General features: G+C 48.5%; 1 protein-coding gene across 1 annotated transcript; it reads right to left on the bottom strand.

Moving 5' to 3' along the window:
* Window positions 1-42,618: 42,618 nt before the first annotated feature.
* On the bottom strand, window positions 42,619-68,392 carry use1 (unconventional SNARE in the ER 1 homolog (S. cerevisiae)). Its single transcript, XM_072482238.1, has 8 exons — window positions 68,261-68,392; window positions 64,321-64,370; window positions 62,047-62,125; window positions 60,546-60,698; window positions 52,704-52,722; window positions 48,024-48,054; window positions 46,392-46,551; window positions 42,619-43,258 (listed from the first exon to the last, which is right to left on the bottom strand). The coding sequence occupies exons 1-8, from the start codon at window positions 68,360-68,362 to the stop codon at window positions 43,076-43,078; spliced, it is 777 nt and encodes a 258-aa protein (XP_072338339.1). The 5' UTR covers window positions 68,363-68,392; the 3' UTR covers window positions 42,619-43,075.
* Between the last annotated feature and the right edge of the window lie 3,697 nt (window positions 68,393-72,089).

The following is a 72,089-nucleotide window of genomic DNA, read 5'->3' as shown; positions in this document are numbered from 1 at the left end:
GGCCGCTCGGAGAGTCGGCGCAAACGGCGAGTGCCGATTCTCCGGCCCGGATGGGCCGAGCGGCTGCACGTAAACGGCCTAGTCCCGCCGGCGCCGTCCACACCTGGTCGCTACCGGCAGGTACTCGTCGCGAAGGCTTGGGGGGGTGGCCTGTGGGAGAGGGGGGGCTCCATTCCCAGGGGGGGGGGGCCTCCGGAGTGGCCTGGTACACGATTGGGACCCACCAATCGGCGGGCCGGCCTCTCTGTCGGCGGGCCTCCTTTCTTCCGCCGGCGAGCCTGGATCCATCCGCCATGTTTGCGCGGGGCGGCCTGGGGAGGAGGGCCACCGCGCATGCGCTAGTTGGCGTCGGCCCAACTGTGCATGCGCGGGCCCCAAGGCGCCGCGTCTTTTACGCAGCGCTGGGTCTCTGGCGCCGCGCTGAGGCCCCGCTCCCGTAAATCGCGCGACGCCCCTGCTGGCCCCACAGAGGGGGGAGAATAGGGGGCTGGGAACGGGCGCCGACGCCGGAGTAAAACACTCCGGTTTTTACTCCGGCGCGGCACTTAGACTCCCGTTGGGAGAATCCCGCCCAATATACCCATAACCTAATCTGCACATCCCTGGACACGAAGGGACAATTTTAGCATGGCCAATCCACCTAACCTGCACATCTTTGTACAGCCGGGAAGAAACCCACGCAGACACAGGGAGCAAGTGCAAACTCCACACAGTCACCCAAGGCTGGAATTGAACCTGTGTCCCTGGCTCTGTGAGGCAGCAGTGCTAACCACTGTGCCACCATGTTATCAAGGGTAACAAATAGTGCTTACCACATTTAGCAATAACTACATTACTTCTTTAACACAGGATATGCCCAAAGACTCTTAAGGACAGGTAACTAGAAGAAAAATAAATATATAAATGAATAAATAAAATAAATAAAAGCAACGGTGAGAGAAACAGAGATGGCTGAAAGCTTATTCATAGGATCGGGTTTTATTCACATGATATTTAAAGGGAGAAGCCAAGCCAGAGAGGTTTGAGGGAGGTAGTTGCAATGACAAGACCCAAGGCAGCAGGAGGCCAATGGTGGGCTGGGGGAAGGGTGGGGTAAAGCACAACAGTCACAGTTGGACGAGCAAAGGGTGAAGCAGGGGGAGGAAGGCCGGGGAAGGCTGCACAGACAGGGGAGAAGCTGTGGGAAGATCTGAAGGGTTTAAATTCACCACTTTAGGGGATAGGGAGCCAGAGTGTATTAATGAGGCGAGGGTGATCAGTGAGAGGAAATTTGGGCACACCATGATATCAAAGGCTGAACCTTGGACAAGCTGTGAACTTATTTTGAGTGGAAGTCCAGTAAGACATAGATGAAATCAAATTGAGAGGTGGCAGAAATCTGGATAAGAGTTTTATTTTTAAAATAATTTAGAGTACCCAATTATTTTTTTTTTCCAATGAAGGGGCAATTTAGTGTGGCCAATCCACCTAACCTGCACATATATAATATAATATAGACCATATAATTTACAGTGCAGAAGGAGGCCATTCGGCTCATCGAGTCTGCACCGACCCACTCAATCCCTCACTTCCACCCTATCCCCGTAACCCAATAACCCCTCCTAACCTTTTTGGTCACTAAGGGCAATTTATCATGGCCAATCTACCTAACCTGCACATCTTTGGACTGTGGGAGGAAACCGGAGCACCCGGAGGAAACCCACGCACACACGGGGAGGATGTGCAGACTCCGCACAGACAGTGACCCAAGCCGGGAATCGAACCTGGGACCCTGGAGCTGTGAAGCAATTGTGCTAACCACAGTGCTGCCGTGCTGCCCTCATTTGGGTTGTGGGGGTGAAACCCACGCAGGCACGGGGACAATGTGCAAACTCCACACGGACAGTGACCCAGGGCCGGGATTCGAACCCGGGTCCTCAGCGCCGCATGCCGCCCTGGGATGACTTTTGACAGTGTTCTGGGAATGGGAAGGTGAGGCAGGTGGCCAACACAAATGGAAAAAAAATGATTGTTTTTCCCAACATATGAATACTATTTTCCCCACATATCTAAATACCCATCAGGAAACACTTGTGGATGCTGAATCAATGAACACAGAGAAGATTACAGCACACAAAAATGCCCTTTGGCCCTCCAAGCCTGCACCGACCATGCTGCCCATCTGAGCTAAAACCCCCTACCGTTCCGGGGACCATATCCCTGTATTCCCATTCTATTCGTTTATTTGTCAAAACGCCCCTTAAAAGTCACTATTTCCCCTGCTTCCACTACCTCCCCTGGCAGCAAGTTCCAGGCTCTCACTACCCTCTGTGTAAAAACGTGCCTTGTGTATCTTCTTTAAACCTTGCCCCTCGCATCTTAAACCTATGCCCCCTAGTAATTGACGCTCCCACCTTGGGAAAAAGCTTCTGACTATCCACTCCGTCCATATCCCTCATAATCTTGTAGACGTCTATCAGGTCACCCCTCAACCTCCGTCGGTCCAGTTAGAAAAAAACAAGTTTCTCCAACCTTTCCTCATAACTAATGCCCCCCTGTGGTGAATGTATTACGGCTACCATTCACCATTGTATTACATTACGTTACATTGTATTATGTTGATGCCCTTGTGGGCTCCACCTATGGCTCCGCCCCCTCAGGGGAGGTATATAGATCTGCTGCCTGTAAGCGGCACTCAGTACAGAGCAGTCGCAGGCAGGCACAGTTCTAGCTGATTAAAACCACTGTTCACTTCAACTCTCCGTCTCGTGTGAATTGATGGTCGCATCAATTTAATCAGCAACAATATCGCTATGGAAGCAGCCCTCAAACCTGATAGACTGGAACTCAACCCACAGGCAGCAAAAGCCAAAGGATTTTTTTTGCACTGGCTCCGCTGTTTTGAGGCCTACCTCCCCGCCTCCTCCTCACCCACCGTCACCGAGGAACAGAAACCGAGTCTCCTCCACTCCCGAGTGAGCCACAGAATCTCCGTGCAGATCGAGGAAGCGACCACGTACGCAGACGCGTTCGCGATCCTGAAAAGGCAGTACGTGAGGCCGGTGAACGAAGTATTCACGCGGCATCTCCTCACCACGTGTCGTCAACGCCCCGGGGAAATCGCTGGAGAAATACTTACGCGACCTGAAGGTACTCGCAAGAAACGGGAACTACAAGGACGTCACGGCCTCGCAGCATATGGAACTCGCCATCCGGGACACCTATGTGGCTGGTGTCCGGTCCAACTATGTCAGACAGCGCCTGCTCGAAAAGGGCGCCCTCGACCTAGAAGAGACGGTAAAACTATCCGCCTGCTTAGAAGTAGCGTTTCATAGCCTCAGTGTTTACCCCTCCGACCACGCGATCCCCTCGTGGACACATGATCAGAGGGTGCCCCAGGCCTGTGCCGCACGGCTGCCCGCCCAACCCGGGGGGCGGCCCTGCTATTTCTGCGGCCAGAACCAGCACCTCAGGCAGCGTTGCCCGGCTCGGAACAAGACCTGTAGCGACTGCGGTAAGAAAGGACACTTTGCCAATGTCTGCCTGGCCAGATCCAAATCTTCTGATTCACAGGCCCAATTTTCAGACTCATAGGCCCGCAGACCCCGCAGCGTGGCTGCGTGCCTGCCGGTACCACCCCCTTCGGACGCGCCATCAGCCTGGTGCTGTCCATGGGGACAGCCATCTTTAACCCTACCCAACACGTGCAACTCATGGGGGCCGTCATCATGGCCGCCATCTTCAACACCGCCCGACACGTGTGACCGACGGGGGCCGCCATCTTAGCCGCCATTTCTAACGCCGCCTGACACGTGCGACCGACGGGGGCAGCCATCGTGGGACCACCCCACCACTGCCGACCACGCCGACTACCCGCAGCTCGGCGCTGTCAACCCTCAACCCATCACGGCCCAAGCACCTCAAGATCTCAGCACGGTAGCATTGTGGATAGCACAATTGCTTCACAGCTCCAGGGTCCCATGTTCGATTCCGGCTTGGGTCACAGTCTGTGTGGAGTCTACACATTCTCCCCGTGTGTGAGTGGGTTTCCTCCGGGTGCTCCGGTTTCCTCCCACAGTCCAAAGATGTGCAGGTTAGATGGATTGGCCATGCTAAATTGCCCTTAGTCCAAAATTGCCCTTAGTGTTGGGTGGGGTTACTGGGTTATGGGGATAGGGTGGAGGTGTTGACCTTGGGTAGGGTGCTCTTTCCAAGAGCCGGTGCAGACTCGATGGGCCTAATGGCCTCCTTCTGCACTGTAAATTCTATGATCTATCTCGATGATGACCGTCCGGGTCAATGGGCACGAAATGCCCTGCCTGTTTGACTCTGGGAGCACGGAGAGCTTTGTACATCCAGACACGGTAAGGTGCTGTTCTCTCCAAATTTCCCCCGCATCCCAAACAATCTCCCTCGCTTCCGGATCACATTCGGTGCAGATTCGGGCATACTGTGTCGCCAACCTCGCGATACAGGGCGCCGAGTACGCCAATTTTAAACTATATGTCCTCCCCGATCTCTGCGCTCCTCTCCTGTTGGGGCTGGACTTCCAGTGCAACCTCAGGAGCCTGACCCTGAAGTTCGGCGGGCCCCTACCCCCTCTCACTGTATGTAGCCTCGCGACTCTTAAGGTCGCTCCTCCCCCGCTCTTCGCGAACCTCACTGCCAACTGTAAACCCGTCGCCACCAAGAGCAGGCGGTACAGCACCCAGGACAGGACTTTTATCAAGTCAGAGATCCAGCGGCTCTTGAGGGAGGGGGTCATCGAGGCCAGTAATAGCCCCTGGAGAGCTCAAGTGGTGGTCGTCAGGACCGGGGAAAAGAACCGGATGGTTGTAGACTACAGCCAAACCATAGACCGGTGCACGCAACTCGATGCGTACCCCCTTCCCCGGATAGCGGGCATGGTGAATAAGATTACACACTACCGGGTAGATCTGAAGTCCACATACCACCAGCTCCCAATCCGCCTGGAAGATCGCCACTCCACGGCCTTTGAGGCAGACGGCCGCCTCTTCCACTTCCTCAGGCTCCCCTTCGGCGTCACCAACGGGGTCTCGGCCTTCCAAAGAACAGTGGACCGAATGGTGGACCAGTATGGGCTGCAGGCCACATTTCCGTACTTGGACAACGTCACCATCTGCGGCCATGATCAGCAGGACCACGACACAACCTCCAGAAGTTTCTCCAAACCGCCCAAGCCCTTAATCTCACCTATAACAAGGAGAAATGCGTTTTCTGCACAACCCGACTGGCCATCCTCGGCTATGTCGTGGAAAACGGAGTCCTAGGGCCCGACCCCGACCGCATGCGCCCCCTCCTGCAACTCCCCCTCCCCCACTGCCCCAAGGCCCTGAAAAGATGCCTCGGGTTCTTTTTGTATTATGCCCAGTGGGTCCCCAACTATGCGAACAAAGCCCGCCCACTGATCAAAGCCACCATCTTCCCCCTGACGGCTGAGGCCCGCCAGGCCTTCAGCCACATCAAGGCAGATATTACCAAAGCCGCGGTGGACGAGTCCATCCCTTTCCAGGTGGAGAGTGACGCGTTAGCGGTCGCCCTCGCCGCTACCCTTAACCAGGCAGGCAGGCCCGTAGCCTTTTTTTCCCGTACCCTCGACACCTCCGAGATTCAACACTCCTCAGTCGAAAAAGAAGCTCAAGCCATCGTGGAAGCTTGTGCGGCATTGGAGGCACTACCTCGCTGATAGGAGGTTCACCCTCGTCACCGACCAACGGTCGGTAGCCTTTCATGTTCAACAATACACAGCGGGACAAGATCAAGAACGATAAAATCTTGAGGTGGAGGATCGAACTTTCCACCTATAATTACGATATTGTATATCGTCCAGGGAAGCTCAACGAGTCCCCAGATGCCCTGTCCCCACATGCGCCAGCGCGCAAGATGACCGACTCCGGGCCATCCACAATGACCTCTGTCACCCGGGAGTCACCCGGCTTCTCCACTTCATCAAGGCCCGCAACCTGCCCTATTCCACCGAGGAGGTCAGGGCCTTGACCAGGGACTGCCAAATCTGCACGGAGTGTAAGCTGCACTTCTATCGACCAGATAAGGCTCACCTGGTGAAGGCATCCCGGCCCTTTGAGCGCCTCAGCATCGATTTCAAAGGGTTCCCCTCCCCTCCACTGACCACAACGCGTATTTTCTTAACGTCGTTGACGAGTACTCCCGTTTCCCCTTTGCAATCCCTTGCCCCGACATGACCGCGGCCACTGTCATTAAGGCCCTGCATAGTATCTTCACCCTGTTCGGTTTCCCCACTTACGTCCACAGTGACCGGGGCTCCTCGTTTATGAGCGACGAACTGCGTCAGTACCTGCTCGGCAAGGGCATCGCCTCGAGCAGGACTACCAGTCACAACCCCCAGGGAAACGGACAGGTGGAGAGGGAGAACGCAACGGTATGGAAGGCCGTCCTTCCGGCCCTACGGTCTAGCAATCTCCCAGCTTCCCACTGGCAGGAGGTCCTCCCCGACCCGCTGCATTCCATTAGGTCACTCCTTTGCACAGCCACAAACGAAACCCCTCATGACTGTCTATTTTTTTTCCCCAGGAAATCCATCTCCGGGCTCTCGCTTCCGTCCTGGCTGACGAAACCGGGGCCTGTCCTCCTCCGAAAACACCTGAGGAGACATAGGTCCGACCCCCTGGTCGAGGGGGTCCAGCTCCTTCACGCCAATCCCTAGTATGCCTACGTGGCGCACCACGACAGCCGACAGGATACAGTCTCTCTCCGGGACCTGGTACCCACCGGTTCCCCTGTGACCATCACGTACCCCCCCCACCCTACACCGAACACCGCCCCCACCCCTACATGGCCTATAGCCCCCCTTCTACACTCCCTCCCCCCATCGCCGACCAGAAGACACGCCCCCGGAGTCAACACCCGTGCCCGCAGCAACGAGTTCAATACCCGTGCCGCAGCGGCGAGTTCAACACCCGTGCCCGCAGTGAAACCAGAGCTCAGGCGATCGCAGTGAACCATCAAGGCGCCGGATTGACTCAACCTGTGAGCCCACTTCACCCACTGGACTTCAATTTATAACAGGGGGTGAATGTGGTGAATGTATTACGGCTACCATTCACCATTGTATTACATTACATTGTATTATGTTGGTGCCCTTGTGGACTCCGCCTATGTAGGGGCTGGTTTAGCACAGGGCTAAAGTGCTGGCTTTGAAAGCAGACCAAGGCAGACCAGCAGCACAGTTTAATTCCTGTACCAGCCACCCCGAACAGGCGCCGGAATGTGGCGACTAGGGGCTTTTCACAGTAACTTCATTTGAAGCCTACTTGTGACGATAAGTGATTTTTATTTCATTTCATTTCATTTCTCCGCCCCCTCGGGGGAGGTATATAGATCTGCTGCCTGTAGGCAGCACTCAGTACAGAGCAGTCGCAGGCAGGCACAGTTCTAGCTGATTAAAACCACTGTTCATTTCAACTCTCCGTCTCGTGTGAATTGATGGTCGCATCACCCCCATACCAGGCAACATCTGTACCCTCTCCAAAGCCTACACATCCTTCCGGTGGTGTGGCGACCACAATTGAACACTATACTCCAAGTGTGGCCTAACTAAGGTTCTATACAGCTGCAACATGACTTGCCAATTTTTAAACTCAATGCCCCGGCCGATGAAGGCAAGCATGCCGTATGCCTTCTTGACTGCCCGAAGGGATCAGGCTTGGCCCTGCAGGAAGCACTCCCACGTATCAAATATATCTATATTTTAAAAAAAAATGAGAGTACCCAATTTATATTTTTCCAATTAAGGGGCAATTTAGCGTGGCCAATCCACCTACCCTGCACATCCTTTTGGGTTGTGGGGGCGAAACCCACGCAAACACTGACAAATGTGCAAACCCCACACAGACAGTGACCCAGAGCTGGGATCGAACCTGGGATCGCGGCGCTGTGAGGCAGCAGGGCTAACCCACTGCGCCATCGTGCTGTCCCCACCTACCAAATTGAAGGTCACGGATTTGAGCCTTACTCCAGAGGCTTGAGCAGAATCTTTTTTTTTTAAGTATGTTTATTAAAGCTTTCCATAATAACAAACAATCAACAGAAATACAAGTACAATAAACAAAGAAAAAGTTTTAAAAAACTTAAGCATTGTACCTAAACCACCGAACAGCTGACGGTGTCTAAATCTTTAAAAAAAGGAGATAAGCAGAGGCTCTCTCGGGTAGAATCTCTCCTCTGAACCCCTTGATGGATAATTATTTTTTTCCGATATGGAGGCCAAGTGTTTGCACCATTGTGAACGCTGTCGCGTTGGGCACCAAATGGGTGCCGCGCCAACCTGCGCATGCGTGCGGAACGTGTTACGCACGCCGGCCCCTCACCAACATGGTGGCGGTGTTCTAGGGCCGCACGCGGAAGGAGGTAGGCCCGGGGGGGGGGGGGGGGGGTGAAGAGGCCGGCCTGCTGATCGGTGGGCCCCGGACACGGGCTAGACCCCATCGGAGGCCACCCCGGGGAAGGAGCTCCCCTCCCTCCCCCACAGGCCGCCCCCCCCAGTGTTCCCGCAGAGCTCCCGCCGGCAGCGACCAGGGGGGGGCGGCGGGAACCTGTCGTGTTGTAGCGGCCGCTCGGCCCATCCGGGCCGGAGAATCGCCGCTCGCCGGTTCTCCGAGCGGCCCGGTGCGAATCGCGCGCCGCTGGTTTCCGGGGTTGGGAAAATCGCGTGCGGGGTTTGGGGCGGCGTGGCGCGATTCGCGCGGCGCCCCGGCGATTCTCCCACCCGGCGTGGGGGGTGGGAAGAATAGTGCCCATAAATCCCCCAACCAGCCAGAGGCACTGGGTGGAACGGGAGATCTCCAACTGAGCAGGAGCTGCCTCCAGACCATCAGTTTGGCAAAGGCGACAACATCCGCCTTTACCCCAGACTGAACTGCCGGTGAATCCAGGACCCCAAATATGGCCACAAGAGGACATGGGAGTAAATCCAAACGGAGTATCTCCAATATGGTGTTGAAAAGGAAGCCCAGAAGTTGAGAAGTCTGGGGCAACTCCAAAACATATGCATATGGTCAGCTGGGGCAAGCAAACAGCAATCATATCTATCTCGATATTTGGAAAAACCCACTCACCCTAGCCTTGGTCAAGTACAACCTATGCAGCACCTTGAACTGAATTAGGTTCAATCGGACACATGAGGATGTGGTGTTTACCCCTGTAAAGGGCCTCTCTCTCAAAGTCTTGCCACTGAGTATAGGACCCAGTTCGTTCTCCCATTTTGCCCGCTCCCCGACTAGTGGGGAGGGATCAGACGAGAGAATGTGGCCATATAGATCGGGGATAGAGGCCCCTACCCGGCTGCGCCGAGGATAGAATTCTCTTCAACAAGGAGGGAGGTGGAGCCAGAGGAAAGGAAGGGAAAATCATTAGAGAGAAATCCCAAACTTTAAAAAAAAAAGTTTTGAGTACCCAATTAATTTTTTCCAATTAAGGGGCAATTTAGTGTAGCCAATCCACCTACCCTGCACATTTTTGGGTTGTGGGGGCAAAACCCACACTGACACGGGGAGAATGTGCAAACTCCACACGGACAGTGACCCAGAGCCGGGATTGAACCTGGGACCTCGGCGCCGCGAGGCAGCAGGGCTAACCCACTGTGCCACCATGCTGCCCTAGAAATCCCAAACTTAAAGTAAAGAAAAACACTTAGAGTTAGCGAATTGAAATTTGTCTGCTAACTCTCTAAAACTGTCAAAACACCCCTCCATGAACAGGTCACCAAAGTGCTCAAGTCTCTTCAATTTCTAGGAGTTAGATGTTGAGTCTCGGGCAGCATGTGGCGAAGTGGTTAGCACTGGGACTGCGGTGCTGAGGACCCTGGTTCGAATCCCGGCCCTGGGTCACTGTCCGTGTGGAGTTTGCACATTCTCCCCATGTTTCACCCCCAAAACCCAAAGATGTGCAGGTTAGGTGGATTGGCCACGTTAAATTGCCCCTTAATTGGAAAAAAGAAACAAATGGGTACTCTACATTTATCTAAAAATAAATGTTGAGCCCAGCCCAGGTGGTAAGAAAAGATGATTGTTACAGATAGGGGCCAGTGAAGACCAGGGAAAGGAGTTTAAAATGTTGTCGAAACAGTTTCCAGATTCTTCACAAGGAGACCATCACTAGGTTCGAGGGGGAGGAAAGGGAAATGGTGCAGTAACTGAGCCAAGGAGAGTGGATGTAATGCAAGAACGAGCCTCTATTTGGCCCCAGATTGAATTGGGATCATTGATCCACAATAAGGTGTTTTTGGATATTAACGGCCCAGTGATAAAACAATAGGTTTGGGAGGGTCAAGCCCCTTGTCCGTCTCGCCCTCTGGAGTAGAACGCTGCGGATTCAGGGATTCCTCCCCGCCCCAAAAAAAGCAGATATCATAGAACATAGAACATAGAAAATACAGCACAGAACAGGCCCTTCGGCCCACGATGTTGTGCCGAACCTTTGTCCTAGATTAATCATAGATTATCATTGAATTTACAGTGCAGAAGGAGGCCATTCGGCCCTTTGAGTCTGCACCAGCTCTTGGAAAGAGCACCCTACCCAAACTCAACACCTCCACCCAACACCAAGGGCAATTTGGACATTAAGGGCAATTTATCATTGGCCAATTCACCTAACCCGCACATCTTTGGACTGTGGGAGGAAACCGGAGCACCCGGAGGAAACCTACGCAGACACGGGGAGGACGTGCAGACTCCGCACAGACAATGACCCAAGCTGGAATCGAACCTGGGGCCATGGATCTGTGAAGCAATTGTGCTATCCACAATGCTACCGTGCTGCCCTTAAGAACAAATAAATCTACACTATATCATTTTCCCGTAATCCATGTACCTATCCAACAGCTGCTTGAAGGTCCCTAATGTTTCCGACTCAACTACTTCCACAGGTAGTGCATTCCATGCCCCCACTACTCTCTGGGTAAAGAACCTACCTCTGATATCCCTCCTATATCTTCCACCTTTCACCTTAAATTTATGTCCCCTTGTAATGGTGTGTTCCACCTGGGGAAAAAGTCTCTGACTGTCTACTCTATCTATTCCCCTGATCATCTTATAAACCTCTATCAAGTCGCCCCTCATCCTTCTCCGCTCTAATGAGAAAAGGCCTAGCACCCTCAACCTTTCCTCGTAAGACCTACTCTCCATTCCAGGCAACATCCTGGTAAATCTTCTTTGCACCTTTTCCAGAGCTTCCACATCCTTCCTAAAATGAGGCGACCAGAACTGTACACAGTACTCCAAATGTGGCCTTACCAAAGTTTTGTACAGCTGCATCATTACCTCATGGCTCTTAAATTCAATCCCTCTGTTAATGAACGCGAGCACGCCATAGGCCTTCTTCACAGCTCTATCCACTTGAGTGGCAACTTTCAAAGATGTATGAACATAGACCCCAAGGTCTCTCTGCTCCTCCACAATGCCAAGAACTCTACCGTTAACCCTGTATTCCGCATTCATATTTGTCCTTCCAAAATGGACAACCTCACACTTTTCAGGGTTAAACTCCATCTGCCACTTCTCAGCCCAGCTCTGCATCCTATCTATGTCTCTTTGCAGCCGACAACAGCCCTCCTTACTATCCACAACTCCACCAATCTTCGTATCGTCTGCAAATTTACTGACCCACCCTTCAACTCCCTCATCCAAGTCATTAATGAAAATCACAAACAGCAGAGGACCCAGAACTGATCCCTGCGGTACACCACTGGTAACTGGGATCCAGGCTGAATATTTGCCATCCACCACCACTCTCTGACTTCTATCAGTTAGCCAGTTCGTTATCCAACCGGCCAAATTTCCCACTATCCCATGCCTCCTTACTTTGTGCAGAAGCCTACCATGGGGAACTTTATCAATGTATCAATCTTAATAAAAAAGGATTTGAGCAGGAAAATGGGGAGGCAATGCAAGAGAAATAATAACCTAGGGAGTATATCAATTTTAATTGATTGAATCCTGCCCGCCAACGATAGAGGAATGTTTGTTCCACCTCTGTGGCCCGCTCTGGCATTATTGACCAGGATGGAATAATTTAATTTGTGAAGTGAGGCCTGACTGTGGGCCACCTGACCCCCAAGTAATGAAAACTTGTATTGGGGAGACAAAAGGATAACGTGCCAAAATCAGCTCGCCTTCTGGGGCATTAAACAGAAAACATTCACTCTTGCCTAGATTTAACTCATAGCCAGAGAAGGATCCGCAGGTCTAAAGTGTCTCCGTTATGCTGCCAATGGGGGGAATTGGGTCTGTAATGTATATAAATAGGTCATCCTGGGGGCAGCACGGTGGCGCAGTGGTTAGCACTGCTGCCTCACGGCGCCGAGGTCCCAGGTTTGATCCCGGCCCCGGGTCACTGTCCGCGTGGAGTTTGCACATTCTCCCCGTGTCTGCGTGGGTTTCGCCCCCACAACCCAAAAAGATGTGCAGGCTAGGTGGATTGGCGATGCTAAATTGCCCCTTAATTGGAAAAAAAATAGATTGGGTACTCTAAATTTATTTTAAAAATAAATAAATAGGTCATCCGCATAAAGAGATACCCGATGTTTCACCCCACCTTGATTAACACCCCTCCATTAACTACAAGCCCTGAGAACTATAGAGAGCAACTCTATTGCTAGTGCGAATAAAAGTGGAGAGAGAGATTAGCTTTGCCCAGCGCCTCTATTCAAGGGAAAGTAGTCCGAGTATAAAGTATTTATACGCTGGCCAAAGGGGCATTATCTAACAAGCAGATCGAAGAGGTAAATTTGTGGCTGAACCCAAATCTCCCGAGAATCTCAAACAAACATTCCCATTCCATCCTGTGAAAAGTTTTCCCAGCATCAAGAGATGGGTCGGTCTGAACTGCACTTGGTCGGGTCCTTGTGCCTCTTAAGGAGCAGAAAAATTGAGGCCTGGGTAAGGGTTGGAGGCATTGACCCCGGGATAGGGAGTCATTAAGCATATCTAATCACAAAGGTGCGAGCTGGGCCAAAAATGTCTGATAAAATTCGGTCGGAAAGCCATCCGGGCCAGCAGCCTGCATCAGTCCAATATATTTCAACATCTCGTCGGGGCATTAGGGGGAGTCCAACACACAGCTCTTGTCTGCCTCGACAGTTGGGATGGGCAGGTTATCCAGAAACCCAGACATGGTACACTTGTCATGGAGGGCTCAGATTTATACAGGCATAGGATTTAAAAGCCGCATTGACCTGGCGAGGGCCGAAACGAGGTTGCCACCCGAGTCGAGTATCGGGGGGGGATCTCCCAGGAGGCCACCTGCCGTTTAAACTACAAGACGACTGGCTTTCTCCCCATATTCATAAAAAAGACCCCTGGAGTGCTGGATCTGACGTACAGCCATTTCATTGGACAGAAGCTCGAACTGGGTCTGCAGCATTTTTCTGCTTGGGTATAGCTCTGGAGTACGATCGAGTGAGGACTGATGAACCACCTCTGAAATGGAGTCCACCAGCCTCTGCTGCTCCAACCTCTTCATCTTGAGCACGTGTGCTGTAAGACGTAATTTACCCCCTAAGGACGGCCTTAGGACCCTCCCACAACGAGGAAGGGGAGACTGAGTCGGACTTATTAAAGTTGATACAGTCGTCGATCGAGGCGGATAAGCACTAACAAAATTTCTTATCGGCCAGCAAAGAAGTATCCAATCTCCAGGGTTGCCACACACCATCCTGACTTGGAAATATATCGGCCGTCCTTTCACTGTCACTGGGTCAAAATCCTGGAACTCCCACCCTAACAGCACTGTGGGTGTATCTACATCACAAGGAGGGCAGGGCAGTTCAAGAAGACAACACACCACCACCTTCTCAAGGGGCAATTAGGGATGGGCAATAAATGCATCTCATGAATGATGGAAACCCCCTGATGTGGGTGGTTAGTCCTGCACAGCAGGAGGGTTATAAGGGCTCTCACAATTCATAAGCTGAAGATTGTCCACCCTACCCCACCAGATCTAAGCGTCTCTGTCGGACATTAAGCAGAACTCCAGGCCCATGCTCTGGAATCCATTTGCTGCGACTTTCTGGAGTCGGTTTTTGAATGCTGCACCTTTTAGTCGAGAGGCAGGATGGCTCCCACTGAGTCAAGGACACGTTCACGGTGAGGCATCGCACTCCTCAGCCGCATCAAACTTTCAATGGGTTTACCCGTTGCCATGTACGTTTCACACGCACAATCCCAGTTTGTGCTCAGGCCTGTGCCGGAGTTTAGGAAAACCCTCTCAGTAGAATCCTGGACAGACAGTCGAGACGCGAACGGCTTGGCAGCACACACGAAACCCGGGCCGTGTACAACTACTGACCCATCGCGGGTTCAGAGCCTCCTCGGGGCTATCACTGATATTTTTGCTGGAAGTATTGTTGGAAGCATGAGAGATTTTTCATGCAATCAATTGTGGGAGAAACAGACGGGAAAATACAGTTACAGATTTCCCCACCTCCCCTTGCTGAAAGCTGGATGGTGCCCAAAGGGGTGGGGTTTGGAGAATTACTGCTGGAGGGTATTTGAGGTGAGCAGCACATTAGAAGCACGTCATACAATATTGGCATTCGCAAGCTAAAATAAGAATAATTTTTCGGGGAATGCATTATTTCCAATCTGCTGCTTATTGAATACAATGTGTAGCCAATGATTCGCTTAAGCTTATCTCAATGAAAGAGGTTATGTCAAGTGGTCTGTGTTGTTCTAATTGAATGCTAGGGGGTCACTGGTTGATATTCATGGTGTAGGTATGGGGTGGACAAGCAAAATCCAAATTTTGGAGTCATATAAAGTACAGGGGTCGTTACAGCAGATGAGGCCAATCTGCCTATCGAGTCCCCACAGTAATGTCTGTACAGCAATCCAGTTTAAATTTAAAGAAGGTACTTACATTTATATAGTACCTTCACAACTTCCGGACATTCCCAAAGTGATTTTCAGCCAATGAAGTACTTTTTGAAGTGTAAACGTGAATGTCACCAGAGCCCCAGAGGGTGTTCTTCCTTTGAGGGCAGCTTTTAAAAAAAAATAATCTTTATTGTCACAAGTAGGCTTACATTAACACTGCAATGAAGTTACTGTGAAAATCCCCTAGTCGCCACACTCTGGTGCCTGTTCGGGTACACTGAGGGAGAATTTAGAATGTCCAATTCACCTAACGAGCACATCTTTCGGGACTTGTGGGAGGAAACCGGAGCAGCCGGAGAAAACCCTACGCAGACACGGGGAGAATGTGCAGACTCGGGCAGCATGGTGGCGCAGTGGGTAAGCCCTGTTGCCTCACGGCGCCGAGGTCCCAGGTTCGATCCCGGATCTGGGTCACTGTCTGTGTGGAGTTTGCACATTCTCCCCGGTGTTTGCGTGGGTTTCACCCCCACAACCCAAAGATGTGCAGGCTAGGTGGATTGGCCACGCTAAATTGCCCCTCAATTGGAAAAAAATTGATTGGGTACACTAAATTTATAACAAAAAATAAAGAGTATGTGCAGACTCTGCACAGACAGTGACCCGAGCCGGGAATCGAACCCGGGTCTCAGGTGCTGTGAAGCAACAGTGCTAACCACTATGCTACCATGGTTACCATGGATACGTCCACCTCAAAGAGCAAACAGCTGCAACATGGTTAACTATTCTGCCTCAGTTCGCAGCTGAATAATACACATTCGGAGAGGACACTGGGGGCAGCTGAGACACACCAGATCACAGTGCTACCGTGCCGCCCGCTTTGAGAGCTGGCTGGTGGTGATTTAACCTGAGGATCGCCACACCTCAGGCGAGGGGTGAGGTTCAGAAGGCCTCATGAATATCCTCAGCCGGTCCCAGAATTGAACCTGCGCTGTTGGCATCACTCCGCATCCAGCCAACTGAGCTACGTGTTACCGCTGCTGTAATGTGGCAGCCAATTTGTACAAAGCAACCTTCCGCAAACTATAATCTGATAATGACCAGATCAACCCTTTTCAGTGATGTTGGCAATGTCAGCTGCAGGAGAATGCCTGATTTCCCTGGAACTGAAACTCAGTCACTGGTTGTGGAACTAAACTCCACTAAGAGTCAGCGCCTTCAGGAGGGGGAAAAACACGAGCCAAAATAAAAAGCTTCATGATTTGAGCAAAGCCGACCTTCACTGTAACAAGAGGCTAAAGGATCTGCACGCACACCGTGGACCTTGGAAGGCTGAGAGGAAGGAGGTTAGTGGGGGAGTAAGTATCTTTTGGAAATGATGAGTCTGTCAAGGATGACGTGAGGGGAGGTTACGGGCAGCAATTCAAGTACATTCTGTGGGAAGAACTGCAACAACAGGAACATCATGAGGTAGCCAAGAGGTAGACTGACAACGAGAATGAGGAGCAGTGTTTATTTATAGGAACAATGCAGCGGTCAAGGCATCAGTTGCAAATCACAGACGACAAGGACCAGGCGTGTGATGGGAAATAGATATTCGGTAGGATTACACATTTATAAAATAGGCAGATGTCCTTGGGGTGCCTCAGAATGGAACTTTAAAACCCAATTTATACAATCCACCTGTTCACTTTGTAAAGTGCAATCGATGGGACTCCTCTAATAGGCGTGCTTTATTCCCTTTCAATTGACAAATTAGACGTGCTGATCGCCTTCCGTCTCAGTTAAGTAAAGGCACTGCCACAACTCGATGACCAGGCAATGGGTAGCACGTTTACCTCTGAATCAGAAAGATATAGGTTCAAGACCCGCTCCAAAGTCTTGGGTACAAAGATCTAGGTTGACATGTCCAATGGAGTGCTGCACTGTCGGAAGTGACATTAAATGGGCAGCACGGTGGCACAGTGGGTTAGCCCTGCGGCCTCACGGCGCCGAGGTCCCAGGTTCGACCCTGGCTCTGGGTCACTGTCCGTGTGGAGTTTGCACATTCTTCCCGCGTTTGCGTGGGTTTCGCCCCCACAACCCAAAGATGTGCAGGGTAGGTGGATTGGCCACGCTAAATTGCCCCTTAATTGGAAAAAATTAATTGGGTACTCTAAATTTTTTTTAAAAAAGCAAGTGCCATTAAAGAGAGACATTAAACCGAGGGCAAATCTGCCCTCTCAGGCGGGTGTAAAAGATCCCAAGGTGCTACCGCAAAGCAGAGCAGGGGAGTTCTCCTCAGTATCCTGCCCAATCTTCATCACGCAACCAAAATCACTAAAACGGATCATCTGGTCATTATCACATCGTTGTTTGTGGGAGCTTCCCGTGTGTAAGTTGGCAGCTGTTTTCTACATTATCACAGGGACTGTACTTCAAAAGTCATCCATTGGCCGCAAAGCACACACCTTGAGTACGTGAAAAGTGTTAGCAGAATCCAAGCTCGTTGGTGAAGTCCGAGCCAAGACACACAGCTTTTCTTTACAAAGAGAATCTGTTGACTTTGTTTCATCGCCGAGCCCTCCTTCAACGTCCAGTGCCCCAGGTGTCCCCTGATCAAAGTACTGAATTTAACAATGCCCTTCACCTGTGTATCTTAACAATATAATTAACATACTCTCATTCTTCAAATAATAAACTTCATTACACACTCAAATAATTTCAAAAGAAATCAAAGAAAAAAGTGTATTTTCCACATTTTGTATAACCCATCATAATGCGAGAGGTACCCTCTTCTAGGATCTCCAACAATTTCTTCAAGCAAGCATTCCAATTGTAAAACATTCTAATAATTGCTGACTTGGCAGCACGGTGGAGCACTGCAGTCTCACGGCGCCGAGGTCCCAGGTTCGATCCCGGCTCTGGGTCACTGTCCGTGTGGAGTTTGCACATTCTCCCCCGTGCCTGCGTGGGTTTCGCCCCCACAACCCAAAGATGTGCAGGTTAGGTGGATTGGCCACGCTAAATTGCCCCTTAATTGGAAAAAATGAATTGGGTACTCTAAATTTATTTTTAAAAATAAAAACAAAATTGCTGACTTGCATTGACCCATCTTATCTAAGAGAGCTCTTTTCCCTCTAACATTTCTTTAATGTGAGCAAGGTCAATCCTTTACTTTTTTATCAGTCACACTCTTTGTTGGAGTATATTATCCCATGTTGAATGGTTATCCACATGACATTCAATGGGCAAACCTTTCTCAGAATGTCCCACTGTATAGGATTTCTCTCAAAATGTTTGATAAGTAAAATCCCATATCTATTACTTCAACTAGAGCCAGTGTTTCTGCAGCTAAGTTGCTTTTAACTACCCTTCGTATTTTCTTAATTTCTCAGGCCAGTGAACAACATTTGCTATTCTTTCCCACCATGAATATGATTACCTCTGCAGTACTAGAATATCCATTCCAGAAGATTGGAATGTGAAGCATTGCTAAAAATTACTAACTTCATACCTTCTGCTTCACCAAAGCTGGAAACTTGAGTGTGCATTTCTCAGAATTTTATTTCTTTAATGTTTTATTTGTTCTCCGAACTTCCTCAGCTGTAACATGTTACATCGTTGTTCTCAGTTCCAATACATCAAACCAAGTGACAGGTCTGGTCTGAGTGAACGACCAGTTCAGTTGTCCAATCAGACTTCTTAATTGGTCTATTTCTTCCTGCAGGATCATCTTTTTGAGAGGACCCCACCTCCCTGGTTGCAATTGATATTTTCCAGACAAGACTGTTGATTCAAAGTCAGTACCAACTTCTGCTTAATGTCGAACTCTTTTAAAGGCCCCGAAAGCCTGACGTCAATTCTTAAACTCCTTCTTTATTCCATCCATCACCCATTGCTCAAATTCTGCAGAATCTCCCCACAAAAAAATGATCGGCATGCACCATAACGTTTTCATAGAATTTACAGGACAGAAGGAGGCCATTTGGCCCATCGAGCCTGCACCGGCCCTTGGAAAGAGCACCCCACATAGACCCACTCCTCCATCCTATCCCCATAACCCAGTAACCCCACACAACCTTTTTTTTTTTGGACATTAAGGGCAATTTATCATGGCCAATGCACCTAACCTGCACGTCCTTGGACTGTGGGAGGAAACCGGAGCGCCAGGAGGAAACCTACGCACACACGGGCAGAACGTGCAGACTCCGCACAGACAGTGACCTAAGCCGGGCATCAAACCTGGGGCCCTGGAGCTGTGAAGCAACTGTGCTAACTACTGTGCTACCATGCTGCCCCGAGATGCTTGCTAGTTTCTCCGCGTGTGATACCAATAAAACATTGCTGAGTCTGTTTTTAGCCCTTTTTCAAGGGGACACAAATAACTGGGGGAAAACATACCCGTGATGCATCTGTGATACTGGGAACAGGCTGATAAGTGGGAAAAAGAGCGAAAAGATCGAAAACAGGAACTACCAAATGTGGCCCTGGCTGGAATTGATATTAACCGTCTGGCAAAACTCTCAAGTCAGCACAGAAACCCGTCATCACTAAACAGAACATAGGACCATAGGAGTTAGGAGCAAAAGGAGGCCATTCAGCCCCCTGAGCCTGCTCCGCCATTCAATCAGATCATGGCAGATCTCTTCCTGGCCTCAAATCCACCTCCCACCTGTTGCACATATCCCCTCAACCCGTTTTTTAAAATCAGAAATATATCTATCTCCTTCTTGAAACCATTTAATGACTCAGATTCCACCGCACTATGGGACAGCGAGCTCCACATGTTCATTGCTCTCTTCGAGAAGTAGTTCTTCCTCATCTCAGTTCTTTGTTAAAAATAAATTTAGAGTACCCAATTCTGATTTTCCAATCAAGGGGCAATTTAACGTGGCCAATCCACCTAGCCTGCACATCTTTTTGGGTGGTGGGGGTGAAACCCACGCAGGCATGGGGAGAATGTACAAACTCCACACCCGGACAGTGACCCACGACCGGGATCAAACCCAGGTCCCCGGCGCCGTGAGACAGCAATGCATCTCGTTCTAAATCTACCGCCTCTCAATCTATATCCGTGACCACTCGTTCTAGATTTCCCCACAGGGGGAATATTTGGTCTAGGTTTACATTATCAATCCCTTTTAGTATTTTATACACCTCGATCGGATCGTCTCTCATCCTTCTAAACTCCAGCGAGTATAAGCCCAAACTGTTTAATCTCTCCTCATACGTCAACCCCTTTCATCCCCGGAATCAATCTGGTGAACCTCCTCTGAACTGCCTCCAGTATCACGACACCCTTCCTCAAATAAGGAGACCAAAACTGCCCACAATACTCCAGAAGTGGTCTCACCGACACCCTATGCAATTACAACACCTCTCTACTTTTATACTCCAGTCCTTCTGCAATAAACGCTAACATTCCATTTGTCTTTTTAATTATATGCTGAACTTTATGATCACCCAATTACAGTATTTATCATAAAAGCAAATTACTGCGGATGTTGGAATCTGAAACAAAAGCAGAAAATGGTGGACAATCTCAGCAGGTCTGACAGCATCTGTGGAGAGAGAAACAGTATTTATCATGTTAACATAAAAGGACAAAAAGACCATGCCATGACTATGTAACTAACGTCGAGACAATAGAGATGTACTTTGCAACAGGAAGGACGATAAACAACGAGATCATCAGACTGTATAATTGGCTAATAGCTGGTGCACAAGAGTGTTTCAGAGGACAATGGATCTTGATTAAGTCACCCTGGTTAAACAGGAGTATCCTGTTTATTTATATGAAGTCTTGATGAGACATCAGGGCTCAGGCCAAGGACGTGTGTGCATCATGACTCAGCACTTGCAGAACTTGGGAACCCCCTGGAGCAACCATCGCAGAAGAGGAGCCCTGAGCTCGGAGCTCAGAGAAGCGGATATCCATACCAAGTGATCGTAGCCTGGCCAGCCTCCTTCACTAATGTGGGTAATACCCATATCACGGTAGCACAGTGGTTAGCACTTTTGCTTCACAGCTCCAGGGTCCCAGGTTCGACTCCCGGCTTGGGTCACTGTCTGTGCGGAGTCTGCACGTTCCCCCCCGTGTCTGCGCAGGTTTCCTCCGGGCGCTCCGGTTTCCTCCCACAAATCCCGAAAGACGTGCTTGTTAGGTGAATTGGACATTCTCAATTCTCCCTCCATGTACCCGAACAGGTGCTTGAGTGTGGTGACTCGGGGATTTTTACAGTAACTTTACTGAGTGTTACTGTAAGCCCACTTGTGACACAAATAAAGATTATTATCTCAGTAGTCAGTCCGAGTCATCTCTGTACTATATTCTCAGAAATCAAGATTAATTTATCTCTTCTGAATAAAGTCGAGTTGTACTAAATTCAAGTGTCTTTCTTGTGTCTGTCTAAGCCAGTCGCACAGGGTCTCGGTCAACACATCATTCAACTCAAAAGCACACTTGTTTAACTTCCACCCATAAGCGCACTTGTTTAGTTTCCCTGCTATATTGCCAGCTTCTTATTTAAAAAATCTAGTGCACCCAATTCATTTATTTTCCAATTAAGAGGCAATTTAGCATGTTCAATCCACGTACCCTGCACATCTGTGTGTTGTGGGGGCGAAACCCACGCAAACACGGGGAGAATGTGCAAACTCCACACGGACAGTGACCCAGAGCCGGGATTGAACCTGGGACCTCGGCGCCGTGAGGCAGCAGGGATAACCCACTGCGCCACCGTGCTGCCCTCATATTGTCAGTTTCTTTAGGTGGTTTCAAAAACACTTCCCTTTGAAATTTACCACTCTGCAAAAATGCCTCTTTTAAAATTTTTTTAAAATAAATTTAGATTACCCAATTCATTTTTTCCAATTCAGGGGCAATTTAGCATGGCCAACCCACCTACCCTGCACATCTTTGGGTTGTGGGGGCGAAAGCCACGCAAACGCTGGTAGAATGTGCAAACTCCACGCAGACAGTGACCCAGAGCCGGGATCGAACCTGGGACCTCGGCGACGTGAGGCTGCAGTGCTAACCACTGCGACACCGTGCTGCCCACAAATTCATCTTTTATATCAATCAATTTACATTCCCAGGGGGAAAAAAAGCAGACCTGAAATAAAAACAGAAAATGCTGGATAAATTCAACAGGTCTGGCAGCATCTGTGGAGAGTAACTGAGATAATGTGCTTGATTTAATTGCCTCATCGCGCCCGATGTGGTGTTGGGACGAGGCCGCTGAATCCCGCGAGATTTGCGACGCTCAAAATGCTGCATGAGATTTTAAAACATGTTGGTTTTTTTGGAGTACCGAATGATTTTTTTCCAATTAAGGAGCAATTTAGCGTGGCCAATCCACCTACCCTGCACATCATTTTGGGTTGTGGGGGTGAGACCCACGCAGACACGGGGAGATTGTGCAAACTCAACATGGACAGTGACCCGGGGCCGAGATCGAACCCGGGTCCTCGCCGCGTGAGCCAGCAGTGCTAACCACTGTGCCACCACCCTGCCCTTGCCACGTGAGATTAACTGGAGTCTCGCGAGGTGTCACGACCTGGATCTCGCCCTCACTGGACCTGATCCAGATCGACATATTTAATGAATATGGGATTCAGCCTGCACCCGGGATCTAACGGCCGTACCTGGGAGAACTCGCCAGGGCACCGTTTAGTACTGGTTTCCACAAATGTGGGCAAGTTGTGATGGCACCCAGGGGGGACTCCCAGGCCCCTGGAGACCCAGGGTGGTCGGGGCAGTACAGGATGGTATCCTGGCACTCCCTGTGGCACCCGGACACCTTGGCTCTTTCAGCCCGACACCTTGGCAGTGCCACCCAAACATTGCCAAGGTGCCACAGTGGCACTGCCAGGCTACCAGGGACACTGCCAGGATGGCAATGCCAAGGTGCCTGGATCCCAGGTTGGTACTGGCAGGGATCGGGCCTGGGGGGGTGGGGGGGGGGTTACCAGGTGGAGGGGGTTGAGGGAGTCACAGGGTGGTGAATCTGTGGAACTCATTGCCACAGAAGGCTGTGGAGCCCAAGTCACTGAGTTTCTTTAAGACGGAGATAGGTTCTTGATTAATAAGAGGATCGGGGGTCACGCTTGGAAGGCAGGAGAATGGGGATGAGAAACATATCAGACATGTTCATATGGCAGAGTAGACTTGATGGGCCAAATGGCCCAATTCTGTTCCTTCCACCTTATTGTCTTATGGTCTTAAGTCTCTCTTCAAATCCTTGAGCCACTAGTCTAGCTTTAGCCTTACACCTGCTATCAGAGAATACATTTTCTGTGCCTATCTACCTGTGTGATAAGGCTGAATATCTCCTGTTTGGTATTTCAATGTACACACCAAATCCCTTCCAACTCTTTTTGTTTGGCATCCTTTGTCAATCCATCTTCTAATTCGTTAACAGTCACTAAAATTTCTCAATCAGAAGGCCTTCTATTTCGATTGGCATTCCTAGCCTGTTCTACGGTCCTTACTCGTGCCAAACTATGACCTCCACTCACTCTCCTCTTTCTGAACGACTGCCACAGGATCTTTCCCTCCTACGAGCAGAGTTCCTTTCACAGGGCCATGATCTTTTCCCAGAGCTGCGATGATTTCCGGTCCGCTTTCAGGGCTCCCAATGTTTTCTGGCCTTCCCCATCTGTACCTCGATCTGCTAATCTGTGGGTCTTACCACCTGCCCCAAATCTTGCACATTCAGCCAACGTTGGCATTTGCTTTTTCTGCTCTCCCTATAACCGGTGGCATCCCTCCATTCACCGGCCCTTAATGGCATATGTGTTATGTTAGTATCAACTTTGCGTAGCTGTCCTTTGGCATAAATAGCCTTACCGTGCGCTTCTGTACCACTTTGTTCATATTCGGCCATCCCTTTACCTGGCTCCTCATGATTGTCCAACATACGTGTATGTGAAATGCATGGTGCCTCCTCGCTTCTTATTACCGGTTCAGATTCTCTAAGTGTATATTCAGTGCCAATTAGCCTTCAGGAATGCACCCTGACAGTTTGATATCCATGTTGTAAAGTTACTGTCCTCTTCCTGCCATTCTCTTTTTCCAATATGTCACACCCCTGGATTGAAATTGATTTCTGGTGGTGTCCTGCAAGGCTCACCAGACTTTCTCTGAAACTTCAGCTTTGATAAATGCCCGTCTCCCAGCACGCAGGACACTGACGCACTCAGAAAAAAACTGAACTGATCGTAGTCCCTTCCAAGGCCAGGGGATGATCCCACAGCACCAAAGGTATTTTGGGATTTCGCCCATAAATTAGTTGATAGGGACTGTAGCCCCCAAATGGAGTCAGTTCTTCATGTGGACGGCCCACGCCAGGGCAGATGTCAGTTTGCAGCTCGGTTGGTCAGCTAGGATCCCATGAAGCATCTCATCAATTTACTGCATGATTTATTTCACAAACCCCATTACAAAAGAGATTTTCTGTTGTGTTCATTCATCCAATGTTCATATTTTCACACCTACGTTTAAAAAAAAAGGTATATTTATTAGGATTTTACATTTTTGCAAACAATGCAGCAAAATTACAAAATAAATACATCACAATGAGCAAGGAAGAAAAACAGCTCAGTATACCTGAATACAGAGGGACGTTAAAACTGGGCAGCACGGTGGCACAGTGGTTAGCATTGCTGCCTCACGGCGCCGAGGTCTTAGGTTCGATCCCGGCTCTGGGTCATTGTCCGTGTGGAGTTTGCACCTGCTCCCCGTGTTTGCTTGGGTTTCGCCCCCGTCAACCCAAAAGATGTGCAGGGTAGGTAGATTGGCCACACTAAATTGCCCCTTAATTGGAAAAAGTGAATTGGGTACTCTGAATTTTAAAAAAAGACTGGTTCAATACAATCATTAGTCATAGCCAGAAGCCTCTAAAAGTCCACCAGACCAAAGTAAAAACAGGATGAAGCCTGGAACATGGTAAATTGGTGCACACCCTCTCACGACAAGTCTACTCGCAGTTACCACGAGCGTTCAGGATACATTTTCCACGCCATGTTTGGGTGCGCATCAATATACATCTCCCTCAACTCTAGCTGCATCAAAGCTCTAATGACACACCACAGTCCCCTCCCCTCAGTACCAACCATGTCTGCACCCATGCAGGAACCAATCACGGATTCTTTATACTCAACCTTACAAAAGAAAACAAAGAAAATACATGAAAACCCCAATTCTAAAGGGGAGTTACAGATATACCACACAACGCAACTTAATCCCAATCTCAAGCCCAGTACAGACCTAAAATCATTCCATACATTTGTACAGAGAGGACTACCAACAACGTGCTCAGAGTATGATTAAGCCTTCAAGGTCTCCCAAGAAAAACAGAGGAAAGGAGCTAGAGCTACCAGAAGTAACTATATGATAACAAAGGTTCAGGGTCCAATGCTGGTTCCATATTTCCCCGGTGCACGCTGAGTTCCCATCAGTAAGGAAGAGAAGGTTCATGACCTCGAAGAGACAGGTACCAGGGGTAGTTGTCTCTATGGACGTGGAGAAGGCTTTTGACTGGGTGGAGTGGCAGTACCTGTTTGAGATTTTGGGATGGTTTGGGTTTAGACCGGGGTTTGTGGCGTGGGTGCGTCTGTTGTACGTGGCTCCGGTGGCGAGTGTGCGGACAAACAAGAAGAGTTCAGGGAGCTTTGGGTTGCACAGAGGAACGAGGCAGGGGTGTCCACTGTCGTCGCTGATGTTCGCGCTGGCGATAGAGCCCTTGGTGATGGCCCTTACGGGGTCAGTAGAGTGACAGGGGATTGTGAGGGGGAGTGGGGGACACCGGGTGTCGCTGTACGCAGAAGACCTGCTGTTGTTCGTGTTGGACCCATTGGAGAGTGTTGGGGGGGGGGGGAATTATTGACATACTAGGAAGGTTTGGGGCCTTCTCGGGCTATAAGCTGAACATTGGGAAGAGTGAGGTTTTCCGGTGAATCACGGTGCCAGTCTAGGAGTGTTGCCATTTAGGGTAGCCAGGGGCAGGTTTAGGTATTTGGTGGTCCAGGTAACAGGGGAGTGGGCGAAGATGCACAAATGGAACCTGACAAAGTTGGTGGAGGAGGTTAGGGAGGAATTTAGGAGGTGGGCTCCATTACACCTGACACTAGCGGGGAATGAACTGCCAAGGTTCCTGTTTGTACTCCAGACCCTCCCGATCTTCATTCCAAAGGCCATTTTCCCCAAAACCTGATGCAGTGATTTCAGAGTTTATATGGGCGGGGTGAAGAACGCCCTGTTTCAGAGGCAGAGGCAGAAAGGAGTATTGGTGTTACCAAATCTGTTGTACTACTACTGGGTGGTGACTGCGGGGAAGGTGAGGCGGTGGTGGGAAGGAGAGGGGTTGAAGTGGGTTAGGATGGAGGAGGAGTCATGTAGGGGGTCCAGCCTGAGGGCCATGGTGACAGCGGCGCTTCCACCGACGCCGAGGAGGTACACGGTGGGCCCGATGGTACAGTCCACCATTAGGGTGTGGAACCAGTTGAGGAGGCATTTTAGGATGGAAGGGAGGTTGGTGCTAACAGTGCTGTGTGGGTTTAAGTCGGGGGAGACGGATGGCATGTATAGGAGGTGGAGAGAGGCGGGGCTGGTGAGGGCGAGGGATTTATGTCTGGAGGAGAGGTTTGCAAGGCTGGAAGAGCTGCCGGAGAGGGTAGAGTTGGCAAAGGGAAGTGAGTTCAGGTATATGCAACTGAGGGATTTTGTGCAGAAGGAATGGATGAAGATCAAAGTCTTTTGTTGCCTTTGTTACAAGATGTACACAAAATGTTGCCTTTGTTACAAGTTCCAATGATTTCTGGTTTAATGCTCTCTCCAACATTATAATTACTGTTAGGGGGGGTCTGTGAACTACCAGCATTTTTTGAACCCTTGCTATTTCTAATCTCCACTCATACTGATTCAACCTCCTGGTTTTCTGAGTCAAGATCCTTTCTCACAAAGTCCATATGCAGTCCTTCGTTATCAGGGCTACCCCTCCTCCTTTTCAGTCTTTTGGAAATGTTGTGTACCCTGGAATATTTATTTTCCATTCTTGGTCACCTTATAACCATGTTTCCGTAATGGTCACTAAATCTAAACAAGTTATCAGTATTTGTGCCTTGAGCTTATCTATCGCATTATAGAAGTTTTGTGCATGTGGATAGAGAGATTCCAATTTTTTAAAAGAACTATTCCCTGCATGGACCTTACACTCCAATACGCTATTGTGTTAAACTCTTCATGTTCCATTCAGCTTGTCTTTACCCACATTAATAGACTTTTGTTATTGCCTCAATTTTAATCTTTAATTTTGAAATCTCTCTTCATTTGAAATCTCCTCCCCCTCTGTTAGCTCAAAGCTTTTTTTTTTGTCCTCTAACCCTATTTGCTGATGTACTTTTATATTTGTGCCCTCTGTTGCTTCCTGTTTCATCCTGGCTACCATTTCCAATATTATCCTGTACTGTTGCCTAATTCTTTCTCTTTAATTTCGGTTCACTTGATCCCCTCCCTCACTATTTTGTCCAAAGCACTCTCTACAGCCCCAGTTATACGATTCTGAGGGATATGGAGCAAATGGAGTTAATATCCAGGTCAGCCACGGTCTAACCCGAATGGCAAAGCAGACTCAAGGGATTGAATGTTCTCCTCCCATTCCCATATCTGACCTGGGAACGCCAAGTGTTGGCGCATGTACAGCATCCTCTGGAAACGTACCTTTGACGGATAGCGGAAACTCTCAAAACGGCCCACCCCATCCCGCCTACGCCCCTGCCAAATCCCGCTGGCATTACTCGCGATTTAATGGTCCCATGCCACTCAGTTTTCTATAAACTGCTACTTCCCAATGCATATCCTTTACGTACACAAAATAAGACTAGATTTCCTGTAACTGTGCTGTACGTGTTGTCTGAGAGACGTGCAGGAAACGTATGCAGACATTAACTTTACAATAATAAAAAGGAAGAAGAAAATGTCATTAAAAATAGTCCAGGCCAAAACCTCCGCCAGAATAGTTCAGCACAGGAGGTCATTCAGCCTACCTGGCCCACACTCTCTTCATATCCCTGTCTTTTCGTTTGTCCTTCAATTATCTGTCCAGTTCTCACTTGAAGGCTACTCTGTCAGGCATCCCTTCCAGTCCCTCTAAGACACGAGTATTCCTCTAATTCTGGACATTTGAACATCTCTGATGTAAATCCCTCCACCTTTGGTGGTCGTGCCTTCTGTCACGGACCCCTAAGCTCTGGAATACCTCCCCGCCCTCTTTGAAGATGCGCCTGAAAACCTACCTTTCTCGGCTAAGCTTTGGCCGCTGCTTAAATACTTCCTTATGTGGCTCAGTGTCAGACCTTATGTGGTAAAGCCCCATCACCCTGTGGAAAGTCTTGGGCCATTTTACTATGTTCCGAGCAAGATAGAAAAATCCTATCCACTCATTGCACAGCAGTAATTTTCATTAGATCGTCCGTGGTTCGTTTTCCAGTCACCTTTCGCGTGTGCCCTTTCGTTATCGATCCCTTAGCCACTGGGAGCAGTTTCTCCAACTTCCATGAATTTTCACCACCTCTTATAAGATCTCCTTCTGGCTTTCTCTGCTCTAAGCGGAACAACCCCGGCTTCTCCCGTTTGCCGACACAACTCTAATCCCTCATCTTTGGAACCATTCAGGAAAGCATGGTGGTGCAGTGGCTAGCATTGCTGCCTACGGCGCTGAGGACCTGGGTTCGAATCCTGGCCCTGGGTCACTTTCCGTGTGGAGTTTGCACGTTCTCCCCGTGTCTGCGTGGGTTTCACCCACAACTCAAAAGATGTGCAGAGTAGGTGGATTGGCCACGCTAAATTGCCGCTTAATTGGAACAAAATAATTGGATAATCTAAATTTATTTAAAAACAAATAATCTTTGGAACCATTCAGGTAACTCTATCCTGCATCTTCGCCAAAAGTCTTTGCTCCTTCCTAAAGCAGGGCTTGCTGGAATTGAATGCAGTCTCCCCAGCTCCGGCTGACCTTGTGTGAATCCCAAGCCCACATTCAGTCAAACTATTCCAACTCCACAAAATGGTTGTGTATGTGCAAATGCTAAACATAACTATTCCATTTGGACCAGAAGATGTAAGTTGAGAGACCCAGTGTGTACAGAGATTTTTTTGAGGCTCTACTTTTCTCAAAAATTCAATCGGAGGTTGAGGCGGACACAGGCAAGGTCAGCACGTATCGCCCGCTCCTTGCTCCGCTTCAGAAGGTGGTGTCGAGTCACCATCTTAGTCCTTGTGGTGTAGGCCCACACAGTGTTGTCAGTGAGGGAGTTCCAAGATTTTGACCCAGCAACCGTGAAGGAATGATGATGTATTCCCAAGTTGGGATGGTGTGTGACTTGGAGGTGAACCTGGGATCTGGTGCTCTTGTCATTCTTGCTGGTGGAGGTCACAGGTTTAGGGGATTCTAGTAAAGGAGACTTGGGCGGGGTACACTGTACCTGACACTGGCGGGAGGGCCCAGGTTGTTAAGATGAACCTGTTGCCGAGATTCCTGTTTGTATTCCAGACCCTCACGATCTTAATCCCCGAGGCCTTCTTCCGGTAATTGGACGTAACGATCTCGGGGTTTATATGGGTGGGGAAGGTACCAAGGGTAAAGAGAGGCAGAGGCAGAAAGGGAGGCTGGATCTACCAAACCTGCTGCATTACTACTGGGCGACGGACGTGGAAAAGGTGAGGGTGGTGTGACGGGGAGGGGTTAGATGGAAGAGGAGTCCTGTAGAGGACCTAGCCTGAGGGCCATGGTGGTGGCATTGCTTCCGCTGGAGCCATGGAGGAACACAGTGAGCCCGGTGATGCAGACCACGATCAGGGTGTGGAACCAGTTGAGAAGACACTTAAAAAAAAAATATATATATTTTATTAAAGTTTTCAAACAGACTTTTTCCACTTTACAAATCAACATTAAAAATAGCACAACTGATAAATAACATTATTTAAATAAAATAGTGAACTAACAAAGTAACAGAAAATAGTGCTCCCCCCCCCCCCCCCCCCCACCGCTGCTGCTGACTATTTTCCCTTAACGTTCCGCGAGATAGTCAAGGAACGGTTGCCACCGCCTGGAGAACCCCTGAGCCGATCCTCAGCGCAAATTTCATTCGTTCCAGTTTTATGAACCCTGCCATATCGTTTATCCAGGCCTCCACGCCGGGGGGTTTCGCTTCCTTCCACATGAGTAAGATCCTTCGCCGGGCTATCAGGGACGCAAAGGCCAGAATATCGGCCTCTTTCGCCTCCTGCACTCCCGGCTCTTCCGCTACCCAAAATATAGCTAACCCTCAGCCTGGCTTGACCCGGACCTTCGCCACCTTTGAGATCACCTTTGCCACTCCCCTCCAGTACCCATCCAGTGCCGGACACGACCAGAACATGTGTGTGTGGTTCGCCGGCTTCCCAAGCACCTCCCGCACCTGTCCTCCACTCCAAAGAACCTGGTCAGTCTTGCTCCCGTCATATGTGCTCTGTGTAGAACCTTAAATTGTATCAGGCTAAGCCTGGCACACGAGGACGAGGAATTTACCCTACTTAGGGCATCAGCCCACAGCCCCTCCTCAATCTCCTCCCCCAGCTCTTCTTCCCATTTTCCCTTCAGCTCCTCTACCAGCGCCTCCCCCTCGTCTCTCATCTCCTGATATATTTCGGACACTTTGCCCTCCCCGACCCATACCCCGGAAATCACTCTATCCTGGATCCCCTGTGTCGGGAGCAGCGGAAATTCCCTCACCTGTTGCCTCGTAAACGCCCTCACTTGCATGTTTCTAAAATTATTCCCGGGGGGCAACTCATACATTTCCTCCAGCGCTCCCAGGCTCGCAAACGTCCCATCAATAAACAAATCTCTCAGTCTCCTAATTCCTGCCCGTTGCCAGCTCTGGAACCCTCTGTCCATCTTTCCTGGGACAAACCTATGGTTGTTCCTGATCGGGGACCACACCGAGGCACCCGTCACCCCCCTGTGTTGCCTTCACTGTCCCCAGATCCTTAAGGTTGCCACCACCACTGGGTTTGTGGTATACCTTTTCGGGGAGAGTGGCAGCGGCGCTGTCACCAGCGCCTTTAGGCTCGTTCCCTTACAGGACGCCATCTCCAGCCTCTTCCACGCCACCCCCTCTCCCTCCCGCATCCACTTACAAACCATCGCCACATTGGCGGCCCAGTAGTAGTCATCCAGGTTCGGCAACGCCAGTCCCCCTCTGTCCCTGCTACGCTGCAGGAACCCCCTCCTTACCCTCGGGGTCTTCCCTGCCCACACAAAACTCATAACGCTCCTGTCTATTTTCTTGAGAAAGGCCTTCGTGATCAGGATGGGGAGACATTGAAACACGAAAAGAAACCTTGGGAGAACCATCATTTTTACTGCCTGCACTCTGCCCGCCAGTGAGAGCGGCAGCATATCCCACCTCTTGAAATCCTCCTCCATCTGCTCCACCAGCTACGTCAGATTAAGTTTGTGTAGAGTTCCCCAGCTCCTAGCTACCTGAATCCCCAAATATCGGAAGCTCCTTTCCACTCTACTTAACAGCAGGGCGTCTATTCCTCTTCCCTGGACCCCAGGCTGTATTACGAAAAGCTCACTCTTCCCCATATTTAGCCTGTATCCCGAAAAATCTCCAAACTCCCTCAATATCTGCATAACCTCTGTCATCCCCTCTACAGGGTCCGCAACATATAGCAGTAAGTCATCTGCATAGAGTGACACTCGATGTTCCTCTCCCCCTCTAACCACCCCCCTCCATTTCTTAGAGTCTCTCAGCGCTATGGCCAGTGGTTCAATTGCCAACGCGAACAGTAATGGGGACAGGGCACCCCTGCCTTGTTCCCCTATGTAACCAAAAATACTCCGATCTTTGCCGGTTTGTGACTACACTTGCCACTGGGGCCCCATATAGGAGTCTGACCCAACTGACAAACCCCTCCCCGAACCCAAACCTCCTCAACACCTCCCATAGATACTCCCACTCTACCCTATTGAATGCCTTCTCTGCATCCATCGCCACCACTATCTCTGCCTCCCCCTCCGCTGGGGGCATCATTATCACCCCCAACAGCCGTTGCACGTTGACATTCAGTTGTCTCCCCTTTACAAACCCTGTCTGGCCTTCATGCACCACCCCCGGGACACAATCCTCTATCCCCGTCGCCAGCACTTTTGCCAGCAGCTTGGCGTCTACATTTAGGAGTGAGATAGGCCTATATGACCCGCATTGCGGCGGATCTTTAACCCGATTCAGGATTAGTGATATCGTCTCCTCCGACATTGTCGGGGGTAGTGTCCCCCCTTCTCTGGCCTCGTTAAAGTTTCTTGCCAGCAGCGGGGCCAACAAGTCCACATATTTCCTGTAAAATTCCACCGGGAACCCATCTGGTCCCGGGGCCTTCCCTGCCTGCATATTCCCCAGCCCTTTAGTCACCTCATCCACCTCAATTGGCGCCCCCAGACCTGCCACCTCCTGCTCCTCCACCCTCGGGAACCTTAGTTGGTCCAGAAATTGTTGCATTCCCTCTTTTCCCTCCGGGGGGTTGGGACTTATATAGCCTCTCATAAAAGGTCTTAAACACCTCATTTACCTTCCCTGCTCTCCGCTCCGTAGTTCCCGTTTCATCCCTGACTCCCCCAATCTCCCTCGCCGCTATCCTCTTGCGAAGTTGGTGGGCCAGCAGCCGGCTTGCCTTCTCCCCATACTCGTATCTCATCCCCTGTGCCTTCCTCCACTGTGCCTCTGCCTTTCCTGTGGTCAGCAGGTCAAACTCCGTCTGAAGTCTTCGCCTCTCTCTATATAGTCCTTCGTCCGGGGCCTCCGCATATCTTTTATCCACCCTCAAAATCTCCCCCACTCATCTCTCCCTTTCTTTGCCCTCTTGTTTCTCCTTGTAAGCTCTAATGGAGATCAACTCTCCCCTAACCACCGCCTCCCATACTACCCCCACCTGGACCTCACCATCGTCATTGGCCTCGAGGTACCTCTCAATACATCCCCGCACCCTTCCACAGACCCCCTCATCCGCCAATAGTCCCACATGCAGTCACCAGAGTGGGCGCTGTTCCCTCTCCTCTCCTAATTCCAGATCCACCCAGTGCGGGGCATGGTCTGAAACGGCTATGGCCGGGTACTCCGTTTCTGCCACCTTTGAGATCAGTGCCCTGCTCAAAACAAAGAAATCTATCCGGGAGTATACCTTGTGGACATGGAAGAAAAAGGAGAACTCTTTGGCCAACGGCCTAGCAAATCTCCACGGATCCACTCCCCCCATTTGCCCCATGAACCCCCTAAGCACCTTGGCCGCTGCCGGCCTTCTGCCGGTCCTGGATCTAGACCGGTCTAGCCCTGGATCCAGCAGTGTTGAAATCCCCCCCCATTACCAGGCTTCCCACCTCCAGGTCCGGGATACATTCCAGCATCCGCTTCATAAATCCCACATCATCCCAATTCGGGGCATATACATTTACCAGCACGACCGCCTTTCCCTGCAATCTACCACTCACCATCATGTATCTACCCGTTATCCACCACTATATTCCTAGCCTCGAATGACACCCGTTTCCCCACCAATATCGCCACCCCCCTATTTTTCGCGTCCAACCCTGAGTGGAACACCTGTCCCACCCATCCTTTCCTTAACCTAACCTGATCCGCCACCTTCAGATGCGTCTCCTGAAGCATGACTACATCCGCCTTCAGTCTTTTTAAGTGCGCGAACACTCGGGCCCTCCTAATTGGTCCATTCAGATTCAGGCCTCTCACATTCCACGTGATCAGCCGGATTGGGGGGCCACCCGCCCCCCCCCCCCGCCGACTAGCCATCCCCTGTTCTAGGTCAGCCCCCCGTCCGGGTCCCGCGCACCCACCCATCCCCCAGGCGGCGCCTTCCCGTCCCGACCACCTCTCCTCTTGCCAGCTCCCCCTCGCTCTCAGCAGCAGCAACCCAGTTGATCCCACCCCCACCCCCGCTAGATCCCCATCTAGCATGGTTACTCCCCCCATGGTGCTTCCGAAAGTCAGCTAACTCTAACTGACCCCAGCTTCCCCCGTTCTCTCCTTGACCCCCCTGTCCGTGGAACTCTCTTCCTTCCTGCGCCTATCTTCCCGCCATCATCTCCATAGCACGGGAGAAACCCCGCACTTTCCTATCCGCCCCGCCCCCTATGGCGCAGCTCCCCCATTCCCCATCCCCCCTCTCAGTCCCTTTTTCCACCGTCGCCCACACATCTCCGTGTACCCCCATCAAGAGGAGAAAAATTCCCTGTCTATCGTTTCGATGCTATAACCCTCCCCTTCCCCAATTTACACTTCTGTGCATCAACCTCGTTGTCTCCCCCCCCAACATCAGTCCCTCAGTTCTAGTCCAGTTTCTCTTCTTGGATGAAGGTCCATGCCTCATCCGCAGTTTCGAAGTAGTAGTGCTTGCCCTGGTGCGTGACCCACAATCGCGCCGGCTGCAGCATCCCAAATTTTATTTTCTTCCCGTGAAGCACCGCCTTGGCCCAATTAAAGCTCGCCCTCCTTCTTGCCACCTCCGCACTCCAGTCCTGATACACTCGTATCACCGCATTCTCCCACCTGCTACTCCGTACCTTCTTGGCCCAGCTCAAGACAGCCTCTCTGTCCGTGAAGCGGTGAAATCTCACCACTATCGCCGGTTCAATCCCGGCTCTGGGTCACTGTCCGTGCGGAGTTTGCACATTCTCCCCGTGTCTGCGTGGGTCTCACCCCCACAACCCAAAGATGTGCAGGGCAGGTGGATTGGCCACGCCAAATTGCCACTCAATTGGAAAAAATGAATTGGGTACTCGAAATTGATTTTTTAAAAAATTGTGGGGGTAGAGGTCAGGCTGGACCCAATGGTGGCAATGTTTGGGGTATTGGAAAAGCCGGATTTGATATAGGGGAAGGGGGCTGTGTCGTGGTCTTCGCCTCTCTAATTGCCCGGCGAAGGATACTGTTGGATTGGCGGTGGGCAAAGCCGTCGGGGGTGGCGGCCTGGCTGGGGGTCCAGCATGACTTCCTTCGGCTGGGAAAGATCAAGTTTGAGGTGAGGGGATGAGTGGAGGACGTTGAGGCAGGGTGGGCGCTCTTCATGAGAATGTCTGAGGAACTATTTGTCGCCGGGGGTGGGGGGGTGCAAAGGGGGAAAACTACAAATTGTGAACTGTGGGGGTGTTGATCATGTCATCAATATTTTTGTATTTTTGAATATGTTTGGAGTAAAAGACATTTTTTAAAAAAAGCAAAGGAAACTTGGCATGTTGTTGGAATTGGAAACCTGTACATGGTACACATCTGCCTCCACAGTGGTGGATGGAGCGAATGTATCAATTGAGCAGTTACACCCCTGCTCTTTTTCAAAGTAACACCATGAAATTGGTTACAGCGGGGCAGCAAGGGGGTGCAGTGGTTAGCACAGCTGCCTCAGGGCGCCGAGGTCCCAGGTTCGATCCCGGCTCTGGGTCACTGTCTGTGTGGAGTTTGCACATTCTCCCCGTGTTTGCGTGGGTTTCGCCCCCACAGCCCAAAGATGTGCAGGGTAGGTGGATTGGCCACGCTAAATTGCCCCTTAATTGGGGGAAAAAAAAATGAATTGGACACTCTTAATTTAATTTTTTTTTAAATTTAAGAAATTGGTTACATCCACCGGAGGGACCAGATGGAGCCATGGTTTACCATCTCGTCCAAAAGACAGCACCTTACTCACTCAAAATTTGCACTTTAGTCTCTGGGGTGTGGCTCGAACGAACAACTCTCTGACCCAGAGGCAAGAATACAATCCACTGAGGGGCAGTTTTGCACCTACTTAAAATAGCAGCCTCTTTACTTCTGAAAGCATTGGCCTCAAAACGAAATATCGATTTCTGCAAAAACAGCCCAAAATTGAGCACTAAAGCGGCAGAGTGGTTAGCACTGCTGCCTCACAGCGCCAGGGACCTGGGCTTGATTCCGGCCTTGGGCGACTGTCTATGTACAGTCTGCACGTTCGCCCCGTGTGTACGTGGGTTTCCTCTGGGTGCTCCGGTTTCCTCCCACAATCCGAAGATGTGCGGGTTAGGTGGATTGGCCGTGCTAAATTCCCCTTTAAGTGTCCAAGGATGTGCAGGTTAGGTGTGGCCCTCGGTAAGGTAGTCTTTCAGACGGTTGGTTCAGACTCGATGGGTCGAATGGCCACCTTCTGCACTGCAGGGATTGTATGGCTGCTGCAGTCAGCAAAAGAAGTCACTCGGGCCGGGGGAGGAATATCATTAAGCAGGAAACACGAGGAAGCTGGATGGTTCTTGAAACTTCTGACTCCCCGTACAATCTGTGGGGTCTCTCTCTCTTCACTTTAACCTCCATTGGGAGATGAATTCAAGCTTAAAAAAAAACTGGGGGGAAATTCCTGAAAGATAGAGGACCGTGAAATTCCTGTGGTTTGTTAGGCGGCCCTGCCTTCATCAACCTCGAAACCACAGAGTGCGTTTTTCATTCCATCAGCTTGATATCTGAAGAATATTTATAGTGTCACAGAACGATACATGGAAGGAGGACAATTGATCCATTACATCTGCCTCAGGTTTTGGACAGACTTGTCCCATTTCCCCCGCTCTGCCCTCCAGTCCTGAAAACATTTCCCTGCGATTATTCATCCAATTCTCTTTTGAAAGTTGCTACCGAATCTCGTTCATTCCCAATCGCAAGAGCTTGCGGTGTGTAAAAAAAAAAGATCCTCTCTGCTCGGATTGTTTTGCCAAACACCTTAAACCCATGTCCTCTGATGACTGAACCTGACAACTCCCACACCATTTTCAGTAGATAAAGCACCCCTTTAAGTCAACATCACTCACACCCTTCCTATCTTTCATCACTTCTATTGAATCTCCCCATAACGATGAGTTCATAGAATCATAGACTTTAGGGTGCAGTAGGAGGCCATTCGGCCCATCGAGTCTGCACCGGCTCTTGGAAAGATCACCCCCACTTAAGCCCACACCTCCACCGTAACCCCACCTAATCCTTTTGGACACGAAGGTGCAATTTAGCATGGCCAATCCACCTAACCTGCGCATCTCTGAACTGTGGGAGGAAACCGGAGCACACGGAGGAAACCCAGGCACACACGGGGAGAACGTGCAGACTTCGCACAGACAGTGACCCAAGCCGGGAATCGAACCTGGGACCCTGGAGCTGTGAAGCAACTGTGCTAACCACTGTGCCACCATGCCCCCCCCCCCCCCCCCCCCCTCCCCGTGATTCAAGGTATTCAGCAGCTGGTTTGTCATTAATCACCTGCGAGATTTGCCTTTTTAAAGGATTCAAAGTGGGAGCAATATCAAATGCTTAATTATTAAAACATGCACAAGACACAAACCGTTATCGGGAAGAGGACACAGACCGTGAGGGGTAACCGTTGCATTGCCCTGAAGATCTGAAGCTGTGTCGCCATCCTGGGGCCACCTATGGCACTACAAGCCAATATTCTGTTTAATCTCCAACAGAAAAAACCCCGGGTCCCGGGTGTAGTGGCTGTAGAATCATAGAATCCCTTTCAGCCCATCGAGTCTGCACCAGCCCTCTGAAAGAGCACCCTACCTAGGCCCACTACCCTATCCTGTAACCCCCCCACTTAACCTGCACATCTTTGGACACTTTGGACATGGGGGAGGCAGTGGCACAGTGGCATTGTCACTGAACTAGTAAACCAGAAACCCAGGGTTCATTTCCCGCCACTGCAGATGGTGAAATTTGAATTCAATAACAATCTGGAATTAAAAGTCTAATAATGAAAAATTAAAATCGCTTGTCACAAGTAGACTTCAAATGAAGTTACTGTGAAAAGCCCCTAGTCGCCACATTCCGGCGCCTGTTCAGGGAGGCCGGTATGGGAATTGAACCGCGCTGCTGGCCTGCCTTGGTCTGCTTTCAAAGCCAGCGATTTAGCCCTGTGCTAAACCAGCCCCTATGACCATGAAACCATTGCTGATTGTTGTAAAAAAAAAAAAATCTGGTTCGCTAATGAAGGAAATCTGCCGTCCTTACCTGGTCTGGCCCCCATGTGACTCCACAGCAATGTGGTTGACTCTTAACTGCTCCATCAAGGGTAATTAGGGATGGGCAATAAATGCTGGCCCAGCCAGCGACACCCACATCTCATGAACGAATAAAAAGAATCTAAGGGGCAATTTTAGCATGGCTAATACCAAAACTGCTTTAGTCAAACACATTTTAGTATAAACACCGCCTTTACGCACACTACAGGCAAATAGTCACTCGATAGTGCAGAACCCGAGTATTGCTGAGAAAAGACATTTTGTCAAAGCTTTTCATCTTGCACTCATTAGGACAGATGTAAGAATACCAAATTTGAAAGGGGGCAGGAATTTATATTGCACGCGATAAAGGACTCTGATTGGTCCAGGCACTGCCATGGAGAAAGCAGCAAATGGCTGTCCTGACGAGTGCAAGTCAAAAACTTTGACAGCACGTGCCTCTACACAGGTAAATGCAGTTCATAGCTGTATATTTTACTGACCACTGGTTAGGATCTGCAATGCACTGCCTGATAAGGTTGGTGCACATAGATTCAGCGGTAGCTTTCAAAAGGAATTGGATAATAACTTGGAAGGGGAAATGGGTAAAGAGTGGGGGCCTGGGGCTGACTGAATTGCCTTTCGAAAGAGCCAGCGAAGGCTCGATGAGCCAAATGGTCTCCTTCTGCGCTGTGCAGTTCCATGATTTCTTGAACATTGAGCACCAATCATGCAGCACTCAAGGGTCAAAGATCTCGGCTTTTCATTGACCACCTTACCAGCAAATGCACAAAATGGTTAAAGTCGATATGCGTATATCGTGCGAACACTAATATCGGGATTGCACGCTCAACAACTGTGTCCACTATTTATTTCTTATTCACTATGCAGAAAAGCACTTAGCCGTATGTGACTTGTGGTTATAGTATTGGACAGCGCTCCACAGTTGATGCAGTATAGGATACAGCTACAAATGAGCATCAGTGGCTTCAATTTGTGACAATATATCACAAAACCACTCAGTCTATTTTTAACGGTGTCAATTATGAACCAGTAATGTACCATTGCCAGGCGGAGTATTCTAGCTTAGTTGTGTGGAACGATCAGAGAAACCTTGGCTTTTTGTGACATCCTCAGGAGGGTTACGACTCCAAAGGTGGATTGGCCAACATTAATATCGATCTTTAACAGAGGAAAATGTCCAATGGGATTTCTCAAAGAGTATTACAAATTAAGTTTTGGCCCAAAGCTGGGTAAGAGGATATTAAGACAGGTGACACCAAGTTCGGAGTGCCCCAAGGGAGCGAGGAGGAGGCATTTAAACAGGGAATTTCTGAGCTCCGTGCCCAGGTTGCCTAAGGCACTGTTGCCAGTGGAGAAGTGATTAAAAATCGGGATGTACAAGAGGCCAAAATTAGAGGAACACAGATATCTCGCGAGGCTGGGAGACACTGCGGAGGGATTTCAAAAACAAGAATGAGAATTTTATAATCGAGGCATCGGAACATAGAGAATAGGAGCAACGGGCCATTCGGCCCTTCGAGCCTGCTCTGCCATTCACCATGATGGCGGATCCTCTATCTCAGCTCTATACTCCCGCACTCGCCCCATAGCGCCCCCCCCCATCATCTCATTGAGTGGCAGTGGAGCACGCTTGATGGGCTAAATGGCCTCCTCCTGTCCCTAGGCAGTTTACAGTCATTTCCTCCACAGTTCCTATCTTCATACAACCAACAAACTATTCAAAATAAAAACAAAACACTCCTAGGACTTCTTCCCCCCCAGGAGTTGCTCGCAGCAAAATCCAGATTAATCTTCAATTTCTGTAATCCCATGACAGGGGAAGCAGTGGTGTAGTGGTAATTGTCATGTTCTGTAAGCTGGCCGAAGTGAATGATAATCTACAAAAAATAATTTATTAGAGAACAAACTGCATGGTAAGATAACTAGGATAAATTAACTAACAAACAACTAACACTAAACAACTCTCGTGGTAACTGCTGCAAATACGTCCATCTCCCAGCACGACCAACTCCCAACTCCTCAGTCACATGGTGATGTGGTGGGTTTGCAATGCTGGGGGTTGTGCATAACATTGTGTACAAACTTACATTATGCATATTATCACAGTCACATCAGAGGCCTAGGTTTATGCTGGGGACAAATCCCATCATTTAAAAAAAATGAATTAGAGTACCCACTTCATTTTTTCCAAGGGGCAATTTAGCGTGGCCAATCCACCTAGCTTGCACATTTTTGGGTTGTGGGGGCGAAACCCATGCAAACACGGACAAATCCCATCATGGAGCCGATGAAATTTAAATTAGAAGTAATAAATCTGGAATTGTGGAGTTTGCACATTCTCCCCATGTTTGCGTGGGTTTCGCACGGCTGCCTCACGGCGCCGAGATCCCAGGTTTGATCCCGGCTCTGGGTCACTGTCCATGTGGAGTTTGCACATTCTCCCCGTGTTTGCGTGGGTTTCACCCCCCACAACCCAAACATGTGCAGGCTAGGTGGATTCGCCAGGCTAAAGTGCCCCTTAATTGGAAAAAAAATGTATTGGGTACTCTAAATTTATTTAAAAAAAGCATTGTGACAGAGAAAGAAATAATCACAACAAAGTTTTCCGTTCAAAGACCTCCGTCACCGTAGCAAACTAACCTTCCGACCTGGACGCATCTGTTAGTAGGCTGACTGCTGGCACTGCAGCCAAAAAGCATTGAAGTGTACCTCAAGTCTATTCATCCCACTTTCCAACATTCAGCTGGGATGAGACACATTTGATGCAGACCGAAAGCAAAATGGTTAAATGTTGCCAGGAGAAAGCATGTTCACTAATTCATTTCACGGATTTCAGTCCCGCTCGCAAAGTGGCTCAGGTATGCTTGCTAGAAGCTACATATGTTCATATGGAGGGGCCTGCTGTCCTCTGCAAGCAAAAGGAACATGTCCAGTCAGTGTGTCTTTTTTGAACACAACAAAAGCATGGGACAATCATCCCCTGGTGCATTCGCCATGGCAATCAGAGTCAATTTGTCACAAATCAGCACCCTTTTCCCGTGAGTATAATTTGTATTTTCATAGGATGTGGGTGTCGCTGGCTGGCCCAGCATTTAATGCCCATCCCTAATTGTCCTTGTTCAGAGTCAAGTCTATATTTTTTTTACATTTAAATAAATAAATTTAGAGTACCCAATTTTTTTTGTCCAATTAAGGGGCAATTTAGCGTGGCCAATCCACCTACCCTGCACATCTTTACCTTGTGGGGGTGATATCTATGCAGACACGGGGAGAATGTGCAAACTCCACACGGACAGTGACCCGAGGCCAGGATTGAACCCGGATCCTTGGCACTGTGAGGCAGCAGTACTAACCACTACGCCATCCGCAGGATCAACCATATTGCTTTGAGTTTGGAGTTAAATGTAGGCCAGACCAGGCAAGGACAGCAGGTTTCCTTCCCAAAAGGACTTTAAGTGAACGACAATCGACAATAGTTTTGTGGTTATCAGACTTTTAATTCCAGATTCCCTTTGAAATTTGGCATTCTTGCATTTGTCCTAATGAGAGCAAGATGAAAAGCTTTGACAGCTTTCTTTTCCCCAAGCAATGCTCACTAATTGCCCGAGTTCATATTATTTGGTTTTAGTTACCAAGAGAGGTTGCACATCCCTGAGAGCAAATATGCAATCATCGCTTTCTCACAGAAGAAATGCGACTGTACAATGGTGGTATGAGCAACGGTTACAAGAAATTAGGCAGTCAACGTTTAAAGAGCAAAGTACATATTGAGAATGACACCATAGAAAAATTCAGGAGGAATTTACAAGCCAAAATATTTCAAACAAGGCAAATGGGAAATTCAGAGAATGGTTAAAATAACTCATGGTTTCATAGCTTTCGATCCATAAGAACAGCTGGGCCTTCAATTTGAGAATTTTCTCACCTTTTCCCAGAGATTCCAGACGATTGCTGGGGTACAGTTTCGCGGTTAGCAGGCCTGCACTGGAGTGCCAATTCTTCATCTGCCAGCCTTGACACCATCCAACTGCAGAAGCCGTCACAGCCAATCCCCACCCTGTCCTCTTGCACTTTGCAATTGGGTAACGACCCTGAACAAGGATCCTAGGTGATTTTCTTCTTCCCCCAGCCCCTTTGCACCAGTCACAGCAGCTCCTGGTTCTACTCGATAACTCATCCCAAACAGAGCTTGAACCTGCGACTGTCTAGGTCTGAAAACTATGGCAAAGCCTGCACCTGGGAGAGTCGAGCTTGATAACTCTCATCACACTGTAGATAGACCACAAGTGAAGCTTCATGTCTGAACCATAACAGATCTTTAAATACTCACCGTTTCGTTTTCAAATCCCTCCATGGCTTCACTCCCCCCTACTTCTGTAACCTCTTTCAGCACTCTGTGCTCCTAGAGTTCTGACATTTTGTGCATCACTGATGTAATGGCCTTTAGCCAGCTAGGCCCGGAGCTCTGTGATTCCCTTCCTGAACTTTTCTACCTCCCTTTTCTCCTTCAACACTCTATAAAACATACCTACTTTTTGGTCACCTGTCCTAATATATCTTTACGCAGCTCAGTCTCGAACCCTGGTTGATGATGCTCCAATGAAGCACCAGGGTTTGGATTACTGTGTTAAAGATGCTATATAAATACAGGTTGTTCTCGCCGAATCTCAAAATAGGCCTTGGAACTATTCACGTCAACCTGATTAGCCGTCACACAGATATGTTGCAGATTCATAAGTGTTTTAATAAGTTTTGCAAACATAAGTGAAAATTTGGAAGCCAACTGTAATAAAAGTCCATCATTAAATATATTGTGCTAGGGCAGGGGGAAAAGTTAGCAGTTTTTTTAATCCTGCAAATAAATGTCTGTATGTTTAAATTACTGGTTAATCTTTTGGTCTAAAATCCTTCTCTTGCTGTACGGGTCAGAGGTCCAGTGGATTCAGGGGCAGATCATGCTATGCTTGCCGTCGACATTCCACCCCTCCATTTAAGGCTGTTAACCTCGGCAGCAATGGTGCGCGAGACCATGGGTTCTTCTTCTATCCAGTCTGGAGGAGAGGGAGGGCGACCGGAGAGCTTTTCAAACCCTCCTCCTCCCACTCCTCTCAATGATCTGTGTCTACACGGTGTGGTCCGGACGCGGTGTTGGGGCTGAGGAAATCAGCAGTTCTTTGGTCACCTGAGCTTGGGGAAGATGCGAATGAAGAGGATCATGCTGATGAAGGTGAAACACACCACGACCAGCATCAGCCAGAGCAGCCAGTTGACGGATTTCTTTGTGTGTTGCTCCAGGCGCTCGGACTCCACCTTCAGCTTCTCAAAGTTCTGATCCGCCATCCTCATCGACTGGGTCAGCGTCTGCACACAAACAACATGGGCTCAGGAGTGAATTTCATTGGTTAACGGTATTCTCCGCCACTCCCCCTCCCCTTCCTAACCACTGTAACTTCACCCCTTCCTCCCCCGAAGAGACTAATTATAGCGGGAGGGGGTTCAGAACAACGGACGCTGGCTAGCGTTTACGGTAGTTCACCCGTGCAGCAATGAGTATTAGCAGTCAGTTCAACTGCAAGAGGCCTCACAGCCAAGCCTAATCATGACCTCACACCGACTCCAGGCAAGACTGGTCCATGAATTTAAACTTCCCTAACCGAGGGTTGCAAAAGCTCGCTTGCAGCTTCCCCCGTCCTGGATCAAGCCCAGTTTGACTGGACTGATCTGACCTCTTCACACATCTTCTCTACTCAGTAGTACTGCACTCCTGTGTCTATGTATTTACATTGTAAATGCTTTGACAAAGAGTCATCGGACTCGAAACGTTGGCTCTTTTCTCTCTCTACAGATGCTGCCAGACCTGCTGAGATTTTCCAGCATTTTCTCTTTCGTTTCAGATTCCAGCATCCGCAGTAATTTGCTTTTATTTACATTGTGTATTTATGTATGCCGTATGGTTTTTTTCATGTATGGAATGATCTGTCTGGACTGTACGCAGAACAATACTTTTCACTGTACCTCAGTACACGTGACAATAAACAAATCCAATCCAGTTTCCCCAATCCCGTGACATAATGAGTCACGAGGGAGTTGCTGGTTGCCCAGACAGTGCACATCTCATGAGGCTCTCCATCTCCCCTTACCACATTCACTCAGTGTGCAAGCTTGAGGAGGAGGCAAGAGAATCAAAATATTGACGAAATGGCAAGAGAGATACAAGATTTGGAGAATTCATTTCTGGGGCAAATTCTTTCAGTAATTTAGATCCATTTCAGATTCTCTTTTTAAAATATCGAAAGCAATTCGATGTCCCATCCCCCAGAATCATTCAGCGGTGATGGTGATGTACAGATCATTTGGCATCTGAGTTGCTGTGGCAATGGACACTTTTACATGCATGTTGTGGTCTGGGCTATAGAGTGATGGTAGAGACTCCAATGTTCTTTCCATCATATGACTGGTCAGGAATCTCTCCCACTCTTACCTGCACTCCTTGCTACTGATTCACCAACGAGAGAAAAGACACCAGAGACTCCCTCAAAACCACAGAACAAACATCTACTCCCTCTGCCTCCATCTAATCACCCCTGTTCCAATGGAAAAAAAATACCCTTTTTCCTAACAATAAATGGCATTCCTGGTGTTTTCCTCCTTTATCTTCATCCTATCCTTTTGATTGTAAGTAAATGCGTGCCTGAGAGGGAGACAAGTGTTTACTTCTAATGATAAATTAAATTAATAGTCTTTTAGGTTTCAGCACAGAGATCAAGCACAATGGGCCTATATTCTCTGCAATTTAGAAGAATAAGAGGTAGGGCAGCACGGTGGCGCAGTGGGTTAGCCCTGCTGCCTCACGGCGCCGAGGTCCCAGGTTCGATCCCGGCTCTGGGTCACTGTCCGTGTGGAGTTTGCACATTCTCCCCGTGTTTGCGTGGGTTTCGCCCCCACAACCCTAAGATGTGCAGGGTAGGTGGCTTGGCCACGCTAAATTGCCCCTCGGTTGGAAAAAATGAATTGGGCACTCTAAATTAATAAAAAAAGATTTAAAAAAAAGAATAATAATAAGAGGTTATCTCATTGAAACATGTAAAATTCTTAAGAGGGCTTGACAGAGTAGAAGCTGTCAATGAATATGTTCAAAGCAGGTTCGATAGATTTCTAGATACCAATGACATCTCGGGGTGTGGGGATAGTGCAGGAAGATGGGGCTGTGGTAGAAAATCAACCATGATTTAATAAAATGGCTCAGCAGGTTCAAGGGTCCAAATGGCCTATTCCTGCTCCTATGTTCCCAAGAGGTTGTCTCCAAATGGTCGGAGAATCTAGAACTAGGAGTCATAGTCTCGGGATAAAAGGCGTCAGTGTCATGAATCTGCCTTGCAACAGCAGTAAACAAATTTAACAAAACATAATAGGATGAAATATGTCCAGCAATAGGTAGAAATCTGCCTAGAGACAGCAGGAGACTATTCAAAAGGGCCCATTGATATGCATATCTTCCAATAATGAGACTAGAAGGCCATTTAGATAATAATCAGATGCGAATAGTTTACGGGGAGAAACAATTTAGAGGCGACTGGGAATATCCATGAGGTATACATGGCCAGGATAGAGTGGATGTGAAGAGAATGTTTCCACTTGTAGGAAAAACTAGAAGCAGAGGACACAATCTCAGACTAAAGGGACGATTCTTTAAAACAGAGATGAGGAGGAATTTCTTCAGCCAGAGGGTGGTGAATCTGTGGAACCCTTTGCCGCAGAAGGCGGTGGAGGCCAAATCACGGAGTGTCTTTAAGACGGAGATAGATAGGTTTTTGATCAATAAGGGGATCAGGGAGAATGGGGATCAGAAAAATATCAGCTATGATTGAATGGCGGAGCCCACTCGATGGGCCGAGTAGCCTAATTCTGCTCCCATGCCTTATGATCTTGTATGTTAATGCCTAGTCAAGGAAGTTGATCAAGACAGCTTGATACACAGAAGGCATAATCAAAGATGAACAAAGGTATAATTTACCAAACGCTGAGCAGCCAGGTAGGCAGTTAACATCTAGCAGACTCAGGAAGCAGGCAAGCCAGTTTCCAGCCACCAAGCTGGAAAGCTAGTTTTCCAGCTAGCAGCCTAGAGGTCAGGTTTACCTGAAACAAGCCTCTAGGTTTCAGAGCCAAGACTGCGCAGGAAACCTTTGTTACGGCAGTTTAAGGGGCCTTCCCTGAAGCAGGAAAAGGCTTCCCAGACTTGAGTATCATCCCTGGACTGTGCCATAACTATGAGCTGGTTATTTAATTTGGATGTTGTTTGGGGAAACGAGGTAGGCTTTTACCCCTCACATGCCCCAGCTGAAATCTGCTATCTCAGCAGCGAGTGGGGTTAGAGGCGGTGGGTGATTCGATGTGCTGTTGCCTCATCCTCAGCTGCGGTGTTGGTGCAGTCAGGGCCTCAACCAATGCCGGCCTGCCCCCCCACCCCCGATTCACCCCGACACGTGGCCCCGACCTGGTTGTCCTGTTTGATAACGCTGTGCGCTGCCAGTGTGTTGTTCTTGAGGTTACGGGCCAGGCTCAGCATCTCCTCGGCAAGCCGCTCCTGCATGTTGTGGTGACGATGTAGAACAGCATCCAGGTCAGTGGCAGATTGTTTCTCATCCTCCAGCCCGCTACAAAAAAAACAAGATGGGGGGTGGGGGAAAAGAGTGACAACCGGAGCAAAAATTCAAAATGTAAATGACGTAGCACATTGCAATCAAAGTGTAGTCAGTCTAATCCAGTTTAAATAATTGTTATTGGTGTTACATAAATGGAAGAAAAACGGCCTTGCATTTATATAGCGCCTTTCACAACCTCAGGACCGTGCGAAGGAAGGACTTTTAAAGTGTAGCCACTGTTGTAAATTGTTGAGCCAATTTGTGCTCAGCAAGCTGCTGCAAACAATAATGATAAATGACCCAAATCGGTTTTATTCTTTTTAAAAGTTATGATGATTCAGCGATAAACATCAGAGATAAATTGCAACCCTGGGATTATTTTTTTTAAACATCCGCCTGAGGGGGCAGAGAAGGCTTCGGCTTAACGCCTCATCGAAGGACAGCGCCACCAACAGTGCGGCACTCACTCAATACTGCACTGGAATGTCACTGTAGATTTTGTGCTCAGGTCTCGGGGGTAGGATTTGAACCCACAACCTTGCGACTCAGAGGTGAGGATGCCACTGACTTCAGCCACAACTGGAAATCCAAGCACATGCTCACATTAAATTCCTGTGCCTGCTATTTTAATGGGGCTGTTAACAGGTTAATGTCTGCAGACTAGATATTTAATGAGTGTAAAATGTGTCCCTACGGCAGCATTGCAGATTGTTTTATTAATGTAAATTGGCCACACACCTCTCCTTTGTGATTAACTGCAAATGATTGCAGCATAAACATTAATCTTTCTGCATTAATATCGATGAAGGACGCATTACTGGCAGACAGGACAGGATAGGCATTTGCTTGCTCAACACAGCTCCAAACTGGTGCACCAATATCGCAAGGATTCATCAGATAAAGATGGTAGATGGGAGGGTACAATAACACTTTCCTTTGTGTGGTCTTTAATCTAGGAAAGTGTCCCATGGTGCCTTACACAAGCCTCTAGAATAAAGTCAACACGGAGCCATGTTAAACCGAAGAAGCAACGGCCAAGGAAATGAAGAAAGAGAAAAAGAAAAAAGGAGAGAGAGAAAATCGGAGGAACACCAAGATCTTGGGGAGTTGGGGAAGTTTGTCTGGATAGGGAGGGCGAGACCACGGAAGGATTTGGAAACAAGGGTGAAAACTTCAAAACAAAGTTTTTGCTGCAGTTAAGGCAGTGTGGATCTGCAATCGCTGAGATGAAGGGTGAACAGTGGAATGGTCCAGTCTGGGGGCAGCCCATATTCCGGGAGGCGGAGGAGGCATTGCGTCAGAGAGAGCAGAGGAAGTAAAGGATGAGGGTCAACTGCAGTACCCTCAAACAACAGTGCGCTGCTAACCACAGAGAGGGCCCAGAGCACATTTTCTGCATTCCCAAAATTGTGCATAAGGAAACAAATGAAGATCCTGACTCTGTGACAGACTGTCAAGAATATTTAAAACTTTAAAATCCTCACCTTCGTTTTCTCAATTCAGTAATTTCAGAACCTAAAAAAAAACAAGTAAGACAAAGATATATTTCTTTTAAATCCACCTTGCCTCCTGACTGGAGAATTTCTTTACACAGAACAAGCTATTTTATTGGGAGCCTGCATCCTGTCCTTTAAAAGGGGGAAAATAATAAAATATCTATCAATGGTAACTACTTCCATTTCAATATTATACCAAGCTCAGAAATGTCTCAAAAAGTGTTTCAAAACTTGAATTGAATTGTTCTGATGTGGAAGTAAAAATGCAGCAGTGACTCTGCATATTGGAAGACCCCTCAATACAAACGATGAGATGAATGACCAACTGATCGAGCGAGTTAAGATTGGAACAAGATAAACAGCAAATAACAACAGAGAATTCTGGAAAGACACAGCCAGCCAGTCAGCACCTGTGGAAAATAATGCACAGTTAACATTTCAGGTCGATGATCTTTTCACTGGAGTTGTGAAAAGTTAGAGACTTAACGGGTTTCAAACAAGCACAGAGGAAGGGAAAGGGCGGAGGGGAGGAAAATAACAAAAGGATCCGCGATCAGGTGGAAGACAGAAGAGATTAGCTAACAAAAAGAATAATGGGACAAGAACAAGGGACTGGTCAGGAGAACGTGTAAATTGCAAGAGCAAGACCATTACCAGCATCTACTGACCAAATAAACAGGAGCAGTGGTTATAATTTGTGCAGGTAGTAATGTACGGCCAGTAATATATGCCTGAACTACAAGGAACAGGGTGAAAAAGCCTCGTGTTACCATTCTATCCCCAGAAGACACTACAATACAGCACCGTCTGTGATCAATCCTGGAGCAGAGAAGGAACCGATCGCTGGACTAGGAGGAGAGACTGCAATTATTTGAGCCCGAAGCAGAATGGCGCAGTGGAAGCCTGCTGGGCTCATAGCCCAGAGACCGATGGATCAAAGCTATCCTCGGCTATCCAATAGTGTACCTGCATTTTCTATGGGCAGCACGGTGGTTAGCACTGTTGCTTCACAGCGCCAGGGACTGGGGTTCGGTGCTCGGGTGATTGTCTGCGCGGAGTCTGCACGTTCTCCCCGTGTCTGCGTGGGTTTCCTCCGGGTGCTCCGGTTTCCACCCACAAATCCCAAAAAACGTGTTATTAGGTGAATTGGACATTCTGAATTCTCCCTCTGTGTACCCGAACAGGTGCCGGAATGTGGCGACCAGGGATTTTCACAGTAACTTAATTGCAGTCTTAATGTAAGCCTACTGTGACACTAATAAAGATTATTATTATTATGTGAATCTTAGATTCACAGAAATCAGCAAGTTCCCACCCATGTTCTTGAGATGTGTGGCCAGTTAATCTATTGTTTTCTCCTTGAGGCACACTGGGAGGAATGTGGGATCTGCTCTTAAATCAGACAGCACCCCTGAGGTAGTCGCTGGCAACCTGATCAGGGCTCTGTTCAATGTCTGACCTGGAAGGTGGCACGTTTAACAATGCAGCCCTCCCGCTGGGGCACACAGAAAGTCCAGCTCAGTTTAGGAGGTATGCAGCTTGAGCCCCTTCCCCCTTTGAGCCAGGGAAGAAATGTTACCAATGTATTAATTAGACTGATCTTAAATAATAATAACCATTATTAGTGACACAAGAAAGGGGATCGCACCAAGGGTAAGGCTACTGCTTCCTCGCATTAGATTAGTGCGGTGTTTGCCTTACAGCCACTTGTGTGGCTATCTTTTCACCTCCCTCTCCCCCATCAGTTTTGGTGCCCCCCCTACAAAATAAATGCATTACCACAGTGGGTGAGCACAGATGGGGCAGGGGAGACATGATTTCAATGGGCTTTACTCAATTGCTGACCCTTTGCTAGAAATGTTATTTTTAATTTTCAGGATATCGACATCACCCGAGAAGTTAGGCAGTTGCGAAGGAGTATTGTCACTGGACTCGTAATCCAGAGACCCAGGGTAATGGTCTGCTACTCGGGCTCGAATCCCACCATTGCAGATGTGAAATTTGAACTCAATACAACATAGAATCCCGACAGTGCAGGAGCAGGCCATTCAGCCCATCGAATCTGCACCAACCCTCTGAAAGAGCACTCTCCCTAGGCCCACTCCCCCGCCCCGTCCCCGTAACCCCCGCGCACTGATCGTGGCCAATCCACCTAACCTGCACATCTTTGGACTGTGGGAGGAAACCCACGAAGAGAATGTGCAAACTCCACACAGACCATCTCCCAAGGCTGGAATCGAACCCAAGTCCCTGGCGCTGTGAGGCAGCAGTGCAAATCACTGTGCCACCTCCATCTGAAATTAAAAGTCTCATGATGACCATAAAACCATTGTCAATTGTCATAAAAACCCATCTGGTTCATTAACGTCCTTTAAGGAAGTAAACCTGCCGAGCTTACCTGGTCTGGCCTACATGTGACTCCAGACCGACAACAATGTGGTTGACTCTTGTCCTCTGAAACGGCCCAGCAAGCCATTCAGTTGTATTCAACTGCTACGAAGAAAACACAAAGGAATGAAGCCAGACGGACCATCCTGCATCGACCCAGGCACCAGAGACAACAACTTCAACACTGCAAAGTCCTCCTTACTAACTTCTGGGAGAGCTGTCGCACACAGTAGGCAAGCAACAGCCCGACATAGTCATACTCACAGAACCATACCTTACAGTTAATGTCCCAAACACAGCCATCACCATTCCTGGTACGGCCTGTCTCACCAGCAGGACAGACCCAGCAGGTAGTCTGGGGCTGCTAGACTGGGACTGCGGCAGGTGATGAGGGAACCAACAAGTAGGAAAAACATACTTGGCCTCATCCGCACCATCCTGCCTGCAGCAGATGCATCTGTCCATGACAGTATGGTAGGATTGGCCACCGCACAGTCCTTGTGGAGATGAAGTACCGTCTTCAAATTGAGGATACCCTCCATCGTGTTGTGTGGCACTACCACCGTGCTAAATGGGATGGGCTTCAAACAGGTCTAGCAACTCAAGACTGGTCATCCATGAAGCGCTGTGGGCCATCAGCAGCAGGAGAATTGTACTCAACCACAATCTGTAATGTCATGGCTCAACATATTCCCCGCTCTACCAGTACCACCAAACCAGGGGATCAACCCTGGTTCAATGAGAAGTGCAGGAGAACATGCCAGGAGAAACACCAGGCATACCGAAAAATGACATGTCAACTTGTTGAAGCTACAAGATACTTTTGTGCCAAACAGCATAAGCAGCAAGTAATAGACAGAGCTAAGGAAGATGGTTGTGGTAGTTGGAGGTCAATCATCTCAGCACTAGGGCATCACTGCAGGAGTTCCTCATGGTGGTGTCCTGGCCCAAACATCTTCAGCTGCTTCCTTCCAACATAAGGTCAGATGTGAGGATGTTTGCAGATCACTGCACAATGTTCCGCACCATTCGCACGCAACTCCTCAGATACTGAAGCAGTCCATGTCCAAATGCAGCAAGACCTAGACAATAATCAACCCTGGGCTGACAAGTGGAATGTAACATTTGCATCACACAAGTGGTAGGCAATGACCATCACCAACAAGAAAGAATCTAATCATCTCCCCCTGACATTAAATAGAAATACCATCGCTGAATCCCCCACTATCAGCATCCTGGGTGTTACCATTGAACAGAAACTGGACTGAACGAAGCAGAAAAATATTGTGGCTACCAGGTCAGGTCAAAGGTGAAGAATCCTGTGGCGGGTAACTCACCTGCTGACTCCACAAAGCCTGTCCAACATCTACGAGTCAGGACACAGTGGCAGCGTGTGTAGCATCTACAAGAATGCATTGCAGAAACTCAGCAAGGTTCCTTAGGCAGCACCTTCCAAACTCATGACCACTACCATCTAGAAGGACAAGAGCAGTCGATACCTGGGAACCCCGCCATCTGGAAGCTCCCCTCCAAGTCACTCACCATCCTGACTTGGAAATATATCGCTGTTCCTTCACTGTCGCTGGGTCAAACCCCTGGAATTCCCTCCCTAACAGCACTGTGGGTGTACCTACAGCACAGGGACTGCAGCGGCTCAAGAAGGCAGCTCACCACCACCTTCTGATGGGCAACTAGTGATGGGCACCAAGTACTGACCTAGCCAGAGACACCCACTCCTAGAAATGAAAAAAAAAACCTTACTGGCCATCCCCAGCTGCCCTTAAACAAGGCTCACTCAGTCACTGCATAGGGCAGGTAAGAGTCCAACTCATGTTGACGTGGGACTGGAGTCACATATAATCACACTAGCCAAGGACGGTAGATTTCCTCCCTAAAAGAGGCCATTAGGGAACTAGTTGGGTTTTAACGTCAATCTGACAGCTTCATGATCACTTTCCCTGATCCAGCTTTTTATTTCCAGATTTCTGTCCATTAATTTTGCAATGGGAATTAAAATTCACAGCAGTTCAATTTGAACTCCTGCTCTTTCGGATTATTTGCACAGGCCTCCATTACTAACCCACTAAGTTAACCACTGCACGCTTGCGGCAAACAGGATTAAGAAATCAACATTTTTAAACTCCAAAACTTAAAACAATCCTCTAAAGTACCCAGCATTCATTTGCCAATGTAGCGGCAATGCTTTGAGGCCAGAATGCGATTTAAAAAGGTTAGACTGATCAACAAGCAGGCAAGGGTTAGGATTTGGTATTTACTCACCATCGGAAGACAGGGATGGCTGAAAAACAAGGAGAAATAGGAATAAAATTGGCACAACTCTGTCAACTCACTTGTGCAAAGAACAGAAACACCACTTGCGCTCAGAGCCCAATATCAAACAAAAATTAAATCCCTTTGGCTGCTCTTTCATTATGCTTGGTGTGATTGTGGGCTGCACTCGGCGTGTTTCCTGACTGAGGGATGAAGCATAACTGGTTAATAAGCAATGCAGAGAACACTGAACATTTGCAGGAAGGGAGCACCATATTCAGAGATCTTGTCTTGCGCAAAACAGTTCATTCCTCCTCCCTGCAGAGGGGGCTTGACTCAACTCATTACCTCACCACATGTGGAGATACGAGCATACAAAATAGGAGCAGAGGGAGGCCATTTGGCTCCTCGGACATGCTCCGCCACTCGATAAGATCATAACTGATCTATGGGCAGCACGGTGGCACAGTGGGTTAGCCCTGCTGCCTCACGGCACCGAGGTCCCAGGTTCGATCCCGGCTCTGGGTGACTGTCCATGTGGAGTTTGCACATTCTCCCTGTGTCTGCGTGGGTTTCACCCCCACAACCCAAAAGATGTGCAGGGTAGGTGGACTGGCCACGCTAAATTGCCTCTTAATTGGAAAAAATGAATTGGATACTCTAAATTTTTTTTTAAATGACTGATCTAATATGTGTCGAGTTCCACATTCCCCATCTACCCCCGATAACCACGGATTCCCTTGCCTGACGAAAGTGTATCTACCTCCTCCTTAAAAATATTCAGTGACTCCGCTTCCATCGCTTTCCAGCAGGGGCTGGTTTAGACAGGGCTAAATCGGTGGCTTTGAAAGCAGACCAAAGCAGGCCAGCAGCACGGTTCAATTCCCGTACCAGCCTCCCCGAACAGGGGCCGGAAGGTGGCGACTAGGGGCTTTTCACAGTAACTTCATTTGAAGCCTACTTGTGACAATAAACGATTTTCATTTCATTTTTCACTTCATTTCATTTTTGAGACAGAGTTGCAAAGTCGTACAACCCTCAGAGAAAAAAACCATTGTGCTCATCTCTGTCCTGTAAAGGCGTCCCCTAATTTTAAAACAGTGCCCCCTAATTCTGGACTCACCCACAAGGGGAAACTTCCTTTCAACTTCTTTTCCTCGCAACCTTTGGATGCTGCTGGGGTGCCAACAGGTTAGGGGGGGGGGGGGGGGGGGGCGTGTTGACAGGGTAAATGCTGAAGAGGAGGTTGGCCCTCGTGGGAGAGTCCAGGACCAGGGAGCACAGACTCAAATAAGGGGTCTCCAATTTAAGATAGAGGTGAGGAGGAATTACTTCTCTTTGATGGTCATTAGTGTTTGGAATGGTCTCGTCCATCGAGGCTGGATCAGTGAATATATTCAAGACTGAGTAAAACAGATTTTGATTGACAATAGAGTCAAGAATTGTGGGGCGTTGGAGCCACATCAGATCAGTCATGATATTACTGACGGGTGGAGCAAGCCCGTGAGTTCAAAAGAACCATACTCCTGCTCAGATTCCTTAGGTTCTTAAAGTTATGTACAAATCATGTTCCAATCACAGTAATTCAATTGAAGAGCGGGTCGATCGGAACAAACAAAATGAGTGACTGGAGCTTGAGAACAAGCATGGAGAAGTCAACTTAGCAACAGCTTCAATCACCACCACGTTATCAACGTAATTCAAATGGGGCCCAGGACATTAGGGCAGCACAGTGGCAAGAATTGCTGCCTCACAGAGCCAGGCACCCATGTTCAATTGTGGCCTTGGGTGACTGTCTGTGTGGCGTTCGCACTTTCTCCCAGTGTCTGAGTGGGTTTCCTCCGGGTGCTCCGGTTTCCTCCCACAGTCCAAAGATGTGCAGGTTAGGTGGTTTTGCCATGGTAAATTGCCCCTTAGTGTCCAGAGATGTGCAGGTTAGGTTACGGGAAGTGGGCTCGAGTGGATTGCTCTTTCAGAGGGTCGGCGCAGACTCAATGGGCCGAATGGCTCCCTTCTACACTGTAGGGATTCTATGACAGTGGTGTCAGAAACAGAAAAGTAATCACTTGGGAGTATAGACCGGAGTATTACTGAAAAGGGGTACGGATTGGTTGTCAAGTCAGCTCTGACTGGCTGAGGCGTTGCGGAGCTACAGTCCCCTATGTTATTCTTCAAGTCTGAATAAAGATTGTAGACTTCCAGTTAACACAAATACTTTATTCAATGGGTTTGTTCTGTTTCCAGAGCTTAACTAGATATAATACAGTCAAGAGGTATGACCAGTGAAGCTAAGGTAAGCTGCCTATGCTGAGCTGTCTCTGTCTGCTGCTGCTCACTAGCCCTGTGCTTCTGAAAGAGGCGGATCCTCCCTTGGCTGGACCCTTTATACCCGTCTCTGATGCTGCCCTCTAGTGATGCTGTGGCTGTTACAGCTGTCTATAGTCCCTGGTGTATGTGCAGATGTATGTACAGATGTACAGATCACTACATCCCCCCCCCCCTTTTATTGGACATGTTTTCTAGAGTGGACTCAAGAAAACTGTACATAACAAGTGGTGAGAATATGCAAATCTGCACACTGTGAAAATGATAAAAGTAATACAGAAACAATTAACTGTGTTGTGAGTCCATCGTGAGAAATGCCCATATTCGTCCTGTGCGTGTGTTGAAGTGTCGTTACAAACCTAGAAGGTCGGGTGCCTTACGGCTTCTGCTGGAGCGTGTTAAAGGTGGTAGTAGGGATGATGGTTTGATGTCATCAAGAGTACTGTCTGGCGTTGTGTGGCGAGGAACGTCCTGTGGACAAATAGACTCGGTCAAGTCCAGTGTGGGAAATACTGGCGTTGTAGGTCGAATCTATAATAGATCCCGACGGTTACAGCGAAAAAGTACTTCTGCAAACGATTTGACAATGTAGGACTGCGGTGCCTCCTGCCTGATCACTGTGGCTGACTCAGACCATCCGCCTTCTGGGACCCTGATTCTGATGGTGTCACCTATTGTCAGTGGCTTGAGTCGGATCGCATGTTGATCGTAGCACAGTTTTTGTTTGGAGCATAGTGCCCGCATGTCGTCGAAAACCAGTGCGTTGCCGGTGTCTCGGAATTGCTTTGCTGGTAGGATTGTCCGGATGTCTCTGCTGAAGAGCATTTGCGTTGGTGACAGTCCCGAGCTCAATGGGGTTGCTCGGTACGATAACAGACCTAGGTTGATGTCGGAATGTGACTCGGCTGCTTTGCTGATGAGACGTTTAATGATGTGGACACCTTTTTCCCCTGTTCCATTTGATCGTGGGTAGCGATTCTGTGTCGCACCGTTGTCTGACCTCGACTTTTTCCTGTGTTTGTGGTATTGATTCTGTATGTCATCGTTCGTGAAAGCTGTTTTGCTTGTTTGTTCTGGAGCAGATGTGAATTTGTGAGATTCTTTATCATGCCATGGCATGTTTATAGTCTTGTCATTGTTTCGCAGTGTGCTGAAATCCTGAAGGTTTTGGCTCCAGAAGAGGAGTCCTTCACGTGCAGAGCTGTACCATGTTGTACAGGTTGTTGTTTCATTGTTGTTGTTTGTCTTTGTTGTTGTCATTTTTGTTGTTCTTTTTGTCGCGCTTGTTGATTCTGTTTTCGCTTTTATTCTTGTTCTTTTTCTTGTCGTGCTTGTAGTTTCTGGGGTGCTTCTTGTTGCTTTTGTCGTTCTTGTTGCGCTGCATGTTGTTTTTGTTGTTGCTGTTTCTGCTGTGGTTCTTGCGGTTTTTGTTGTTCTTGTTGCGCTCAATGAGTGTGCCATGTGGGTGATTTGAGTCATTGTCACAGTTATCGGTGTCAGTGTCCTTTGTGGTATCTGCTACATTGAGCGTATCTTCTTGAGAATTGTGAGAATGATCTGATGTTGGTGACATCAATCATTTGTGGTGGATTCGATTCCTCTTCTTTGCTTACTTGGTACTCCGCTTCTAGAGTCATTTCTGGTTCACTTGAATCATCATTGATTTCTTGGTACTCCTCTTTTGGAGTCATTTCAGGTTCACTTGAATCATCATTGATTTCTTGGTACTCCTCTTTTGGAGTCATTTCAGGTTCACTTGAATCATCTGTGATCTCTTTGTGCTCCTTTTCAGGAGTCAAAATCTTCAAGATTTCTATTGACGTGGTCTCTCTGGACTCATGGGTGGCCATCCTCTGATTATTGAGTGCTGTGCAGACGAGCTGAGATATGTCAGTCTCGCTGTGATCCTGCTCATCCGGTATGGGAATTGTGATTTCTTCGAGACTTGTCTCACATTCAGTGGGGAGGCATTCAGTGTCTTCTTCTGGTGGCTCAAATAAGCTTGATAGATCTTCATGGTCTTGTACAAGCATGGCATTCGCTATGGAGTATTTGCTTGCTTCCATATTTGAGTCTGTGGAGGCTTGCGTCACTCTCTTTGTGGAGGCTTGCGTCGCTCTCTTTGTGGAGTCCTTCGTCGCTCTCTCTGTGGAGTCCTTCATCGCTCTCTGTGGAGTGGTGCAGTGTTCTCGCTGTAGAGTCGATCTGTGCTCTCTCAACGGAGTCTTTGTGTGTTCTCTGTGTGGCGTCGTCTTCGTTTTGGGTATTGCTGTCATCCAATGTACCGCCGATCTGCCATGGCACCATGGTATTGGATTCATCTACCATGAGAAGAGTCGTATTGAACTTTTCAACCGTGTTGCTGATGCTGTGATCAGGATCTCTGAATAACTCAGCCACGTCTGAGCAGTATTGTGTGTATTGTTCATTGGACAAATCATCGCTTTTTGTTTCGGACTTGTGATCGTTCTCTTCATGTTCAATGAACAAATCATCTTCTTGTGTGGAGGCTGGGACCCTTCATGGTGCGTGGACCACTCTCTGTTTCTTGGCGTTAGGCCGCAGCATAATTCGGCACTCACGAGTCGGGATGCTATATAAGCTGGACTGAAGATTCCCCATTCCGAAGAACTCATCGTCGGGGTCTTCACGGTACAACACCTCTAGTTGCGGTTCGGATTTGGAACTGGGGTAGCCATCTCACAAGATGAAATCTTCGTCTGAGTCGTAGTCTACAAGGACCATATCATCTTCTAGGGCGGTGCTAACTTTTTGTTCCAGGGTGTTGTGAAAGTTATTTTCAACTGCTGGTGTAAGTTCGGGCATTGTTCTGACTTTTGAGGCAAGAAAATTGGGTTTTGCAACTTTAAATTTCTTTTTGCTCATTTTCGTGCATTTCCCTTTTAAGTGGGCGTGGTCCTGGTCCTCTGACGTCATGGCGCGCGTGACATCATGCGTAGGACTCGATTGCCCATGCGCACATCGAGTTTCCTGTACTGTGCCCTCTTTTCGCAACTGAACATGTGCGGCTCCTTTCTCAAGATGGCTGCCGCTCAGAACCTCCATCTTTCTCTGATTCAACCCGGCCTCCGCCTCGTGGTGAGTGTTCGCGCCATTTTTACCAATTCTGTTTTCTAAATGATGATTCTGTGTTTATAGAGACTCAAAGTGCTGATTTTGTTTTTGTTCATAAGCAAGGCATTTTTGTATAGCGATTTCTAGAGTTAGATACTTATTTTGTGAAAGTTCTTCCCTCAAAATGTTATCAGATAGCCCAGAAATTAATTGATGCATTATCACAGTGTCTCTGAAATCAGCATAATCACAGCCTTGTGGTATTAACTTGAGATTTGTAATAAAATCAGAGATGGGCCCTCCGGTTCTCTGACAAGAGTTAAATCTTTCCAGCATCTCACTGGACTGACTGTTAGTGTTCAGCAAATTTTTTGAGTATAACGTCTACTTTGGTGTTGTCCTCACCTTCTAAGTAATTAAAGCAATTATAGATTTCTCTAGCTTCATGCCCTCCTGTTGAGAGTAGTAGGGCTATTTTTGTTGCGTCAGAGGCAGTGCTTAAATCATTAGCTGTGATAAATATTTGGAACAGCTGTTCAAACATTTTCCAGTTATAACTTAAATTACCGGTTGTTTCCAGCTGCCATGGAGTTCCAATAAGTTCCATCGAATCAGTTAGTCGTCGAGGATCAATTTGCTGCGAAGTCTTCCACAGTCGAATATCCGGTTTAAGTTTTTCTTCTCTTGCTGGTGTCTAGCTAGCTGTCTGAAATCACTCCTGGTATCATATGTTATTCTCTAAGTCTGAATAAAGATTGTAGACTTCCAGTTAACACAAATACTTTATTCAATGGGTTGGTTCTGTTTCCAGAGCTCAACTAGATATAATACTCAAGAGGTATGACCAGTGAAGTTAAGGTAAACTGCCTATGCTGAGCTGTCTGCTGCTGCTCACTAGACTTGTGCTTCTGAAAGAGGCAGATCCTCCCTTGGGCTGGACCCTTTATACCCGTCTCTGATGCTGCCCTCTAGTGATGCTGTGGCTGTTACATCTGTCTGTAGTCCCTGGTGTATGTGCATATGTATGTACAGATGACTACATCCCCCATGCTTTTGTTGTTTTGAAAAGGGTTCTATGTCTGGACATGTTCCTATTGCCTGCAGAGTACAGGAGGACCGTGCATAAGAATATATATAACTTCCAGCAAGAACAAGTAAGTTACATTAAGACTGACTGATCATCTTAAATTGGTTGTTAGTGTAATTGTTAGCACACTAAGGATTGTTCGGCAAGTGCTGCCCAATCACGGAATCACATCTAACATTAGACATGATGTTTTGAGTTTTGCTAGCGCAGGTTGGCTGAGTACGGTTAACACTCTGTCTATGTCACTGTTTGCAATAGTCAAGACGACTGACCGTACTCAACTAACAGGCTCTTAATGTATCCCCTTTTCTCACACAGTATAAATTGTTGTTCCCTTTGAAATTTGGCATTCTTGCGTTTGTCCTGCAAGACAAAAAGCTTTGACGGCAAGTTTCTTTTTCAGCAATAAACGTAAAAGTCTTGCACGTGTTGCCAGAGGCCCGAGGTTGGCAGGGTGTAAAGTAAGATTTACCCTGCAACTGACCATATTGCGATGAACGCTATGTGTCTGCAACAAACTCTCCTGGGCAACAAAGGTGAGCTGCTCAGTCCCTTGAGCCTATGCTACTATTCAATTGGATCATGATCTGTCTCAGGACTCCATTTACACAGATCTGTAGAACCCAGTGCTACAGGCTTGTATGTCGCACCTATAACCTGGGTCAGGACAAGCAACAGTTCACAAATAAAAACAAGAGAATTGTTAGCAGGATTTCACGCTCATGCAACCGGCATAAATGGGGTTACCTACCCTTCAGGATTGACCTGGTCTCTCCAGGGATTAAATATTAATCTCCTGAACACTGCTGCAATTGACATTGGGAGAAAACTCATGGAGCTCTTCAAAATATGTGTTTCTTATATTTTCTTTAAATAATTTGTGAACCAGCTACACTTTTTTTATTTTAGTTTTAAAAAGTCTCTTTTACTGGGATGGGTCAATTGAAGGCAGGGACTTATGTGACGCAACCTCTAGAAATGCATCCCCACCAGTGTTATAGAATGTAGAAGGAGATCATTCGGCCCATCGAATCTGCACCGACCCTTGGAAAGAGCACCATCCACACCTCCACCCTATCCCCATAACCCAGTAACACCACCTAACCTTTTTGGGCACTAAGAGCAATTTAGCGTGGCCAATCCACCTAGCCTGCACATCTTTGGACTGTGGGAGGAAACCGGAGCACCTGGAGGAAACCCACGCAGACACGGGAGAACGTGCAGACTCCACACAGACAGTGACCCAAGCCGGGAATCGAACCTGGGACCCTTGAGCTGTGAAGCAACAGTGCTAACCACTGTGCTACCATGCTGCCCCCAGTTGGCAACTGTAAATGTAGTGGAAAACTGGACCGCACACTCACCAGGTTGAGGAGTTCACTCCTCATTTCCCCCGTGTATCGGGCTTTCGCCTGGAGGTGGACTGTCTGGGTGGCGGATATCCTCTCCTTTCCTGTTGTCGAGGTCCTCCCAGGAGCCAAAAACTGATTGGCCAGAGCCTTCTCGGTAGGGTTAGTCTGGAAACCAAAAAATGGAATAAAGTTAGTGAACGGATTCCACTACGCTTTAAACAGGAATGGGAGTGAGGAATTGCAAAACATACGGTACCCGGTTCACGGAGGGATAACTATTAGTCAGGAAACCGTCACAAACTCCCCTATCCTTCTTCAAAAAAAAAAAGTGCCACAGGATCCTTTACATTCTTCTAAGAGGACAAATGGAGTTTAACAACTCATTAACTTTGTAAAAAAAAGTTTATAAACCACTTGTGGTGGTGGGGGGGGGGGGGGGGGGGGGGGGGGGGGGCTGCACGGTGGCGCGGTGGGTAGCCCTGTTGCCTCACGGCGCCGAGGTCCCAGGTTCGGTCCCGGCTCTGGGTCACTGTCCGTGAGGACTTTGCACATTCTCCCCGTGTCTGCGTGGGTTTCGCCCCCACAACCCAAAGATGTGCAGTGTAGGTGGCTTGGCCACGCTAAATTGCCCCTTAATTGGGAAAAATGAATTGGGTACTCTAAATTAGAAAAAAAAATTAAATTTAAAAAGTAAACCACGGAGCAGGTTTGCCATGCAGGGGTTCTTGTAGGTATTCATCTTTGTACACCCCATAAATACTCCGTGTCACCTCATCCTGGAAGATCAATGAGAGGTCCTCACTTGCAGGATGTGAAACCAGGACCGCCGGTACAGTCTCACTGGAAGAGGCTCGTTCCATCACACCAAATCTAAAATATTCTATGTTGCTCTCTCACAATCTGTTACGCGAAGACTCCTCTACCTTTGAATATACAGGATGATGGGAGACATCCACTTAGTCCACCCCAGGATAGAAAGTACCAAGCATTTTAATTTTTAAATTTTTTTATTCGTTCTTGGGATGTGGGTGTTGCCGGCTGGGCCAGCGTTTGTTGCCCATCCCTAATTGCCTTTGAACTGAGTGGCTTGCTTGGCCATTTCAGTGGGGGGCAGTTAAGAGTCAACCGCATCGCCGTGTGGGTCTGGAATCATGTGTAGGCCAGACCGGGTAAGGACGGCAGATTTCCTTCCCTGAAGGACATTAGTGAACCAGGTGGGTTTTTACAACAATCGGCAATGGTTTCATTTGAATTAGAAATGAAAATCAGGGGCGGCACGGTGGTTAGTGCTGCTGCCTCACGGCGCCGAGGTCCCAGGTTCGATCCCGGCTCTGGGTCACTGTCCCGTGTGGAGTTTGCACATTCTCCCCGTGTCTGCGTGGGTTTCACCCCACAACCCAAAAGATGCGCAGGGTAGGTGGATTGGCCACGCTAAATTGCCCCTTAATTGGAAAAAATGAATTGGGCACTCTAAATTTATATTTAAAAAAAAAGAAAACCAGGTTGCTCCTACCAGTTTCTCAGCCTCCAAAAGTCCTTTCAAGAATTCCACTTTACGGGTAAATTCATTTAGAACCTCAGGGGCGGGTTTGCTGCAGACAAAAGAAACATCATTAGCTTCAGAGTCCAATAGCATACATTTATATAGCACCTTTAACAGAGTAAAATATTCTGTTATGAAACTGGGACTTTCCATGGTAGTTATGTTCGAAATGTTTCCTTCAATTTAAGGTGAAGTAGAATGCTCTGAATAGAGGGATATTAACTTTGCCTGGAGGAAGGCCGCTTAATCTGCTTGTCATGGGGAAAGGTGCCCAAACCTATCAAAAATTAAGTCGGCAGGTTTCACACCTCGACAGAAAGAGGGACAGTACATTTTTGGACACAAAGGCACATTGAGAGAGAGAAAAACAGAGGAATTACTGCACATTGGGTCAATTCTAAAGATAATAAAGGGCAGGTCTAGCTGAGGGCACACTGTCAACCGAAGATCAGTCAAAAAATCAGTTCAAGATTCCAAGGGCTTAGTTTCCACTGATTCTATTGACACAGAATTCCTGACCTGAGTATCAGAACCGCATCCTTTCACTTCTGCCAAAGCTAAGAAAGCAAGGGGGAGCCGTCTTATCAAATAAAAAAAAAAGACCCTGACACTGAAAAACACATCGCATGAACTCAGGAGCTCACAAAATGCTTTGCGCCTCATTATATCTCTCACAAATCTGTCAAAAGCACTTTACATGCAAGGAATCCCTTGTGAGTGTTGTGGATGAATCAGACAAACACAGTCTTATTTTTGTACAGGCAACATCCCACAAGCAGCAACACAACAGGAAAAAAAAATTCAGCCCCACGACAAGACTGCTCCACCATTCGACTGGATCATGGCTGAGATTCTACCTCAATGCCATTTTCCCAACTATCCCTTGATGTCTTTAATTTATTGATCTCTATCTTGCTTCCACAGCCCTCTGGGGTACAGAATGCCAGAGATTCACCAGCCCTTAACCCGTTTATTGGTTACCATATTAATTGGACAAACCGTGCTCTTTTTGAATATCTTTACCGCCCACCTGAATTGGCAAACAGGGCCAAAGTTCAACTTCCCACAGGACAGACAGTACCGCTGTCAGTGTGGCACCCCCTCAGTATAGATAGGGCAGCACGGTGGCACAGTGGTTAGCATTGCTGCCTCACGGCGTTGAGGTCCCAGGTTCGAATCCCGGCCCTGGGTCACTGTCCGTGTGGAGTTTGCACATTCTCCCAATGTTTGCGTGGGTTTCCCCCCCCACAACCCAATGATGTGCAGGGTAGGTGGATTGGTCACACTAAATTTCCCCTTAATTGGAAAAAATGAATTGGGTACTCTAAATTTTTTTTAAAGTATAGTCTCTGCCCCTTCTACCCTCTGCATTTAGCACCAGCAGCTGCCTGTAATCAGGTGTGGAGCTCGGATTGTCTGACATATGCTCCGTATTCAGGGTATGAGACTACAGCATTAATCTAATGTCAGACCTAGTCTTCAATTAAAATGTCATGTATTAATATAGGCTGCCGGGCACAGAGTTTGCACATTGACCTGTATACAGCCTCGATTTGTGAGATTTGAACTGGCTCGAATGCTAAATGATCTGCGCCTGCTCCCAAGTCCTCTGTGCCTGTAGAAAAGGGAGAGTCAAGGGTTATGGGAAAGGGTGGGGTGGGAGAGACAAGAAGACCGAATTGAGACCACAACCAAATCATGTACGATCCCACTAAATGGTGTAGTGGTCTCAAAGGGCTGAATCCTCTGCTCCTAAGTCCTCTGTTTCTAACTGCTTATCATCACCACAGGAGTCGATCACAAGGCTGCAAGCTATTACACATTAAACACACCAACTATTTCAGACAGTTCACCAAGTGATTACCTGTTTAAAAGGCCCTGGTGATTTCAGTTCAAATCAGGTTAAAGCTCAATGTGATTTTGGATGCAACTGAAGGTAGGAACGCCACCTGCTAAGTAAAGGTTGCCACTTTGGTTTAACCTTCCACTGCGTATAGAAGATAGATCACAGTAATAACAGCTTGCCAGCTATAAGCAGTGAGGACCTTGCTGTAGTAAAAGTGTCTGGAGTGCGGTTTGTATCCACAACCTTCTGACTTAGAGCAAGAGTGCTATACCACTTTTTAAAATTTTTGTTTAAAACCTGGTTTTGCACATTTACTGTTTACATCACATCTCTGCAAGGGATGGAAGTCTTTACACTGACAAAGGTTGCAGCTGAAACCAATTGTTAAAGGACTTTACCTGACGTGTTTCTTCAATTCAACCAACATTTCCTGAAGAGCACCTACATACTGGAGAAAATCCACAAAGAACAACTATTAGCAGCAAGTAACATTTTAAACCTGACTTAATTCAAGGTCTTGCTTCTACTTTTAAGCTCGCTTGTATTTGTTGGCAGGATGTGGGGGGTCACTGGGGAGGCCTTTGTTTATTATCCATCCCCCATTGCCCTTCAATTGAATGGCTTGCTCGGGGATTTCAGAGGGGCACTTAAGAGTCAACCACATTACTATGTCTGGTCTGGAGTCACATGTAGACCACACCAGATAAGGGCAGAGATTTCCTTCTCTGAAGGATATTAGTGAATCAGATGGGTTTTTACGACAATCCGCGCTCGTTGTCGTGGACACCATTACAGGAGCTTTATATTCAATTGAATTTAAATTCCACCAGCTGCTGTGGTGGGATTTGAAGCCGGGTCTCTGGCCTCCAATCCAGTGACAATACCACTACGACATCATGTCCCCTTCGACAAGTAATTAGCCCGGGCTTTAGTCCAATGACGTCACCACAATGCCACCACCCCCACCTGGACACAGATTCTCACGAAAACTAGAACAATAACAAAATAGAGTCGCAACAAAAAATTCTGGCACTGAATGAATAAAGCCCCTGGTTTCAGGGTAACTGATCACACACAGCAATGATGCCAGTGGTGACTTGGTATATCCAGCACCATGATCACATCTTCAGGGTCATGCCAAAGTGTTTCACAACCAATAAATTACTTCTAGGCACCAGGCACTGTTGCCAATAAGGAAACACAGCTATAATTTGCACAAAGATTCCACAAACAACGAACAGCCAGGCGATCTATTATATGGGTGGAATGTGAGCCATGTCACCAAGAACAAAAAAACCCTACTCTTCTCCAAAGCTTGCCGTGGGATCTTTCACACCCACCTGAAAGACACGCAGGGCTCCCGTTTTCCAAAAGACGGCCACAACAGTCCAATGCTCTTTCAATGCTGCCCTGAAGTGCCTGCCTAGATTATGCTCCAAATGTCGAGAATGGGGCTTGAACCTCCTGATTTAGGGGGCATGATTCTATCAATCAACCAAGGCTGCCACTTAGAACATTCTCTCGTGAGCAGATCAACCAAGGTGAACTACAACTCACCTGGGAGAAAACCCCCACCCGAGGATCATATAGGGGGCCACTGAGGGTTGGGGAATGTCACTCCACTTTGTAAGAACACTTCATCTCAATTCTAGTGTCCCAGAGTGCATGTCGAATCATATTTTCCATTCATTTTATAAAATAAATTCAGAGTATCCAATTCCTTTTTTTTCCCAATTAAGAGGCAATTTAGCGTGGCCAATCCACCTACACTGCACAACTTTTTGTTTGTGGGGGTGAGACCCACGCAGGCATGGGGAGAATGTACAAACTCCACACGGACAGTGACCCGGGGCCAGGATCGAACCTGGGCCCTCAGCGCCATGAGCAGTGCAGACATATTTTCCATTATTAACAAGTTACTTTCTTCTTTTCTTCAATTAATCACACCACTTTTCCCTCATTCTATTTAAAACCTACCCAAGCCACAATCCGGATGTGAAATCGTGCCTCATTTGCTACTGTCCCACATATCATGTGTCAGATGAGAGTGCCTTTATGAAATAGGTGTTTAAGCAATGTACCTTTAAGAAATGCAGTGATGTCAGAGTGTGGGTGGAGTTGGGCTTTAGATCAGCCATTTTGCAGTTTTTAGTTTCAGTTTGAAAAGAGCTTGTGTGTGTCTGTGTTTGCCGTGAGCTGGATCTGCTGTGATCTCTGCCATGAAAGACTAGCTCTGGATCATTTGGGTGATTTAAACTCATAATAGTAATGCCTTTAACCTGATGTGTTTCTGTTTAAAGGTGTTAAGCCTCTCTTGGATGTTGAAAGGAATAACGGAAGGATTATTTAGTGTTGTATTATTTTCGGGGTTATCTTTGAAGTAAGGGGTGTTAAGTGATCCAATGTTTATTTAAAAGGGTTAAGTTGAGTTCATAGAATAAACAGTGTTGTGGGTTTAAAAATCCACGTGTCCATAATTGTAACCCACACCTGGAGAACAAGCCGTGTGCTTGGAAAAGCAACAACAGCATTAAAGGGGGAGGTTGGTTGAACTCCATGATACATTTTGGGGTTCTGAAAACGCCTCTCCCATAACACATGTTCCTACTCCCAAGTGAAGAAATTAAGGATCCTTGGTTTATAGCAAAAACTCAGAATTTCTACGGCCAGTTCTTCAATTAGGGAATTGGCTGGTGACGAATTGAACAAACGAATGTGATATAAAATAGTTAGTTCAAATATTAGTTACAATAATGTAGATGTGAGCCAGTCAGATAGTAGTGAGTTCACAAACAAAGGACAGTGATTCAGAAAGCATGGCAAGGATGGGGAAAAGGATGCTGGGTAACAAGAGGCCCAGGGTTAAGGAATGCGAAGTGAGCCAATCAGGATATATGGCCAGGTCAGGAGGTGTATAGGATGACCTATGGGAATCTTGTATGTGAAACTTGATGCCATTTGAATGAGATTTATAAAGATTTCTTTGTCTCCGATAGCATTCGGTTCTGGAGCTCCAGGAGACCGCTTGTGTGGTCTGAATCTCTGTGGAGCGAGTCAGCCTTGCAAGTTGGTTAAAAATAAATAAAACTATACCTACAAATCCATCTAGAGTTTTATTGAGGCCAGACTGACGGGTAAAGAATTCAATATTGTCACTGGGATGATCCAAAGCAATGAAAATCAACATGGGCCACTGATATCACTGAACATTTTCAGAAACTGGAGTCCAGACAGTTCTCAAACACTCTCTGAACAGTCTCTCCTTCAAGCTACCCAAGGCTGCCCGTAGTCATGTTATGTCACATACAGCCAAAAACTATGCTCAGCAAGCATTCGCAAAATGACTATGAAAAATCCTCGAAGGATCAGGACACCCCACTAGGATTAAAGGAATGTAATAGAAAGAGAAAATAGGAGCGGGGGAGGACGTTTGAGCCAGCTCCGTCGTTTATTACGATCATCCAACTCAATAGCCTAATGCCACCTTCCCCGTAAATCCTATTCATCCAACTCAATAGCCTAATGCCACCTTCCCCGTAAATCCTATAGCACCAAATATTTCAATAGATCCAGCCCAATTTTCTGGAAATCAATGTTTCCCATAAATCTACTTTTCCTATTTCCCATAGCAGTGAAGGCAATGACCAGCGGACAGAGGGTTAAAGTAATTGGTGGATTAAAGGAGGATTGTGGTATTGTCTGGAACTCACCGCCTTAAACGGTGGTAGAGGCAGAAAGCCTCATTGCATTTCAAAACATTTGGGAGATGTACTTGGTGCCAGATCAACAGGTAGAGGCTTTTCACAGTAACTTCATTTGAAGCCTACTTGTGTCAATAAGCGATTTTCATTTCATTTCACCTCGGTACACGTTGACAATAAATCAAATCCAATAGTTCAAGGAGACCCCAACACCTTCTCCTCAGTAATTAAAATGTGAGCAAGAAACACTGGACTTGTCAATGATGCCCAGATCCATGAATGAATGAAACACATACAATGTCCTGCCTGGGCTTGCACCTGACAACAGACCACAACTCAATTGAGGACATGGGGGTTTCAGATACCCACACCACAGACAGAGCCGACTAGTGGCCCAGGGCCTGCAATTACACCGTGACAGTTGACATAGCAAAACTGAATTGAGACATGGAGGAATACGGAGACAAAACGATAGGCGCTTGGAGGCAGGAAATGCCAACTGCGAGAAACATTCCCACCGCCGTCCCGGTGTTGCTGAGGAGAAGCTGCAGGAAATGTTCCGCGGCAGCTCCTGTGACGTGGCACCGGCCTCAGGCCCGAGATTTAACCTCAATTTCCAGCCGGCGTCCCCCGGTACCTTGTCCAGCCGCCAGTCCTTCGCCTCCCTCTTTTCCGCCGCCATCGTCTCGCATCTCACCAACAGCCGCAAGAAATTCTTCTCCAACCTGGAGGTCGCCATCTTTGCGGCGCCGGCTTCCGGTGCACGGCTATTCGAAACGTCACTTCCGGTGGGGATGGCGAGCCATCTTTCATACTGGCGCAAAATTAGAAACAAAGAGAATCCGCGGCAAGATGGTCCACACTGTCAAAATCATCCAGGAACAGCGCCACCGAGCATCTCGGCGCTCCTGGTCACCTTAAAGCTGTGAATATTTGCTTTTGATTGCATTTGGGTCAAATCCCCATCTGTTTCATTGTGCTCACAAAAACGATGTTCTATGTTTTCATTAAATTGTTCCTCCTGTTAAAACATATCTGGAAGCTCCTGTATGAGGCAACTGCAAGAAAAAATGTTCAGTAGGGTTTGCCAACACTCGAAGAGTGCCCTGGAGTTCCCTGCAGGAACTGATTTTCCAGGTGTGGTGAATGTATTCACCATAATATAAGTTGTCTGTTTGGTACTGTGGCCTATGGCCAGGGAATGGTAATATGATCTCCTTCCATGTATTGTACTGGAATCCTGGTGGGCTCTGCCTCTGGCTCCGCCCCCCAGGGCAGTATATAGACCTGCTGCCTGTGGGCGGCGCTCATTGTTACAGCAGTCACAGGCAGGCAAGTTCTTGGATAATAAAGCCTATATTCACTCGTTCTCATCGTCTTGTAGTGAATTGATGGTACATCAATTTATTATCCAAAGACATCACTATGGAAGCCGCTCTGAAGCCTGATAGACTAGAACTCGACGCATGAGCAGCAGAAGCAAAGGAAATCTTCTCCCACTGGCTCCGCTGTTTTGAGGCCTACCTCGACTCCTCTGAAACGCCTCCCTCCGACGCCCTCAAGCTGCGCATCCTCCACGCCCGGGTGAGCCACCGAATCTCGGGTATGATTGAGGACACAGTCACATATGAAGCGGCGGTCGCGATTCTAAAGAGACAGTTCATGAAGCCCGTGAACGAAGTGTTCGCGCGGCACCTCCTCACTACCCGCCGTCAACGCGCCGGGGAATCGCTGGACGAGTATCGAGAGAACCTGACACTGCTCGCCCCAACTGTAACCGCAACTGCAACTACAACTACAGGGATGTGAAGGCCGATGAGTACATGAAGCTGATGATCCGGGACACCTACGTGGCTGGGGTCCGGTCTAACTACGTCCGGCAGTGACTGCTGGAAAACGGGGCCACTGATCTACAGGACACGGTAAAACTAGCCACCTCGTTAGAGGTGGTCTACCAGAGCCTCAGCGTGTTCCCGGCAGACCCAGCGAACCCCTCGTGGGCACCACAGACACGGCCTTCACCAGACCTGGCTACGTTCCAGGCCTGTGCCACACGGCTGCCCGTTCAGCCCCCGGGCGGGGGACCATCTTGCTACTTCTGCAGTTAGGGCCAACACCCCCGGCAGCGTTGCCCAGCCCGCACCGCGACACGCAGCGACGGCAGCAAAAAGGCACATTTTGCCAGAGCATGTCTGGCCCGATCCAAAGTCCCGAAGTCAAAAGCTTACCAGGCCTGATCCACGGACTCACAAACCCACAGACTCCACAATGTGGCTACGTGCCTGCCGGTATCCCCCCCTTCAGACATGTCATCCGCCTCGTGCAGCTGGTGGGGGGCGCCATCTTTAACTCAGCCCGACACGTGCGACCCATGGGGGCGGCCATATTGGCCGCCATCTTCAACACCAACTGACACGTGCGACCGATGGGGACGACCATCTTGTGACCCCGATACCTCCGACCACGCAGCTTGGCGCAGCCACCCTTGACCAGTCGCGGCCAAAAATCTGAAGAATTCGATGATGGCCGTCCGGGCGCGAGACCCCCTGTCTTCTCGACTCCGGGAGCACAGAGAGCTTCGTCCATCCCGACATGGTAAGGCGCTGCTCCCTCCACATCTACCCCGCGTCCCAGACAATCCCCCTTGCCTCCGGATCCCATTCGGTACAGATCCGGGAGTTCGCGACACAGAGCGCTGAGTACGCCCATTTTAAACTGTATGTCCTCCCTCACCTCTGACTTCCAATGCAGTCACCGAAGCCTGACCCTAAAGTTCGGCGGACCCCTACCCCCTCTCACTGTATGTGGCCCGTGACCCTTAAGGTCACCCTCCCTTTGCTCTTTCCGAACCTCACCCCCGACTGTAAGCCCGTCGCCACCAGGAGCAGGCGGTACAGTGCACAAGACATGATTTTTATCAAGTCGGAGGTCCAGCGACTCTTGAGGGAGGGGGTCATCGAGGCCAGCAACAGCCCCTGGAGAGCACAAGTGGTGGTTGTCAGGACCGGGGAAAAGAATCGGATGGTTGTGGACTACAGCCAGACCATAAACCGGTTCACGCAACTTGATGCGTACCGCCTCCCCCGCATAGCGGAGATGGTCAACCAGATCGCACAGTACTGCGTGTTCTCCACGGTCGATCTGAAGTCTGCCTACCACCAGCTCCCGATCCACCCGGAAGAGGGCCACCACACTGCTTTTGAAGCAGCCGGCTGACTCTTCCACTTCCTCAGGGTCCCTTTCAGCGTCACTAATGGGGTCTCGGTCTTCCAGTGAACGATGGACCGAATGGTTGACCAGTACGGGCTGCGGGCTACATACCCGTACTTGGACAATGTTACCATCTGCGACCATGATCAGCAGGACCACGACGCCAACCTTCAGAGGTTCCTCAAGACCGCCCAATCCCTCAACCTCACATATAACAAGGAGAAGAGCGTTTTCCGCACAACCCGACTAGCCATCCTCGGCTATGTCGTGGAAAACGGGGTCCTCGGGCCCGGCCCCGACCGCATGCGCCCCCTCATGGAACTTCCCCTTCCCCACAGTCTTAAGGCCCTCAAACGCTGCCTGGGGCTATTCTCCTATTACGCCCTGTGGGTCCCCAACTATGCGGTCAAAGCCCACCCACTTATCAAAGCCACTATATTCCCCCTGACGGCTGACGCCCGCTCGGCCTTCAGCCGCATCAAGGCCGATATCACTAAGGACGCGGTGGACGAGTCCGTCCCCTTCCAGGTAGAGAGCGATGCGTCAGACGTCGCCCTGGCCGCCACCATCAACTAGGTGGGCAGGCCAGTAGCCTCCTTTTCTAGAACCCTTCACGCCTCCGAGATTCGACACTCCTCTGTCGAGAAGGAAGCGCAAGCCATTGTGCAAGTGGTGCGGCATTGGAGGCACTACCTAGCCGGTAGGAGGTTCACCCTCTCCACCCAACGGTCGGTCGCCTTTATGTTCGACAACGCACAACAGGGCAAAATTAAAAACGACAAAATCTTGAGGTGGAGGATCGAACTCTCCACCTGTACGTACGATATCAAGTATCGTCCTGGGGAGCTCAATGAGCCCTCAGATGCCCTGTCCCGTGGCACATGCACCAGCGCGCAAGATGACTGACTCCGGGCCATCCACAATGATCTCTGTCACCCAGGGGTCACTCGGCATATCCACTTTATTAAGGCCCGCAATCTGCCCTACTCCACTGAGGAGGTCAGGGCCATGACCAGGGACTGCCAAGTCTGCGCAAAGTGCAAACCGCACATCTACCGGCCAGACAAGGCCCACCTGGTAAAGGCTTCCCGGCCCTTTGAGCGCCTCAGTATCGACTTCAAAGGGCCCCTCCCTTCCACCAACCGCAATATATACTTCCTTTACAAATATTTTATTGAAAATTTTTGGTCAACCAACACAGTACATTGTGCATCCTTTACACAATATTATAACAACACAAATAACAATGACCTATT

This window comes from Scyliorhinus torazame, chromosome 18 (assembly GCF_047496885.1).
Source record: "Scyliorhinus torazame isolate Kashiwa2021f chromosome 18, sScyTor2.1, whole genome shotgun sequence".
NCBI lineage: Eukaryota > Metazoa > Chordata > Chondrichthyes > Carcharhiniformes > Scyliorhinidae > Scyliorhinus > Scyliorhinus torazame.
This window is presented reverse-complemented; position numbering and strand designations above follow the sequence as displayed.

Excerpts from the sequence above, each read along its gene's own strand:
- use1 (XM_072482238.1), bottom strand. The coding sequence starts at position 68,362 with ATGGCGACCTCCAGGTTGGAGAAGAATTTCTTGCGGCTGTTGGTGAGA. Across the intron at positions 62,126-64,320 it reads GAATTGAAGAAACACGTCAG|CAAACCCGCCCCTGAGGTTC; the intron begins GTAAAGTCCTTT and ends TTTTGTCTGCAG. Across the intron at positions 60,699-62,046 it reads TTTTGGAGGCTGAGAAACTG|ACTAACCCTACCGAGAAGGC; the intron begins GTAGGAGCAACC and ends TTTGGTTTCCAG.